Source organism: Phyllobates terribilis, unplaced genomic scaffold, assembly GCF_046119375.1.
Source record: "Phyllobates terribilis strain yellow unplaced genomic scaffold, ASM4611937v1 Scaffold_370__1_contigs__length_1879735, whole genome shotgun sequence".
Classification (NCBI taxonomy): domain Eukaryota; kingdom Metazoa; phylum Chordata; class Amphibia; order Anura; family Dendrobatidae; genus Phyllobates; species Phyllobates terribilis.
The window spans coordinates 1,272,673-1,344,761 of NW_027363130.1; the positions used below are offsets into that span (position 1 = coordinate 1,272,673).

Below are 72,089 nucleotides of genomic sequence, written 5' to 3' on the forward strand. Positions count from 1 at the left end.
AGTATAACCAGTATGGAGCGGCTGTAGGACTCGTCCTTATAGACCGCGCTGTGTGCACAGGAGCCTCAGAGCAGGAACTCCATCTCCTCACCTCTGCAGGGACACCGAGGAGGGGGCGGAGCTCTGAGGAGGGGGCGGAGCTCTGAGGGGGCGTGGGCGGAGCTCTGAAGAGAGGGCGTGGGCGGAGCTCTGAGGAGGGGGCGTGGGCGGAGCTCTAAGGAGGGGGCGTGGGCGGAGCTCTGAAGAGAGGGCGTGGGCGGAGCTCTGAAGAGGGGTCGTGGGCGGAGCTCTGAGGAGGGGCGGAGCTCTGAGGAGGGGGCGTGGGCGGAGCTCTGAGGAGGGGGCGTGGGCAGAGCTCTGAGGAGGGGGCGTGGGCGGAGCTCTAAGGAGGGGCGAGGGCGGAGCTCTGAGGAGGGGCGTGGGCGGAGCTCTGAGGAGGGGGCGTGGGCGGAGCTCTGAGGAGGGGGCGTGGGCGGAGCTCTGAGGAGGGGGCGTGGGCGGAGCTCTGAGGAGGGGGCGTGGGCGGAGCTCTGAGGAGGGGGCGTGGGCGGAGCTCTGAGGAGGGGCGTGGGAGGAGCTCCGAGGAGGGGGCGTGGGCGGAGCTCTGAGGAGGGGGCGTGGGCGGAGCTCTGAGGAGGGGCGTGGGCGGAGCTCTGAGGAGGGGGCGTGGCCGAGCACTGCTTGTTACTTCCTTGCTGTCTTTCTCTCGGTTTCTGGCTGTGAAGCGGCGCAGTGTGAACGCGCTCCTACACTCCGCAGCGTCTCCTCCGGCTCAGGGTCTTGGTTCTGCTGCAGTTTCTTGGCCTCTGTACACACAGGGCGCGGCTCCTCTCTGAGCTGCGGCGTCTTATTCGTGTCCCGGGGCCCCACATGCTGAGGGCTCAGTGCTGGAGTCCCCGCCCTGTACACAGACAGCAGCCTCCGCTGTGACTCCATCCATCACCACTGGGGCTGACACCAGAGAGCAACAGAGCGCAACACAGACCTACACCGAGCGGGAGGCGCTGCGGTGACGTCATCACATCACATGGCCTTCACATCTCTCCGGAGCCCCGCCGCTGATCACATGGCGGTGACGTCACCACAGGTCCTTCACCACCTCTCTCCTGAGCTCCGCCCCCTGATCACATGGCGGTGATGTCACCACAGGTCCTTCACCACTGCTCTCCTGAGCCCCGCCCCCTGATCACACGGCGGTGACGTCACCACAGGTCCTCCCGCTCTCAGTGCAGCAGCTCCGTCCTGGTTGTGCGCAGCTCTTGCTCTCTGGTATCAGCCAGCAGCAGGTTTCCGCTTCCCGCCATTCCGGTGAGATTACAGGGAGGGTTTGTGGTGAATCTGTGAGAGGAGAGTGTGGGGTGAGATCAGAGCTGTTCCTGTGGAGGCTCCTGCTCCATGTGACTGCGGCTCCTCAGTGTTGTATGGGGGATGTGCAGCGGCTCCTCCTCACCTCACCGCCCCCGCTGGAGGTGGAGTTACCACGGTGACCATCCCCCGCTGGAGGTGGAGTTACCACGGTGACCGTCCCCCGCTGGAGGTGGAGTTACCACGGTGACCATCCCCCGCTGGAGGTGGAGTTACCACGGTGACCGTCCCCCGCTGGAGGTGGAGTTACCACGGTGACCGTCCCCCGCTGGAGGTGGAGTTACCACGGTGACCGTCCCCCGCTGGAGGTGGAGTTACCACGGTGACCGTCCCCCGCTGGCGGTGGAGTTACCACGGTGACCGTCCCCGCTGGAGGTGGAGTTACCACGATGACCGTCCCCGCTGGAGGTGGAGTTACCACGGTGACCGCCCCCGCTGGAGGTGGAGTTACCACGGTGACCGTCCCCGCTGGAGGTGGAGTTACCACGGTGACCGTCCCCCGCTGGCGGTGGAGTTACCACGGTGACCGCCCCCGCTGAAGGTGGAGTTACCACAATGACCGTCCCCGCTGGAGGTGGAGTTACCACGGTGACCGCCCCCGCTGGAGGTGGAGTTACCACGGTGACCGTCCCCGCTGGAGGTGGAGTTACCACGGTGACCGTCCTCCGCTGGAGGTGTAGTTCCCACGGTGACCGTCCTCCGCTGGAGGTGTAGTTCCCACGGTGACCGGCCTCCGCTGGAGGTGTAGTTCCCACGGTGACCGGCCTCCGCTGGAGGTGTAGTTACCACGGTGACCGTCCCCTGCTGGCGCTGTAGTTACCACAGTGACCGTCCTCCTACGAGGCTGATAATGAGTGGTCAGATCGGCGGAGGAGGTCGCGGTGGAGTTTGTGGCTTTTCCTCCCGATTCTTCCTGATAAATGTCGGATACTTGGGGCAGAATTCAGTGATTGTCGTTATATCGTCCCCTGTGATCTCCATCTTCTCCTTCATCATGAAGACGCCGGCAGGACGAGTTTCCTCCAGCTGATCCAGTGTTCATCCCTCCTTCTCCTGAATGACCCCGAGGATGGACGAGGACGAGACCACCAGAAGATTATTACACTTCACCCTGGAGATCATCTCCCTGCTGAGCGGAGAGGTAACTCCTCTACATTTCTATCAGCTTTATTGTGTTATGGAACAAGTCCGACATCAGGAAGAGGAAATCCAGAGGAGGAAGAGAAGGATTCTTTACTGTAAGAGCAGTGATTGTGTGCAGCTCTCTGCCAGGAGGAGTTGTCATGGGGATTCCCTATAAGAGCTGTAGAGGGGCCTGGATGTCTGTCCTGAGTGTAATAATATTCCAGGTTATGGCCCCAGATTACTGGAGACGGTTATTGATCCCGGGATTTCTACTGATTGTCAGATCTGGAGTCGGGAAGGAATTCTTCTCCCTAAGTGTCTCTCTCCATACACAGGATTACACAATAGTGAGGAAGACACCGGGGGAGGGTGTGACTCCCATCATCCATCTCCAGGAGTCAGGAGGGCGGAGCCCGGGCCCCATCACAGAGCCTCCCCCGCACCCCCCGATACATGAGAGGAAGAGGAAGATCCTAGAGCTCAGCAACAAGATGATTGAGCTGCTGAGCGGAGAGGTGACTGCTGGGACATTATACAGGGCAGCACTGGAGGATTCTGGATGATGAGCGGAGAGGTGACTGCTGGGACATTATACAGGACAGCACTGGAGGATTCTGATTGATGACCGGAGAGGTGACTGCTGAGACATTATTCAGGACAGCACTGGAGGATTCTGGGTGATGACCGGAGAGGTGACTGCTGGGAGATTATACAGGACGGCACTGGAGGATTCTGGGTGATGAGCGGAGAGGTGACTGCTGGGACATTATACAGGACAGCACTGGAGGATTCTGGGTGATGACTGGAGAGGTGACTGCTGAGACATTATACAGGGCAGCACTGGAGGATTCTGGGTGATGACTGGAGAGGTGACTGCTGGGACATTATACAGGACAGCACTGGAGGATTCTGGGTGATGACTGGAGAGGTGACTGCTGGGACATTATACAGGACAGCACTGGAGGATTCTGGGTTATGAGCGGAGAGGTGACTGCTGGGACATTATACAGGACAGCACTGGAGGATTCTGGGTGATGATCGGAGAGGTGACTGCTGGGACATTATACAGGACAGCACTGGAGGATTCTGGGTGATGAGCAGAGAGGTGACTGCTGGGACATTATACTGGACAGCACTGGAGGATGCTGGGTGATGAGCAGAGAGGTGACTGCTGGGACATTATACAGGACAGCACTGGAGGATTCTGGGTGATGAGCAGAGAGGTGACTGCTGGGACATTATACAGGACGGCACTGGGGGATTCTGGGTGATGAGTGGAGAGGTGACTGCTGGGACATTATACAGGATGGCACTGGAGGATTCTGGGTGATGACTGGAGAGGTGACTGCTGGGACATTATACAGGACAGCACTGGAGGATTCTGGGTGATGACCGGAGAGGTGACTGCTGGGACATTATACAGGATCGCACTGGAGGATTCTGGGTGATGAGCGGAGAGGTGACTGCTGGGACATTATACAGGACAGCACTGGAGGATTCTGGGTGATGAGCGGAGAGGTGACTGCTGGGACATTATACAGGACAGCACTGGAGGATTCTGGGTGATGAGCCGAGAGGTGACTGCTGGGACATTATACAGGACAGCACTGGAGGATTCTGGGTGATGAGCGGAGAGGTGGCTGCTGGGACATTATACAGGACAGCACTGGAGGATTCTGGGTGATGACCGGAGAGGTCACTGCTGGGACATTATACAGGACAGCACTGGAGGATTCTGGGTAATGACTGGAGAGGTGACTGCTGGGACATTATACAGGACAGCACTGGAGGTTTCTGGGTGATGAGCGGAGAGGTGAATGCTGGGACATTATACAGGGCAGCACTGGAGGATTCTGGGTGATGAGCGGAGAGGTGACTGCTGGGACATTATACAGGACGGCACTGGAGGATTCTGGGTGATGAGCGGAGAGGTGACTGCTGGGACATTATACAGGACGGCACTGGAGGATTCTGGGTGATGACCGGAGAGGTGTCTGCTGAGACATTATACAGGACAGCACTGGAGGTTTCTGGGTGATGAGCGGAGAGGTGAATGCTGGGACATTATACAGGGCAGCACTGGAGGATTCTGGGTGATGATCGGAGAGGTGACTGCTGGGACATTATACAGGACAGCACTGGAGGATTCTGGGTGATGAGCAGAGAGGTGACTGCTGGGACATTATACTGGACAGCACTGGAGGATGCTGGGTGATGAGCAGAGAGGTGACTGCTGGGACATTATACAGGACAGCACTGGAGGATTCTGGGTGATGAGCAGAGAGGTGACTGCTGGGACATTATACAGGACGGCACTGGGGGATTCTGGGTGATGAGTGGAGAGGTGACTGCTGGGACATTATACAGGATGGCACTGGAGGATTCTGGGTGATGACTGGAGAGGTGACTGCTGGGACATTATACAGGACAGCACTGGAGGATTCTGGGTGATGACCGGAGAGGTGACTGCTGGGACATTATACAGGACAGCACTGGAGGATTCTGGGTGATGACCGGAGAGGTGACTGCTGGGACATTATACAGGACAGCACTGGAGGATTCTGGGTGATGAGCGGAGAGGTGACTGCTGGGACATTATACAGGACGGCACTGGAGGATTCTGGGTGATGAGCGGAGAGGTGACTGCTGGGACATTATACAGGACAGCACTGGAGGATTCTGGGTGATGACCGGAGAGGTGTCTGCTGAGACATTATACAGGACAGCACTGGAGGTTTCTGGGTGATGAGCGGAGAGGTGAATGCTGGGACATTATACAGGACGGCACTGGAGGATTCTGGGTGATGAGCGGAGAGGTGACTGCTTTGACATTATACAGGACAGCACTGGAGGATTCTGGGTGATGACCGGAGAGGTGACTGCTTTGACATTATACAGGACAGCACTGGAGGATTCTGGGTGATGAGCGGAGAGGTGACTGCTTTGACATTATACAGGACAGCACTGGAGGATTCTGGGTGATGACCGGAGAGGTGACTGCTTTGACATTATACAGGACAGCACTGGAGGATTCTGGGTGATGAGCGGAGAGGTGACTGCTTTGACATTATACAGGACAGCACTGGAGGATTCTGGGTGATGACCGGAGAGGTGACTGCTTTGACATTATACAGGACAGCACTGGAGGATTCTGGGTGATGACCGGAGAGGTGACTGCTTTGACATTATACAGGACAGCACTGGAGGATTCTGGGTGATGAGCGGAGAGGTGACTGCTGGGACATTATACAGGACGGCACTGGAGGATTCTGGGTGATGAGCGGAGAGGTGACTGCTGGGACATTATAAAGGACAGCACTGGAGGATTCTGGGTGATGAGCGGAGAGGTGACTGCTGGGACATTATACAGGACAGCACTGGAGGATTCTGGGTGATGAGCGGAGAGGTGAATGCTGGGACATTATACAGGACAGCACTGGAGGATTCTGGGTGATGACCGGAGAGGTGACTGCTGGGACATTATACAGGACGGCACTGGAGGATTCTGGGTGATGACCAGAGAGGTGACTGCTGGGACATTATACAGGACAGCACTGGAGGATTCTGGGTGATGAGCGGAGAGGTGACTGCTGGGACATTATACAGGACAGCACTGGAGGATTCTGGGTGATGAGCGGAGAGGTGGCTGCTGGGACATTATACAGGACAGCACTGGAGGATTCTGGGTGGTGACCGGAGAGCTGACTGCTGGGACATTATACAGGGCAGCACTGGAGGATTCTGGGTGATGGCGGTGTCGTTGTTGTCAGGTTCCTATAAGGTGTCAGGACGTCGCTGTCTATCTCTCCATGGAGGAGTGGGAGTATCTAGAAGGACACCAGGATCGGTACCAGGAGGTGATGATGGAGGAGCTCCGGCCTCTGACATCACCAGGTGAGAGGAGACTCTTGTTGGCTCCGGTGGATGTGATGACGTCTCTCGGCCTCGTCCTATAATAGATGATTTTTCTCCAGACTTGCTCTGGTTTTCTCTACATTTTCTCACAGCTTTCATTCCCTGATTCTTCTCTTCTGATCTGTGAGTCGCGGTTTCTCTGCTGTCGTCTTCATCAGTCTTGAGTCTTCGTCCTCGGCGGCTTCTTTCAGAATCTTTCACCTTCCTTAGAGCATCGGTCACATTTTGTCTGCAGATGTCCCAGCGCTTCTGTCCTTTCTCTCCTGTGAGATCTTTCGGTACCTGAGTCTGTCGTGGATTGTTACTCAGCAGAGTCGGGGTTAATTTACTGATGATTTTCCCCCTAATCCGCTGTCGCTCGTCCGTCCCTCAGAATCGGTGCAGGCTCAATGTCGTCATCAGTCGTGGTCGGGCGTCCGGCTCCTCCCTCTTGGCTGACACTTGTGTGACCTTCCTTGGTCTCCTCCGTTCATTCTTCTTCTTTGTGACAAATCACTTTCTCCGTACTGAGCACAAAGTCCTGGATAAATATCAGCACCGGACCGTCCCTCAGACCCCGAAACACGAGTCCTGAGATAAAGATGGAGCGTGGTGGAGCCGATCACCCCCCAGAGCCGGACATGGAGGCTCCAGCAGTTCTCCGGCCCCCGCGTCTATTCACCACTCGCTCTGCAGGCGGAGAAGCTCAGAACTTTCCGCACTGGAGGAGAAGGTCGGACCACCGCGCACTCCTCTCTATAGGGGGTAATGTGTCTCCTGGAGGAGAGCGGCGATTCTGAGTACAGAGAGTTATAGGCCATGCAATGCCCCATGGGAAATAAGATATGCAGAGAACGGGGTCTCTAGCGCCACCTACAGGAGGCAGCAATCCTAGGAGTCAATATCAACGTTTCAACCCCGTCCCGATGGGGCAAATTTCCATTTTTTCCCCTCCCCTTCTTCTATAGGCCATAATATTTATATTTTTCCATCCACAGATGTTTGAGCTCTTCTGTTTTTTACATGACAAATTGTGCATTTTACCATATAATGTGCCGAAAAACAGGAACAATTCCAGATGAGGTTAATTAAAAACAACAAAACGCTATTCCACATTTATGTTTTGGGTTTTGTGACCTCGCTGTGAATTTCCAGGTCATTACAGTTACGGAGATTCCAAACTTCCATTTTTTTTTTTAGAATATATTTTATGGGTTAAATATTCAGAACTGTTCCTGACACCCATCACTTTATCTTCCGTTATCGGAGTTGTGTGAGGGCTTCTCTTCTTGAATGGCCGCTGACCTTTTTATTGGTACCATTTTAGGGGTATCTGTGACTTTTTGATCTATTTTCATTGCAGTTTTGGGGAGGTGTTTTTGAGGTTTTGATGTTTTTTGCCTTATGGCGTTTACCGTGTGGGATAAATCCTGAAGTGAAAATGCCAAATATGTTTGTTTATAAAAAACAATATTTTTCTTCTCATTTTGGGAGACAAAGCAAAAATAATGTCGATTTCAACCTAAGATCCTATTCATACCGGGCTTCATAGGAAAACCAAGGAGGCAGAGACGGGGGTCTTCTGTAGGCTGCTGGTAGTCATGGCAAACCTTTGTTAACCTGTAGATTAGCCTGATGTCTGCAGGTTAATAGCATTGTTTTACATAACAGGTTCCCTTTAAATGGCACTGTCAGGCTGTCAGCAGCAGTGAAGTGGTTAAATGGCAGCAATTGGAGCTCGCTCCACATACGTGCACCTGGCATGCTCCATGCATGAACACCAGATATCAGCAAGGGGTTAAAGAGCGTTATCACATGACATCAGAATGCGCGGGATGGGGTGTTCTCGCCTCAAGGACTCAACGATAGCAAAATGTCAGGTGGTCTGCTCTTCCTCTTCATGGGGTCTGATCAGAACGATATAAGTGGGATGATGACGCAGGTGTTGGCCCTGCAGGAACATCAGGCAGCACAAGGGTGGTAATAATAAGTGTAAGTCTCCCTTAAAGGGATGTTTGTTCAGAAGAATATGTATTATGGAGCTTTTCTGTGGAATCGGACCAGACAATCTCTCCTTGGCTCCCCGTGTGCATCAGTAAGCGCCCATGACCCCGGTGCCTGCTCTCTAGTTGTCCTTTCTACACATTGATAGGCACTAACCGCTGCGTACTGGGTGCTCCCCACAACACCGTCCTTCCGGGTTCTGTGACTTCGTACGTTAGTCGTACATGTGCCTTTTTTTCCTCCTTTAGAGACAAACGCTGCACTTGCTGCCTATTTTAGTGTTTATACCGAGGCGGATGTTGAGATTTATCTCTATTTAAAAAAGAATAAAAACGCAGTAACTCATCTTTTAATAGGAGGATGTCAGGTTCTCTCCTCTGAGTGATCCCAGAGGATCTTGTCCAGGAGGGAGACCACATCCACATAGTGACATCATGATCTCTCAAAATACAATCACTGGTAAATGGTCACCATCCGTCCCCCAATCTCCATAATGGCGAATTAGGAAAGGACCCGATGGATGGAAATGTGGAGCTTTCTCCAGCTCCTCTGTGGTTCCATCCCTGGTGGAGATGAATCTTGGAGAAGTTGTGTTTCTTAGTACGGCTCCTTCATCTGACTGACGAGGGTCTTCTCCAGGGCTGTGGAGTCGGTAAGCCAAACCTCCGACTCCTCACTTTCCATGACACCGACTCCGACTCCCTCATACATGGCTCATGTTTAAGTGATAAATTTACTGTAGCACAGATTAATCTCAGCTAAAAGTCTAGACCCTTAGATCAGGAATAGGACAGACATTTGTAGGACATTTCATAACTTTCCCAAATTCTTATGAAAAAATATTTCCCACAAACTGCATTGAATTACTAAATCCAATTTATTATATATTTTAGGAGTCACTCTGTCCATTTTATATCGACTCCAGCAAAATGGGCTCCAACTCCACAGCCCTGATCTTCTCTGTCCCTCTCCTCAGGGTCCTCATTCTCCGAGTGCAGAGCATTAGGCTTTGGCCTCACTTTATACTTGAGGCCCACAATGTGCTGGGTCCTTGGTACCGGTGGTGAGGACCACAACAATGTAATTTATTCCCTGATACATAAACATAGAATTACCAGTTCTGAGAGACGAGTCTCATATATAGACTGATACACGGCAGGTCATGTATTCAGTCTCTGTGTCTCCACAGATGGATCCAGGAGGAGAAATCCACCAGAGAGATGTCCCCGTCCTCTGTATCCCCAGGACTGTCCAGAGGAGAATCACAGCATCCCGGAGGATCATCAGGTAGATGACACTGAAGTCCCCACAACATCTGACCATGAAGTGATGGGACCTGAGCTCATCTTACATTTTTCTTTTTAGGGTGAAGATCTGATTGATATTAAGGTTGAGGTTATACATGGAGCACAAAAGGTGACCGCAATATGGGCCGATCAGCAGGGTGAGGAGGGAGACTATCATGTCTGTTCTGTGGTCATCTACTACTACTCCCATCATCTCATCATCACATGACACAATCTGCAGTGTCATGTAAAAGTTCGGTCACCCCTGGTCAAAATGACTTATTGTGAACAGTTAAGCAAGTTGAAGATGAAATGATCTAAATGGCCTAAAGTTAAAGATGACACATTTCCTTTGTATTTTAGGAAAAAATAAGAAATATTGTCATTTTTTACAGTTTAAAAACTACTAAAAGGAAAATGGGCTGATGTAAAAGTTTGGGTGCCCTTGGAGATTTGTGTGCTCAGATGACTTCAACCAAGGTCTCAGACCTTAATTAGCCTGTTAGGGTTATGGCTCGTTCACTATCGTCGATAGTAAAGACCAGGTGATGCAAATTTCTTAGCTTTATAAAAACTCAGCCTCCTCTAACATTGTGCCAAAAACAGCAGCCATGGGTTCTTCTAAGCAGCTGCCAAGTACTCAGAAAATGGTGGAGGCCACAAAGCAGGAGAAGGCTATAAGAAGATAGCAAAGCGTTTTCAAGTTGCCCTTTCCTCAGAAATGTAATTTAGAAATGGCAGTTACCAGGCACAGTGGAGGTCAATATAAGGTCTGGAAGACCAAGCAAAATTTCAGTGAGAGCTGCTCGTACGATTGCTAGAGAGGCAAATCAGAACACCCAGCTGACTGCAAAAGACCTTCAGAAAGATTTAGCAGACTCCGGAGTTGAGGTACATTGTTCTACTGTGCAGAGACACCTGCACAAATATGGCCTTCATGGAAGAGTCATCAGAAGAAAACCTCTCCTGCATTCTCATCATAAAATTCAGTGTCAGAAGTACAAAAGAACATCTAAACAAGCCTGATGCATTATGGAAGCAAGTTCTGTGGACTGATGAGGGTAAAATAGAAAATGTTCAAAGGTATGTGTGGAGAAAAAAGGGCACAGAATTTTAGGAAAAGAACATCTCGCCAATTATTAAGCATGGGGGTGGATCAATCCTGCTTTGGGGTTCTGTTGCAGTCAGTGGCACTGGGAACATTTCACAGGTAGAGGGAAGAATGGATTCAATGAAATTTCAACAAATTCTTGATGCAAACATAACACCATCTGTAAAAAAGCTGAAGGTGAAAAGAGGATGGCAAATGGATAATGATGCTAAATACACGTCAAAATCCACAATAGAAGACCTGAAAAGGCGCAAGCTGAAGGTTTTACAATGGCCCTCACAGTCCCCTGATCTGAACATCTTGAAAATCTGTGGATAGACTGCAAAATAGCAGAGGAGATGCAAGACGACCCAGGAATCTCACAGAACTGGAAAAATTCTCAAAGGAAGAAAGGATGAAAATCCCTCAAATAAGAATTTGGCCAAAAAAGGGTTTACAAGCTGTGATACTTGCAAAAGGGGGTGCTACTAGGTACTAACCATGCAGGGTGTCTAAACTTTTGCATTATTTATTTGCCTAAAATACAAAGGAAATCTCATCTTTAACTTTAGGCCTTTTAGAGATCATTTCATCTTCAGCTTGCTTCACTGTGCACAATAACAGGAATTTTGACCAGGGGTGCACAAACTTTTACATGTCACTGTATTACGTCACTTTGTGTTTCCTACAGATGGACTCATGGAAAGAAATCCACCAGAGAGATGTCCCCGTCCTCTGTATCCCCAGGACTGTCCAGAGGAGAATCACAACATCCCGGAGAGTCATCAGGTAGACGGTGCTGAGCCCTGTACCGGATCTGTATATGGGGGGGACATTTCTGATCGAGGTCATAGATGTCACAGATTTTGGTGGTTTCTTGTATTGCGCTGATTGTTACATCTGATATATCAGGAGGAAGATCCGACTAAGAATAAAGTGAAGGACGAGACAGAAGAAGAAGCGATGACGAGGAGGGATCAGCCGTGTGTGAGTGACGGGAAGGAGGAGATTCCTGTAGATGTTTCCACAGGTGTGTAATAATGTCCAGTGTATAATAATTACTGGCTTTAATATTACTTCCATCCTTTACTTCCATATTGTTCTTACACAAGTCTCATGCTGCCATGTAAATGATTCAGCTTGTTATTGAGACAGAACTTCCGAGACAGATTCCCTATAATGAGGCAGATGGAGACATTGTGAACGCCGTCTGACCTGTGATCCGTCGGTGTCCGTCTTTTTAAGCGTGCATAAAAGCACGATCCGCCACAGCTTTGTGCACTTTTGAAAAATAGGACAACGCTGATCAGAGCCAACACAGAGTCCAGAGCAACTCTGCTGCCTCATTATATGAATGTATCCCTCGGGGGTGTCATCTGAAACACGTATTTTGTAGATATAGATTGAAACCCTGATGTAAGTGCTCAGCGTAGAGCACAGGATAAATGTGATCCAAAATGCCACCAATAAAAGCTTCTACTCAACCCACAAAAAACAAGTCCCTACTCAGGTTCATCATCTGTAAACAGTAATGTAGGGGGCGTCCACATTACTGGTAGAACAAAGGCTCTGGAAAAGTGATGTGGCTCCCACTAAAAGAAATCCAGCAAAATCTTCGCTCCCAAATCCAAATACTCCCCTACTCCTGGGCCCCACAGTGTGTCTAGACCGCAGTTAGCGTCCACATGTTTGTCATGAATGTAGATAGAAGAGCCAACATAATTTACAGGGTGCGTGACTCCAGAAACACGAGCCGGGCATAATGTAATGGGAACTACAAAGTACTGGGCGCTACAAAGTACTGGGCACTACAATGTACCAGTCACTACAATGTACCAGTCACTACAATGGCATATTTGCATTTTCACTCAGCAACATCCATTGCTGCTCGTTTCTGGAAAACAGTCATGGAGTCAAATTCATCACTACAATTGTAGATAAATTCTTAAAGGGGTATAATTTCCAAAATAGGGTCACTTGAGGGGGGATACTGCTCTTCTGCCACTTAGGGGCTCTGTATATGGAGTCTGCAAATTATTCTATGAAAATTTGTTCTCAAAGAGTCAAATATTGCTCCTTCCCTCCCGAGTCTCGCCATGTGGCTAAGCAGTACAGTACAGCCACATATGGGGTATTGCCCCGTTCAGCAGAAATTGTGTAACAAATTATGTGGTCATGTTTGCCCATTTTCCCTTGTGAAAATGTAAAATCTGGGGCTAAAACATTTTAGTGGTAAATATGTCATTTTTGTTCTTCACCGTTCAATGGTATAACATTTTGTGAAACACATATAGAGTCAATATGATCACTGCACCCCTGGATGATTTCTTTGTGAAAATGAAAAATTTGTGGCTAAAACAACATTTTTGGAGAAAAAACATAATTTTTAATTTTCACAGTCCAATTTCTTAAAATTTTGTGAAACACCTGTGGTTTTAAAATGTTCACCATACCTTTAGATAAATTCCTTGAGCGTTGTAGTTTCCAAAATGGGGTCAGTTGTGGGGGGTTTCCACTGTTTAGGCACATCAGGGGCTCTGCAAATGTGACATGGCGTCCGCTATCTATTTAGACGATTTTGCACTCCAAAAGTCAAATGGCGCTCCTTCCCTTCTGAGCCCTGCCATGCACCCAAACCGTAGGTTTTCCCCCACATATGGGGTATCGGCGTACTCAGGAGAAAGTGCACATCAAATTGTATGATGCATTTTCTCCTTTCATTCTTGTAAAAATGCAAAATTTGGGGCTAAAGAAACAATTTTTGTGGGAAAAAAATTAATTTTCATTTTTCTCTTCCACATTGCTTTCATCCCTGTAAAGCACCTAAAGGGTTAATAAAGTTATTGAATGTGGTTTTGAGCAATTTTGATTGGTGCAGTTTCTCAAATCGTGTCACTTTTGGGTATTTTCTGTCACATAGGTCCCTCAAAGTCAAACATGATGTGGTCCCTAAAAAATAGGTTTTGTAAATTTTCTTGTTAAAATGAGAAACTGCTGATAAATTTCTAACCCTCTAATTTCGTAACAAAAACTATATTTGTTTTAAAAATGACTCTGATGTAAAGTAGACATGTAGTAAATGTTAGTTTTACCACCAAAAATAGATAATAAATATCTGGTTTAAGGGCATAAAAATTAAATGTTGGAAAATTGCAAAATTCTCAATTTTTTTTTTGGGCAAATTTTTGATATTTTCATAAATAAATGCAAATAATAACGACCAAAATTTACCACTAACATGAAGTGCAATGTGTCACGAAAAACATTCTCAGAATCATTGGGATGTGCGGAAGCTCCAGAGTTATTACCACATAAAGTGACGCCGGTCAGAATTGTAAAATGAGGCCGGGTCATTAACATACAAAGTGGCTCGGTCCTTAAGTGGTTAATGTGTCTTCAGTGCTATTGCAGTCTTCTAAGGTTTCCTATCATGCTGGTAGACATACTGTGGACATGATTACTGATAAGAGATAAAGTAAATCCAGCTCACCTGTGTGGTTCATGATTGGAGCTCGGGAGAAGGTTCTGATCAAAGCGTGATGAATAGCCAAAGAAGATGCGGTATCCAGCTCCAAGTAAAAACATGCGTTTAATTAGTCCATGTGTAAAAATTACATCCATGGGGCGTGGCCGGACATGTGAGTGGAAGTGTGCTAGGAGAGCCCCTGGGATAACTAGCCTGCCGGAGGATCCATTGGTCCCCTAACGTAATAAAAAGCGGTATTACCCCTTTTATACATGTCATAGCACTTACCGGTGTGCATAGGAGGAGCGATCATGGCCAGAGGAGCAGCAGCGAGACGACGGGGAGCAGGAGGGAATGGAGGCACCCAAGATGGCGCAGGCTCCTCTGCAGCAGGTAACAGAACAGGGACGTCAGTGGCTGCAGGCACAGCACTGAGGCTGGCTGGATGTGTTAGAGCTTCAGACACAGGAACCTGCACTGACAATGAGGCACAGACACAAATCATTGAGGTGTCTAATCCTTTCTCTGTGCTCTCAGAGGAATTCAATAACACTGCTGATAAGGTCTCTGCAAGTTCCCGTGCCCGCAGCCTCAGCCAGAAATCACTGCTTCCCACCATAATACAGATCAGAACATTAATGAGCCCACGATAAAGGATGTGTTTGTGGCTGTAACACAGTATGAAGCTGCTTTAGCCTCACTTAACAGTCAGATGGGAGAGATTAAAGAGGAACTTTGTTTTATGAGGCAAGGGCTACAAAAGGTTAACGACCGCACTACAGCAGCAGAGGGCAGAACCAGTGATCTGGAGGATAAACAGTCTCAGATATCACAGGACAGCCACAGACATGGACAGCCGATCATGACCCTATTACCTAAAACTGATGATTTGGAGAACAGACTCCTGCAAAATAATATAAGAGTGATGGGTGTCCCTGAAAAAATTGTGAGCAATAATCTGAATGAGTACTTTGAGACATGGTTACGTTGTTTGGGGCTGATTGCCTGTCTGCCTTCTTTGCTGTGGAAAGGGCGCACAGGGTGCCAACCCGGCCACTGTCACCAGGGTCCCCTCCACGTCCAGTATTAATAAACCTGCTGCACTACAAAGACAGAGATGCCACCCTTAAGGCCGCCCGTGATAAAGGGGACATCTCTATTAACGGCCAAAGAATTTCTTTTTTCCGGATTACTCCATTGAAGTTTCAAAACGTAGGGCGCAGTTTCTTGATGTAAACTGAACTCTGCGTAGTCTGCAAACCTCATACTCCATGATTTACCCTGCGAAACTTAGAGCGGCGGCTCTGGGAGAGACTTTCTTTTTTGAACATCTGAAAGACGCACTCCGCTGGATTGATCTGAATGAGCCGAGGAACCATCAAAATCAGTAACTTTGAACCTGGATAATTAAAGATATATACGATCAGAGTTTCCCGATTGACTGTTGGGGTCATATCCTTTACTGCCTAGCCCATCACCCAGTGGACACAACTATCCTGAGCTATATCTGAATATTGCAGGCCCCCAGGAAGTGTTTAACCCTTTTCGTTTTAGGTTGATTGTTCGCTTGCCTTGAATACGGCTACAGGATGGACTGGTGCCTTTCTTCATTCGCTTGCCTTGTATACGGCTACAGGATGGACTGGTGCCTTTCTTCATTCGCTTGCCTTGTATACGGCTACAGGATGGACTGGTGCCTTTCTTCATTCGCTTGCCTTGTATACGGCTACAGGATGGACTGGTGGCTTTCTTCATTCGCTTGCCTTGTATACGGCTGCAGGATGGACTGGTGCCTCTCTTCATTCGCTTGCCTTGTATACGGCTACAGGATGGACTGGTGGCTTTCTTCATTCGCTTGCCTTGTATACGGCTACAGGATGGACTGGTGCCTTTCTTCATTCGCTTGCCTTGTATACGGCTACAGGATGGACTGGTGACTTTCTTCATTTGCTTGCCTTGTATACGGCTACAGGATGGACTGGTGACTTTCTTCATTCGCTTGCCTTTTATACGGCTACAGGATGGACTGGTGGCTTTCTTCATTCGCTTGCCTTGTATACGGCTACAGGATGGACTGGTGACTTTCTTCATTCGCTTGTCTTGTATACGGCTACAGGATGGACTGGTGGCTTTCTTCATTCGCTTGCCTTGTATACGGCTACAGGATGGACTGGTGCCTTTCTTCATTCGCTTGCCTTGTATACGGCTACAGGATGGACTGGTGACTTTCTTCATTCGCTTGCCTTGTATACGGCTACAGGATGGACTGGTGACTTCCTTCATTCGCTTGCCTTGAATACGGCTACAGGATGGACTGGTGACTTTCTTAATTCGCTTGCCTTGTATACGGCTACAGGATGGACTGGTGACTTTCTTCATTCGCTTGCCTTGTATACGGCTACAGGATGGACTGGTGGCTTTCTTCATTCGCTTGCCTTGTATACGGCTACAGGATGGACTGGTGCCTTTCTTCATTCTCTTGCCTTGTATACGGCTACAGGATGGACTGGTGGCTTTCTTCATTCGCTTGCCTTGTATACGGCTACAGGATGGACTGGTGGCTTTCTTCATTCGCTTGCCTTGTATACGGCTACAGGATGGACTGGTGCCTTTCTTCATTTGCTTGCCTTGTATACGACTACAGGATAGACTGGTGCCTTTCTTCATTCGCTTGCCTTGTATACGGCTACAGGATGGACTGGTGCCTTTCTTCATTCGCTTGCCTTGTATACGGCTACAGGATGGACTGGTGGCTTTCTTCATTCGCTTGCCTTTTATACGGCTACAGGATGGACTGGTGCCTTTCTTCATTCGCTTGCCTTGTATACGGCTACAGGATGGACTGATGACTTTCTTCATTCGCTTGCCTTGTATACGGCTACAGGATGGACTGGTGGCTTTCTTCATTCGCTTGCCTTGTATACGGCTACAGGATGGACTGGTGGCTTTCTTCATTCGCTTGCCTTGTATACGGCTACAGGATGGACTGGTGGCTTTCTTCATTCGCTTGCCTTGTATACGGCTACAGGATGGACTGGTGCCTTTCTTCATTCGCTTGCCTTGTATACGGCTACAGGATGGACTGGTGACTTTCTTCATTCGCTTGCCTTGTATACGGCTACAGGATGGACTGGTGCCTTTCTTCATTCGCTTGCCTTGTATACGGCTACAGGATGGACTGGTGCCTTTCTTCATTCGCTTGCCTTGTATACGGCTACAGGATGGACTGGTGACTTTCTTCATTCGCTTGCCTTGTATACGGCTACAGGATGGACTGGTGGCTTTCTTCATTCGCTTGCCTTGTATACGGCTACAGGATGGACTGGTGCCTTTCTTCATTCGCTTGCCTTGTATACGTCTACAGGATGGACTGGTGCCTTTCTTCATTCGCTTGCCTTGTATACGGCTACAGGATGGACTGGTGGCTTTCTTCATTCGCTTGCCTTGTATACGTCTACAGGATGGACTGGTGCCTTTCTTCATTCGCTTGCCTTGTATACGGCTACAGGATGGACTGGTGCCTTTCTTCATTCGCTTGCCTTGTATACGGCTACAGGATGGACTGGTGCCTTTCTTCATTCGCTTGCCTTGTATACGGCTACAGGATGGACTGGTGCCTTTCTTCATTCGCTTGCCTTGTATACGGCTACAGGATGGACTGGTGCCTTTCTTCATTCGCTTGCCTTGTATACGGCTACAGGATGGACTGGTGACTTTCTTCATTCGCTTGCCTTGTATACGGCTACAGGATGGACTGGTGACTTTCTTCATTCTCTTGCCTTGTATACGGCTACAGGATGGACTGGTGGCTTTCTTCATTCGCTTGCCTTGTATACGGCTACAGGATGGACTGGTGCCTTTCTTCATTCGCTTGCCTTGTATACGGCTACAGGATGGACTGGTGGCTTTCTTCATTCGCTTGCCTTGTATAAGGCTACAGGATGGACTGGTGCCTTTCTTCATTCGCTTGCCTTGTATATGGCTGCAGGATGGACTGGTGCCTTTCTTCATTCGCTTGCCTTGTATACGGCTACAGGATGGACTGGTGGCTTTCTTCATTCGCTTGCCTTGTATACGGCTACAGGATGGACTGGTGCCTTTCTTCATTCGCTTGCCTTGTATACGGCTACAGGATGGACTGGTGCCTTTCTTCATTCGCTTGTCTTGTATACGGCTACAGGATGGACTGGTGGCTTTCTTCATTCGCTTGCCTTGTATACGGCTACAGAATGGACTGGTGCCTTTCTTCATTCGCTTGCCTTGTATACGGCTACAGGACGGACTGGTGGCTTTCTTCATTCGCTTGCCTTGTATACGGCTACAGGATAGACTGGTGGCTTTCTTCATTCGCTTGCCTTGTATACGGCTACAGGATGGACTGGTGCCTTTCTTCATTCGCTTGCCTTGTATACGGCTACAGGATGGACTGGTGCCTTTCTTCATTCTCTTGCCTTGTATACGGCTACAGGATAGACTGGTGGCTTTCTTCATTCGCTTGCCTTGTATACGGCTACAGGATGGACTGGTGCCTTTCTTCATTCGCTTGCCTTGTATACGGCTACAGGACGGACTGGTGGCTTTCTTCATCCAGATTGAACGGATGGATTAATATTTACTTGTTTAAATGTGTTTGTGGGGTTTTTGTTTCTATAACTTGTTGTTTGCTTCTGCAAATACTAGTGGTCAAGCCGACTAAGTGGAAATACTGTAAAGAGGGTTATAAAAGGGAAGAGAAAGGCGAGATACCTTACAAGTCACCTGTATTTTTCAATCCCTTATAGCTATATATAATGGCTGATAAAGTAAAATTCCTTACATGGAATGTCAGAGGTCTGGGGGACTCCTTAAAGAGAGCGGCGGTCATGGAGTATATCCGGGATCACCTGCCTGCAGTGGTGCCATCCTTAAGGCTGCTCGGGTCAGAGGTCTGGGGGAATCCTTAAAGAGAGCAGCGGTCATGGAGTATATCCGGGATCACCTGCCTGCGGTGCCATCCTTAAGGCTGCCCGGGTCAGAGGTCTGGGGGAATCCTTAAAGAGAGCGGCGGTCATGGAGCATATCCGGGATCACCTGCCTGCAGTGGTGCCATCCTTAAGGCTGCCTGGGTCAGAGGTCTGGGGGAATCCTTAAAGAGAGCGGCGGTCATGGAGCATATCCGGGATCACCTGCCTGCAGTGGTGCCATCCTTAAGGCTGCCCGGGTCAGAGGTCTGGGGGAATCCTTAAAGAGAGCGGCGGTCATGGAGCATATCCGGGATCACCTGCCTGCAGTGGTGCCATCCTTAAGGCTGCCTGGGTCAGAGGTCTGGGGGACTCCTTAAAGAGAGCGGCGGTCATGGAGCATATCCGGGATCACCTGTCTGCAGTGGTGCCATCCTTAAGGCTGCATGGGTCAGAGGTCTGGGGGACTCCTTAAAGAGAGCGGCGGTCATGGAGCATATCCGGGATCACCTGTCTGCAGTGATGCCATCCTTAAGGCTGCCCGGGTCAGAGGTCTGGGGGACTCCTTAAAGAGAGCGGCGGTCATGGAGCATATCCGGGATCACCCGCCTGCAGTGGTGCCATCCTTATGGCTGCCCGGGTCAGAGGTCTGGGGGACTCCTTAAAGAGAGCGGTGGTCATGGCGCATATCCGGGATCATCTGCCTGCAGTGGTGTCATCCTTAAGGCTGCCCGGGTCAGAGGTCTGGGGGACTCCTTAAAGACAGCGGCGGTCATGGAGCATATCCGGGATCATCTGCCTGCAGTGGTGTCATCCTTAAGGCTGCTTGGGTTGGAGGTCTGGGGGACTCCTTTAAAGAGAGCGGCGGTCATGGAGCATATCCGGGATCACCTGCCTGCAGTGGTGCCATCCTTAAGGCTGCACGGGTCAGAGGTCTGGGGGACTCCTTAAAGAGAGCGGCAGTCATGGAGCATATCTGGGATCACCTGCCTGCAGTGGTGCCATCCTTAAGGCTGCTCGGGTCAGAGATCTGGGGGACTCCTTAAAGAGAGCGGTGGTCATGGAGCATATCCGGGATCACCTGCCTGCAGTGGTGCCATCCTTAAGGCTGCTCGTGTCAGAGATCTGGGGGACTCCTTAAAGAGAGCTGTGGTCATGGAGCATATCTGGGATCATCTGCCTGCAGTGGTGCCATCCTTAAGGCTGCCCGGGTCAGAGGTCTGGGGGACTCCTTAAAGAGAGCGGTGGTCATGGAGCATATCCGGGATCACCTGCCTGCAGTGGTGTTTGCAGCAAACGCACTTTGGGAAAAACAGTGTTGTGGGCATGAAATACTCATGGATCGGCCACAGCTTCCACTCTACCTTGTCCACATACTCTAGGGGGTCAGCATCCTAGTACATAGGACTATCCCTTTTGAATTCATTGATTCCAAGATAGATGGATGGAGATTTGTGGGGATCCACTGTAAAAATATTTACAAAAGAAATTCTACTTGTGGCCGTCTATGTTCCTCCTCCATATAACAACATTAGTGTGAAAAATATGGCTTCACTAATGAATAAGAGACCGGGAGTTCCAGTCCTTTGTATGGGAGATTTCAATAATGGTGTTCATCCATATTGGGATAGAGATAAATCAGACACTGCTACAAAAACTGCCCCATAACTAAGTTAGGAGAAATAATATCAGAACTATCATTAGTGGACAAATGGCGTCTCACATATCCTAACACTAGACAGTTTTCTTGCTATTCTAAGACACATAAAACATTATGGCGTATTGATCTGGTATTGAGCACAGAACATATTTCCCCCTTGGTGAGAACAGTGGACTATCTGCCCAGACGCTATCAGATCATTCACCCTCGCTGACTACTCTCTGTTTGTTACCCAGGCTGCTGGATTCTCTGACTATATCGGCCATGAATCCCTTCTGGCTTCAAATTATAGATATTACACGGATCACATCGACCTTAGAACATTATTATAAGGAAAACGACAAACGAGTGTCGCAAACACATTATGGGATGCCATGAAAGCGGCTTACGAGTAGTCTTAATACAGGCCAATAACAGATCCAAAACTAAGACAAAACAGTTTGGGGAGTTTTTACAGGATAGAGTTAGATCTACAGAAGAGAAATTTGTACTAACCATGTAAAAGAGGACCTGATGGAGTGGGGAGAGGCACAAGAAGCATACACCACACATATTAGGAAAAAAGCTAAAAACAAACGCATGTTTCACCCAGACACACTTCATCGAGGAGGGGGAGAAGGCAGGAGACTTATTGGCCATGATGGCAAGAGCCCAGACGGGGAGGGCTTTTATTGGTGCTGAAGGACTGGGAAGGAGCGGTAGTAAACCAGACTGACCAGATCTCAAACACTCTGCTAGAATTTTATAAAGATTTATATACACCCAAACAGCAATTTAATAGAGAACAAATCTTATCTTACTTGAGGGAAATCAAACGACCGACATTCAGCGGTAAAGATCAAGAATTATTAAACAGACCACTACAGCTGGAGGAGGTACAAATGGCAGTAGCCTCTATGGCTAATAACAAATTGCCAGGACTAGACGGGCTTCCCACAGAAATATATAAGAAATTTGGAGATATTCTACTTCCCCACTTACTGGCTACCTGCGGAGACGGTGAGGGGGTAAAACCCTACCCCATTCAATGCTAGAGGCGGTGATAGTAGTCATACATAAGCCAGGTAAAGACCCTTTAATCCCTGACTCATACAGACCCATATCTTTATTGTCAACTGACGTTAAAATCATTGCGAAGGTTCTGGCGTCTAGATTGAATACAATAATTTCTACAGTAATTCATACCGACCAGTCAGGCTTCATGCCGGCTAGATCCACAGCTGTTAATATCCGGAGATTGTTTCTTAATCTTCAGTTGCCGGTGGATGGTGATGGGGACAGAGCTGTATGTTCTCTGGACGCCGCTAAGGCGTTCGATTCTGTTGAGTGGGAATATTTATGGGCGATGTTGGAGAAGTTTGGTATAGCACATAGTTTTATTTCATGGGTTAAATTGCTGTATGGTAAGCCGGTGGCTAGAATACGGGTAATTGGACACCTCTCCCCGGCTTTTGGACTGAGTAGAGGTACGAGGCAGGGGTGCCCATTGTCCCCCCTGCTCTTTGCACTGGCCATTGAACCCCTGGCATCGGTTATCAGGGAACATCCAGGAATAGTTGGGTTTCGTAGAGGGATCAGTGAAGAGAAGGTCGCTTTATTATACGCTGATGACACTTTATTATTTCTGGCTAAAACTTCTGAGTCCCTTCCTATAGCAATGGAAACGATAGAAATATTTGGAAAATACTCCGGTCTGAAGATAAACTGGAGCAAATCAGTCATACTTCCATTGGACAATACAGATGAGAATGCTTCCCACTACATTAACTCGGGTTCACAATTGGTGTCGGAGTTTAAATATTTAGGCATCAATATATCGGCAAAAATAAATGATTATGAGAAGTTGAACCTTGACCCCGTCTTGATTGAATTTAGAGGTAAACGAGGTGCCTGGTCTAAGTTACCGTTGTCGGTGGTGGGCCGTGCTAACCTGGTCACACTGATCCGGATGCCACAACTGCTGTATGTTCTACACAACCCCCCAATATGGATAAATCAGAGGCTTTTCTTTAAAGTCGGTCAGGAGTTTAGAAAATTAATATGGGGCAAACAGACTCCGAGAATTAAACTGAAAACATTGCAAAGAAACTAAACAATGGGAGGGCTTGCAGTTCCTAACCCATGGGTGTATTATCCGGCATCTCAGCTTCAACCTATCCGGGGATGGGACGACCCTGGGGGAGGGGGGGCTCAGCGTATGTGGAGATGGGACGACCCTGGGGGAGGGGGGGGCTCAGCGTATGTGGAGATGGGACGACCCTGGGGGAGGGGAGCTCAGCGTATGTGGAGATGGGACGACCCTGGGGGAGGGGGGGCTCAGCATATGTGGGGATGGGACGACCCTGGGGGAGGGGGGGCTCAGCGTATGTGGGGATGGGACGACCCTGGGGGAGGGGGAGCTCAGCGTATGTGGAGATGGGACGACCCTGGGGGAGGGGGGGCTCAGCGTATGTGGAGATGGGACGACCCTGGGGGAGGGGGGGGCTCAGCGTATGTGGGGATGGGACGACCCTGGGGGAGGGGGGGGCTCAGCTTATGTGGGGATGGGACGACCCTGGGGGAGGGGGAGCTCAGCGTATGTGGAGATGGGATGACCCTGGGGGAGGGGGGGCTCAGCGTATGTGGAGATGGGACGACCCGGGGGGAGGGGGGGTCTCAGCGTATGTGGGGATGGGACGACCCTGGGGGAGGGGGAGCTCAGCGTATGTGGGGATGGGATGACCCTGGGGGAGGGGAGCTCAGCGTATGTGGGGATGGGACGACCCTGGGGGAGGGGAGCTCAGCGTATGTGGGGATGGGATGACCCTGGGGGAGGGGGGGCTCAGTGTATGTGGGGATGGGACGACCCTGGGGGAGGGGGGGGCTTAGCGTATGTGGGGATGGGACGACCCTGGGGGAGGGGGGGGGGCTCAGCGTATCTGGGGATGGGACGACCCTGGGGGAGGGGGGGCTCAGCGTATGTGGGGATGGGACGACCCTGGGGGAGAGGAGCTCAGCGGATGTGGGGATGGGACGACCCTGGGGGAGGGGGGGCTCAGCATATGTGGGGATGGGACGACCCTGGGGGAGGGGGGGCTCAGCGTATGTGGAGATGGGACGACCCTGGGGGAGGGGGGCTCAGCGTATGTTGCTACAGCATTATTTCCAATCAGATAAACTCTATGAGGTATTGGAGGCGCATAAGTTTGGGACACTTGGAGGCAAAATACCGACTATGCTGTTATGTCACAAACTTTGGGGGACGGTGAAAGAATTACAAGGAATAGAAGGTGTTTCGCAATTTTCTTCATTATGGAACACTCCATGCCTTCCAAATCTACAGCAAGTGGTGGGATTTAACTCCTGGAGCTCCAAGGGTTTAAACAGACTTAATCAATCAAGTGCTGATAGGTGATGTGATTAAGGAATTCTCACAGCTGCACAATGAATATGAGTTACCTCCTCTGAATTCTATAGATACTTACAATTTAGGCACGCGTATCGGGGGGAAGGCATTGTTCTGGAAGGAGGGATACCCCGAAACTCAATAATACAGAGAATAGCTAATCTACACAGTTCTCGTGGACTGATCTCATTACTTTATAACATTATATTGACAAACCAGCCGACGCGATGAAAAGAGAAATGGGAGAGTGTAATGGGACCATAGAGGAAAATCACTGGTCAGATCTACTGGAAAGAGTTCCACAATTGTCTGTAAGAGAATCCCATAGACTGTCCCATATATATGTGATACACCGGGTATACAGGACACCTCAATTCTTATTAAACATCGGATTTCGTTCAAGTCCCCACTGTCCTAGATGCAAAACTACCATAGCAGAGCTGCTTCATATGATGTGGAACGGTCCTAACCTGGTGTCCTTCTGGAAGAGTGTTGTAGCAATGGTTAACAGGGTTTATTCAGTTGACGTAGAGCTTTCCCCATTACTATGTATACTGGGATATGTTGAAGATCTGACTATTGAGGAGTACGGCAAAATTGCCGTGACATGTATGTTATATATGGCAAGAAAATAGATAGCAGATGAGGAGCCCATGATATCAGAATGATAAAGGTAACGGGCTAGTAAACTTATACTAAAGGCATATACCTAAAAGGAGATGCTGTCTGTAAATGTGACAAGATCTGGGGTCTATGGAGTGACGGCTCTGGTCTGACATCTAGAGACCTGAGGGGCTTTCGCTTGCTTTGAGTTACGTTTATACGATGCCTCAAATGAAACTTCTTTGAAAATTAATATAAATGTTATTATCACTTCCACCGGTTATATGTAATTGGACGGAGTATTGTTACTATCTTCAGATGTCTCTTCATCTAATTCTGCTGGTTTTGCGGAGCCGATGTCGGTGCATCTTACATTCCATTGATAATGACAAACCGGTGCTGATGTATCAGACGGTTAGGCGCGTCCACAGACGCCATCACCGAGAAGAAACCCGAATGGATTCCGGAACAGTGTGTCAGCGCAGCCTGAATGCTCTCAACAAGCTGCAGACTGGCATCTAAACATTTAATGTCTCCACATAATAGACAGATCTCATCTTTACGTGTTATGGGTATAGAAGGAGTTATTACATCTACCCGGGGCGGCGATCGTATGAGACGACTGTGCACCACAGAAGCCTTCTGGAGTTACAGTTTGGGCTCGTGTGTTCCCCGGTCTGAACCTGCGCAGAGAGGTAATGCTTCACTACTCAATAATCCAGAGAGGTAATGCTTCACTACTCAATAATCCAGAGAGGTAATGCTTCACTACTCAATAATCCAGAGAGGTAATGCTTCACTACTCAATAATCCAGAGAGGTAATGCTTCACTGCTCAATAACCCAGAGAGGTAATGCTTCACTGCTCAATAATCCAGAGAGGTAATGCTTCACTACTCAATAATCCAGAGAGGTAATGCTTCACTACTCAATAATCCAGAGAGGTAATGCTTCACTACTCAATAATCCAGAGAGGTAATGCTTCACTGCTCAATAATCCAGAGAGGTAATGCTTCACTACTCAATAATCCAGAGAGGTAATGCTTCACTACTCAATAATCCAGAGAGGTAATGCTTCACTACTCAATAATCCAGAGAGGTAATGCTTCACTACTCAATAATCCAGAGAGGTAATGCTTCACTGCTCAATAACCCAGAGAGGTAATGCTTCACTGCTCAATAATCCAGAGAGGTAATGCTTCACTACTCAATAATCCAGAGAGGTAATGCTTCACTACTCAATAATCCAGAGAGGTAATGCTTCACCACTAAATAATCCAGAGAGGTAATGCTTCACTGCTCAATAATCCAGAGAGGTAATGCTTCACTACTCAATAATCCAGAGAGGTAATGCTTCACTACTCAATAATCCAGAGAGGTAATGCTTCACTGCTCAATAATCCAGAGAGGTAATGCTTCACTGCTCAATAATCCAGAGAGGTAATGCTTCACTGCTCAATAATCCAGAGAGGTAATGCTTCACTACTCAATAATCCAGAGAGGTAATGCTTCACTGCTCAATAATCCAGAGAGGTAATGCTTCACTACTCAATAATCCAGAGAGGTAATGCTTCACTGCTCAATAATCCAGAGAGGTAATGCTTCACTGCTCAATAATCCAGAGAGGTAATGCTTCACTGCTCAATAATCCAGAGAGGTAATGCTTCACTACTCAATAATCCAGAGAGGTAATGCTTCACTACTCAATAATCCAGAGAGGTAATGCTTCACTACTCAATAATCCAGAGAGGTAATGCTTCACTACTCAATAATCCAGAGAGGTAATGCTTCACTACTCAATAATCCAGAGAGGTAATGCTTCACTGCTCAATAATCCAGAGAGGTAATGCTTCACTGCTCAATAATCCAGAGAGGTAATGCTTCACTGCTCAATAATCCAGAGAGGTAATGCTTCACTGCTCAATAATCCAGAGAGGTAATGCTTCACTACTCAATAATCCAGAGAGGTAATGCTTCACTACTCAATAATCCAGAGAGGTATGCATCTCTCCTCTGTATGTTTCTCCTTAGATGGGGTTTTTGGATGTTTTTTTATACTCATTCCCATTTTTCATTGTATATTTGTTTTTCACTTTTTGTATTTGCACTTATTCTCAGTGGATAGCACTGCACGGTGGCTCAGTGGTTAGCACTGTATGGTGGCTCAGTGGTTAGCACTGCACGGTGGCTCAGTGGTTGGCACTGCACGGTGGCTCAGTGGTTAGCACTGCACGGTGGCTCAGTGGTTAGCATTGCACGGTGGCTCAGTGGTTAGCACTGTACAGTGGCTTAGTGGTTAGCACTGCAGCCCTACAGCACTGGGGTCCTGGGTTCAAATCCCACCAAGGACAACATCTGCAAGGCATTTGTATGTTCTCCCCGTGTTTGTGTGAGTTTCCTCCGGGTTCTCCGGTTTCCTCCCACACTCCAAAGACACACTTATAGGGAATTTAGATTGTGAGCCCCAATGGGGACAGTGCCCATAATGTCTGGAAAGCGCTGTGGAATTAGTGGTGCTATATAAGTGAGCAAAATAAATAAAAAATGTGAACTAATTATTTCACCGGTCTGCAGTTGTTGTTAGATCCTTCAGGATGCGCTGACACACTGTTCCGGAATCCATGCTGATTTCTTTTCAGTGATGAGGTCTGTGGACATGGCGAACCATCTGATTAAATCACACACTGTTCCAGAAGCTGTGACAAAGAACGCCAGATCGTTAAAAACGCGTAGCACTGTCCACCTAACCCCCATACCCTTTCCTCATGGGTGTAATTTTTAACATGGAGTAATTAAAAGCATCTTTTTCCTTGGAGCTGGATACCACATCTTCTGTGACATCATTACTGAGGCCGGAGCTCCACTGCTCCTGGATGTGCGGCCGCCTTTGTGATTAGTCAATCTCATTTATATATGATACTGAAATATTAAAAAGTAATTTTTAATTGCGTGGACACTTTTCTACACTGAGGGCGAGATAGGAAGCTTGAGACAGTGAAATGTCACTGGTGCTACATTAAGGGGTAAATGCTGATGACAGGTTCCCTTTAAGAACTGTCTATTTGCTGTCTAATCTCTGCCACCCCTGACTTGTGCCAATGTCACCAGTTTATAAGTGTTATTCACTTTACCTGTCATTGTGTTAATGTTATGGCATGTAGTTGTCCCCCTTATTACCGGTACTTTCACTGACGAGGGTCTTCATTGTGAGCTCCATAAAATACATTCAGAAATCTCCTTTGTGTTGAAGAAAAAAATCACATCTAATCTGTCTTTCATCCTAATAGGAAATCCTTGTGAGAATAACGGTTCATCACTAAATTGTAAAAAAGAAGATATTAGGAAGCACTCTAATGGAGGAAACCTCATCACCCTTCCTGCACCTCCTGGACTTCACAGCACTTCACCTTCTTATAATCCTCCTGATCATGAGGAATCCTCTCCTGAACAATCTCACATTGTTACCACAACTCCAGGTGACACAGATACAAGATTTCAGTGTGACAAGCAACTTACTAAAAGCTCAGATTCTTTAACACAAAGAAAACACAAAGGAGAAAAGCCATACTCCTGTTCAGAATGTGATAAATCCTACCCAGATAAAGGGAATCTTACTACACATCACAGAATTCATACAGGTGAGAAGTCGTATTCATGTTCAGAATGTGGGAAATGCTTTAGAGATAAATCAGATCTTATTAGACATCAAAAAACTCACACAGATGAGAAACCATATTCATGTTCACTATGTAGGAAATCCTTCACAGGTAAGGGGCATCTTAATAGACATCAGAGCATTCATACTGGAGAGAAGCCATACTCCTGTTCAGAATGTGGGAAATGCTTTAGAGATAAATCAGATCTTATTAGACATCAGAGAATTCACACAGGAGAAAAGCCATTTTCATGTTCAGAATGTGATAAATCCTACCCAGATAAAGGGAATCTTACTACACATCAGAGAATTCATACAGGTGAGAAGTCGTATTCATGTTCAGAATGTGGGAAATGCTTTAGAGATAAATCAGATCTTATTAGACATCAAAAAACTCACACAAATGAGAAACCATATTCATGTTCACTATGTGGGAAATCCTTCACAGGTAAGGGGCATCTTAATAGACATCAGAGCATTCATACTGGAGAAAAGCCATATTCATGTTCAGAATGTGAGAAATGCTTTAGATATAAATCAGATCTTGTTAAACATCAGAGAATTCACACCGGGGAGAAACCATATTCATGTTCAGAATGTGGGAAATCTTTTATATATAAATCAGTCCTTGTTGCACATGAGGAAATTCATACAGGAGAAAAATCATTTTCCTGTTCAGAATGTGGGAAATGTTTTATATATAAATCAAATCTTGCAACACATGAGAAAATTCATACAGGAAAGAAGCCATTTGCATGTTCAGAATGTGGGAAATGTTTTGGAAGTAAATCAGAGCTTGTTAAACATCAAAGAATTCACACAGGGGAAAAACCATTTTCATGTTTAGAATGTGGAAGGTGCTTTGCCGATAAATCACATCTTGTTAGACATCAGAAAATCCACACAGGACAGAAGTCATATTCATGTTCACTATGTGAGAAGTCCTTCACAGATAAAGGAAGTCTTATTAGACATCAGAGAATTCACACAGGAGAGAAGCCATATTCATGTTCAGAATGTGGGAAATGCTTTACATATAAATCAAGTCTTGTGATGCACGAGAGAAGTCACACAGGAGAGAAGCCGTATTCATGTTCAGAATGTGGGAAATCTTTTATACATAAATCATATCTTGTAAAACATGAGAGAAGTCATACAGGAAAAAAACTGTAATTATGTTCACTGTGTTTCATAAATTTAATAAACATTGCTCAGCATAAATAAGTACACCCCCTTTGATAAGTAAGATTGTATTTAATATCTCACTGAATAAATTTCTAAAATTTTGCCACCACTGAATTTCATTGAACATTTTTTTTGTAATCAAAACATGAAAGTAAGGTTAATAATATAACTCATTACAAAATCTTCAGTTTTACTCAAATTAGTTGGTGTAAAAATGAGTACACCCCACATCAAAAGCTACTACATCTAGTATTTTGTATGGCCTTCATGATTTTTTAAGGACGGCACCAGCCTGGATGCTGGATGGAGTGATGACAACTTGTCTCTTCAAAATTCCCCATAGGTGTTTGGTTGGGTTCAGATCAGGAGACACTTGGCCACTGAATCACTGTCACCCTGTTCTTCAGAAATGTAACAGTGGCCTTAGATGTGTGTTTTGGATCATTGTCGTGTTGGAGAAGTGCAGGTCTACCAATGGCACGGAGTGATGGCAGCATCTTCTCTTCCACTATAGAGTAACGCTGATGCCGGCGCCCTCACATGGTGTCTTCTTCTCCCTCCATGCAAAGACGCTTTCTCACCGCTCCGGCCGTGGACTTGGTTCCTGGCGCTCTCCTTGTCCTCTGTTCCTGTGACTGCATCCCGGCGGCGTCTAGTACACGCTTGTTTCCCTGTTCTTAAAGGGGCAGCGTGCGCCTTATGCTAAATGCCTCAGCTGGTTGCTGAGAGGCATTAGCTTAACTAGTACACCTGCAAGATGGCTCCCAACCAATAGCTGGGAGGCAGCTTGTATAAAAGACTCACTCTCCCCTTACTAAGGTGTACTGCTTGTGACTTGTGAGGTCTCCTGGTCTTGGCGTGGCCAGGGTCCTGAGTCCGTAAACCCTTGGTCCCCCTGTGGCCAGAGTCCTGTACCTGAATCACTGGTCCTAGAGTAGCCCGTGCTGAAAACCTCGTCCCCTGGTCCTGGAGCAGCCAGTCCCTGAACCCTTGCCCCCTGGTCCTGGAGCGGCCAGTGCCTGAACCCTCATCCCCTGGTTCTGGAGTGGCCGGTACCTGTACCATCGTCCCTTGGTCCTTGAGAGATCAATGCCTGTACCCTTGTCCCCTGGTTCTGGAGAGACCAGTGCTGGTACCCTCATCCCCTGGACCTGGAGAGGCCAGTGTCTGTACCCTCGTCCCGTGGTCCTGTAGCGGCCAGTGCCTGAACCCTCATCCCCTGGTTCCAGAGCGGCCAGTGCCTGTACTCTTGTCCCTTGGTCCCGGAGTAGTCAGTGCCTGAACCCTTGTCAAATGGTCCTGGTTCGGCCAGAGCCCTGAACATTGTTCCCTGGTCCTAGTGTGGCCATTCCTGTTCCTGAAGTCCCCTGGTCACAGTGCATCCAGTGTCTGAACATTCCCCTAAGTCTCCGTGTCAGTGATCCTGGACTGTATTTACTGAGTCTGAATGGAGCTGTAATCAGTGTCAGCTAACCTGACCCCTGGGGTCAGCAGCTACTGCCGGACACCACCCTGGAGTTGTACTTGGCAGCTACCTGCCGCACAAGCCTGACCTCACCACTAGAGGCTCCAGTGAACACCAAAGTAGCTGCTTAGTTACGCCCCTCCAGGGTCGGCCCGGTGGGTCCAGAAGTCCACTTGCACCACCAGTGGGCGTAACAAAGCAGAACATCTATGAATTCATGATGTCATCAATGACCTGTAGCTCCCCGACACCAGCAGCGCTCATGCAGCCCCACATAAGGACACGGCCACCACCAGGTCTCACTGTAGACACCATGCATTCTCATTGTATTCCTCACCTCTTCAATGTCATACAGTTTTGAAGCCATCAGTTCCAAAAAAAACCTTTATCTTGGTCTGATCACTCCAGAGTATAAAGTCCCAGGAGGCTTCATATGTTTCCGCATGTGTCCTGGCAGATTGTAGGGCGGCTTTTTTGTGTATGGGATTTAGGAGAGGCTTTCTATGTGGACAACACCCATGTCTGCCATTCCTCTATAGAAAACATTGTCTGCTTTCAGCTCATCTCTCAATGCTTGGATGAAAAATCACAGTTGGGAAGGAATGGACGGGACAAAGAAAGTTACTGATAATCCAGCACTTGTTTTCCAGTGTGAATAAAAACAAAAACTTATATGGAAACATACAAATTAAAATCATAGAAACATTAAAAAGCAATGTGCACACTGTGCGTCTTTGATGTGTTTTCGCTGCGTTTTTTCCGCTCGGAAATGCACCAAAAACGCTAGGTAATCCGTGTGCCAGCTAATGCAATGACAATCCTGAAGTGCTGTGCACATGATCAGGAATTATCTTGACCGGATTGTCATTGCGTTTAAATCTGCAGCATGTCAATTCTTTGTGCGTTTCTGCAGCGTTTTTCACCCATAGACTTGAATTGAGTCAGTCAAATCTGCAACAAAAACTTCATCTACACTGTGTTCCAAATTATTATGCAAATAATATTTTCTCAGATTTTCCCAAATTACCTATATGAATTGCAGTCATTGTAATTTTCCAGTCATATAACTATTAGAGTACAATTGAAAGGTTTTTGTACAAACTGCCTATGATAACAGGATATTTTAAAAAAAATAAAAAACTCAAACTGCACTCAAAATGCATGTTCCACATTATTATGCACAGCAGAGTTTTCAACCTTTTCATTTTAATAAAGAACAAAAAAATGGTCATTTTTTAAATTATAAGCATTAGCAGGTTATTACACACTGAAATCAAACAGTTTTCACCTCAAAACTTTATTCTAGGTGATGTTACATTTGCACATAGGACCCCTTGTTCGAAAGGAGCTTCTGAACTCTCTCGTCCATTGAATTTGTCAGGTTTTGGATGGTTTCTGCTTTAATTGTTTTGCATGAGGACAGAATACCCTCCCAGAGCTGTTGCTTAGATGTGAACTGCCTCCCGCCATCATAGACACTCCTTTTGATGATGCTCCAGAGGTTCTCAATGGGGTGAGGTCAGGGGAGCATGGGGGCCACACCATAAGTTTGTCCCCTTTTATGCCCATAGCAGCCAGAGATGCAGATGTGTTATGTGCAGCATGAGACGGGGCATTATCATGCATGAAAATGATCTTGCTGCGGAATGCACGGTTCTTCTTCTTGAACCATGGAAGGAAGTGCTGTTTGAGAAACTCAACATACATTATGGAGTTCATCTTTACCCCTTCAGGAATCCTAAAAGGGCCGACAATCTCTCTCCCCATGATTCCAGCTCAAAACATTACTCCACCTCCTCCTTGTTAGCGCCATAGCCGTGTTTGCATGGGGTGTCCATCAACCAGCCATCCTCCACTCCATCCATCTGGACCATCGAGATCATTTTCATGCATGATAATGCCCCGTCTCATGCTGCACATAACACATCTGCATCTCTGGCTGCTATGGGCATAAAAGGGGACAAACTTATGGTGTGGTACCCATGCTCCCCTGACCTCAACCCCATGGAGAACCTCTGGAGCATCATCAAAAGGAGTGTCTATGATGGCGGGAGGCAGTTCACATCTAAGCAACAGCTCTGGGAGGGTATTCTGTCCTCATGCAAAACAATTAAAGCAGAAACCATCCAAAACCTGACAAATTCAATGGACAAGAGAGTTCAGAAGCTCCTTTCGAACAAAGGGTCCTATGTGCAAATGTAACATCACCTAGAATAAAGTTTTGAGTTCAAAACTGTTTGATTTCAGTTTGTAATAACCTGCTAATGCTTATAATTTCAAAAATGACCATTTTTTTGTTCTTTATTAAAATGAAAAGGTTGAAAACTCTGCTGTGCATAATTATTTGGAACATGCATTTTGAGTGCAGTTTGAGTTTTTTATTTTTTTAAAAATATCCTGTTATCATAGGCAGTTTGTACAAAAACCTTTCAATTGTACTCTAATAGTTATTTGACTGGAAAATTACAATGACTGCAATTCATATAGGTAATTTGAGAAAATATTATTTGCATAATAATTTGGAACACAGTGTATAAATATATTTGTGGATTTACTGCGGATGTTTGCTGCATATTTGACTGACTCAATTCAAGTCAATGAGTCAAAAACGCCGCAAAACCGCACAAAGAATGGACCACGGAAGACTACTCCTCCCATCATCCGATGGCCGATCCCGCTGATAACAGCGGGAGCAGGCGCAGCTGAGGGGAGAAGTAGTCTTCTCAGCTGGCGTCTGTGCGCAGGGTAAAAAAAAAAAAAGTAAAAAATCAATATTAAATAAAAACACTGTATTCTCACCTGTCCGCCATCCTCCCGATGTCTCACGGCAACCCGACCACCCGACAATCGCTCTCGGCAGTGTACATCGCTGTGCTTCTGGGAATGAGTTCACCAGAGTTCATCAGCTGAGATCATCTGACGAGCTCCGGTGACCTCACATGCGGCATCAGTGCTGCTTGGGAGTTTTGCCACGCAACACTGATGCAGTGTATGAGGGCACCAGGGCTTATCAGCTGATCTTCAGCTGATGAACTCAGGTGAACTCAGTCCCAGCAGCGCAGCGATGTACACTGACAGGAGTGATTACACTCCTGTCAGTGTATACAGAGCTGTCTTCTACAACAGTCACATCAGTGATTGATGTGGATGCTGTAGAAGTTAACCGGATTGCCGTGGGACACTGGGATTAGATCATGAAGGCAGGTAAGGGATATGGTTGTTTTTTATTTTTGGTTTCTTACAGGAGACAAGGGCTTCAGGGACTGGGCGTTAGGTGAGTATCCACTGTTTTTTTATTTTCAAATAAAAGATTAAAACCGTGTAATTTTATTTCAATAAAACACATTATTCTAGCTGTGTCTTTATTGTAAAATGACAAAAACATTACTACGGTGTTAGTAATGGGGGCGTCTATAACCTGGGCTTCATGTCAGCTGTCAATACAAGGCTGACATGAACCCCGCGCCAGTTCTGGGGCAGCTGAGAGCTGATATTATTAGCCGCGGAGGGGGCCAGGATCCATGGCCCCTTCCCTGGCTTTTAGTATCAACCCGCAGATGTCTGTATAGCCTTTGCTGGTTAGATTTTATAGGGGACCCTACGTCAATTTTTTTCTGGGGTCCCCCTGTAATCTAGCCAGTAAAGGATAAGCAAATAGCTGTGTGCTGTTAATAGCCAGGAAACATTTTTGGCTAATGGCCCCTTCCCCGGCTACTAATATCACCTCACAGCGGTTGGCTTTCCTTTGGCTGATTATGAAAATAATGGATCCCACGCCATTTTTTTTTTTAATATAAGGCTATGTGCCCATGGTCCGGACGTGGCAACACTTTGGACGCAACATATGTTTGCTGCGTCCAAAACACTGCTTCTATTGAACGCAGGTAAGTCCGCATGTGTTCACTGAATACAATACAATACATTCTAGTGGTCAAATTTATGTTGCGGAGACAAGCGACTCCACAGGAGAATTTGACATACTGCGGTCCTGAAAAACACACCGCATGTCAGTTTCCGCAGCCTCAGATGCACACATAGTGGAAATAGGATTTCTAGAAATCCCATCCACTATGCTGTAACATCTGAACACTGCGGGTTTGACACTGCATAAATACACAGCTCCAAACCCACAGCGGCTCCTGATCATGGGCATACCCAAATTCACCTGCAGAAAATCAATTTCTGGGTCTCCGCTGCAGATTTTGACTGATTGAAATGTCATTATATGCGGTGGATCCGCATGTATTGAGAACAAAAGTGCGGCTTTAGAACACAGGGTTTTGGGGGACGTAGCGGCTAAACAAACAACTGTGAGCTGTTATTAATAGCCAGGGAACATGGTTGCCTAATGGCACCTTCCTAGGCTAAAAAGAGCAGCTCTCAGCTGCCCCAGAAATGACATGAATGGGAATACTAATGGGATTAACCCGTATGGGATTAGCTGACACCTAGCCCTTTTGTTTAGTGATGAAAAAGTGTCAATCAGGCCATCTCATTACTAAACTTAAGTAAAGAGCTAAATAAACCCACACACAGAGTAAAACACTTTATTTGAACTACAACTGACACATTCTTTAATCATTTAAATTAACCAATATACAGGTCTGACAGTAATCCAAGGGTTAAAGCGATGTCCCACATTTCTTTTTTCAAATATCTTTATTTGGCTCCAAAAAGGATTTATTGCTGTACAAAACGCATCAAAATAGCTGTAAAACGCGTGTTTTTTTCTGCAGTGTTTTTCCTGCCAAGAGATGCAGAAACCTGAAGGAATTTTCTGCATTCAAATCCTGAACGTGCGCACATAGCCAAGAACAGGATCTCCTGGGGAAAGTCGCAAAAGCTACGTGTTTAGAACTGTTATATGTGTTTGATTCATAGTCATGGAACAATAAATTACCAGTAACCGGCTTCTTATACACATCATAGTGTCTAATGCACAGTGGAGACCCCCAGCCCCAAATGGACATGTGCAAGTATGTCTACATTACCCCTATGGACGATCATATGTCCACAACAAAAAGCATCCGTGCAATAGAAGAATGAAGTGTCTGCATCTATAATGTGTATATTATGTATAATTACTATAAAAGAGGAAAAACACAATTCAGTAAATGGATACAAGGTCTGAACGAAGCTTCATATCACTGGGGAATCTGGGGTCCAATTCCAGAATCCACAAGGCTTCTCGGGGGTGTACTTTTTATACCAATCTCCCCCCTTAGCTGGTCTGGTGACATATTCAATACCCACAACTGTAAAGTGATTAATCCCTATTGTGTTGTATGAGATGTTGTGATGCAGCAGATGTATTACGTGTTGTGGGGCCAAGAACGTCCCTAACGTGTCCCCCAATGCGGTGACTAGTGATGTGTAGCTCCTGAACGAGCCGGCTCTTTATAGTGAATGATATGAGTCGTCTCCTGGCAGGGAGCAAATTGAAATGTAAACGGCTCTTTGCCAGTTCACGTTCCACAGTCAGTCCCCTCTGGCCCCTCCCGGCAGTAGTCACTCTGATCCTGAGGATGCTGCTCCTCCTGCTGCTGCACATAGCACTGACTCACAGCCCCGCCCCCCTCCAATCTGTGACAAGCAGCAGTCAGGCAGTCAGGCACTTTATTAAAGGAACACTGACATCTGGATTTAGCCTGATTATAGTTATTTACCGCCAGCTGAGCGAGGGAGAAACAGCGGATGTAAATGTGCGTCCCTTGTTCTCTCTCATTCACTTGAATGGAAGAGAACAAATGATCCAGCGATGCATATGGGCAGATCAGGATCTCCTCTGCAGACACCATCGCTGGATGGAGCATCACTGGAGCGCAGGCTCGGGGGCTGCATGCTCCATGCGCTCAGTCAGCGAGCGCTGCCCGACAACATGGTCGCATCCTGAATAGGGCTCCGGCACAGGACGACTTCCATGGAAACCCGTGTAAACAGTTCCATAGGGTTTTATGGAATACCAGCAGGATTGAAGCAGAATTTTTAAAATAAGTCTATGGAGAATAAACCTATTGTAAAAAGTTCTCTTCAATTAATGGCACTAATGCCCATGTGATCCAACCCCTTTAATGACATTATATTAGTGATGGCAAAAGACATTGCTCCTTGATGGGACCCCAAAAAAACAGATAATAACAGAGGAAATAAACGGCGTCAGTCCATCCCAGCGATGGCACTGAGTTTATCCAATGGGCCCTGCAGACAATTCTAGGCGGCGTTCACACTGTGTGGATTTGCAGCGCAGTTTCCATGCAGATCATCAGCCTGGACGTTCCACGGCATTTACAGAAGCCGACAGCGGCCATGGTCTCTACCCAAAACACATTCTCACTTCCTGGAAAAACTCAGCATCTGCCATGAGGTGTGAAATGGTCTTCAGCAGCAGCGTGTGAATATGTGCCGAATATCCGAGCTGCGGAATTCATTGCAGTCAATGGACGGGTGAATCCGCCTGGATGCAGATGCCACAGTTCACACTGCAGACGGCCCACAGCCAACCTGCCCAGTGTGAACGCAGCTTTACAATGTGGCGCTGATCATTACTAGCTTGTTGCTATTTTGCATCTTCATTTTGTGTTTGTTAAAGTTTTTACAGCAAATAATATAAAATCCGGTTATTCCGGAAACTATTCTGTTTTATGTCAGAAATTGTCAGATGTGGAGATTCTACTAAAAGGCTAAAACCTCCCAGAATATGGCTTCAAACGTAAAGCCAAAGGGAACAGGAAATGAGGAGCCGGCTCCCCAAAAATCACACTTTACCCATCACTAGCGGTGACGTAAGGGTCTGAACGTGCCCCCCACATATTGCAGCAGACGTCACCACAGGTCCTTCACGTCTCTCCTGAGCTCCGCCCCCTGATCACATGGCGTTGACGTCACCACAGGTCCTTCAACACTTCTCTCCTGAGCTCCGCCCCCTGATCACATGGCGTTGACGTCACCACAGGTCCTTCACCACTTCTCTCCTGAGCTCCGCCCCCTGATCACATGGCGGTGACGTCACCACAAGACCTTCACCACTTCTCTACTGAGCTCCGCCCCCTGATCACATGGCGGTGACGTCACCACAAGACCTTCACCACTTCTCTACTGAGCTCCGCCCCTGATCACATGGCGGTGACGTCACCACAGGTCCTCCCGCTCTAAGTGCAGCAGCTCCGTCCTGGTTGTGCGCAGCTCTTGCTCTCTGGTATCAGCCAGCAGCAGGTTTCCGCTTCCCGCCATTCCGGTGAGATTACAGGGAGGGTTTGTGGTGAATCTGTGAGAGGAGAGTGTGGGGTGAGATCAGAGCTGTTCCTGTGGAGGCTCCTGCTCCATGTGACTGCGGCTCCTCAGTGTTGTATGGGGGATGTGCAGCGGCTCCTCCTCACCTCACCGCCCCCGCTGGAGGTGGAGTTACCACGGTGACCGCCCCCGCTGGAGGTGGAGTTACCACGGTGACCGTCCCCCGCTGGAGGTGGAGTTACCACGGTGACCGCCCCCGCTGAAGGTGGAGTTACCACGGTGACCGTCCCCCGCTGGAGGTGGAGTTACCACGGTGACCGTCCCCCGCTGGAGGTGCAGTTACCACTGTGACCGCCCCCCGCTGGAGGTGTAGTTACCACGATGACCGTCCCCCGCTGGAGGTGGAGTTACCACGGTGACCGCCCCCCGCTGGAGGTGGAGTTACCACGGTGACCGCCCCCGCTGGAGGTGGAGTTACCACGGTGACCGCCCCCGCTGGAGGTGGAGTTACCACGGTGACCGCCCCCGCTGGAGATGGAGTTACCACGGTGACCGCCCCCCCGCTGGAGGTGGAGTTACCACGGTGACCGTCCCCCGCTGGAGGTGGAGTTACCACGGTGACCGCCCCCCGCTGGAGGTGGAGTTACCACGGTGACCGCCCCCCGCTGGAGGTGGAGTTACCACGGTGACCGCCCCCCGCTGGAGGTGGAGTTACCACGGTGACCGCCCCCCGCTGGAGGTGGAGTTACCACGGTGACCGTCCCCCGCTGGAGGTTTAGTTACCACGGTGACCGCCCCCACTGGAGGTGTAGTTACCACGGTGACCGTCCTCCTACGAGGCTGATAATGAGCGGTCAGATCGGTGGAGTTTGTGGCTTTTCCTCCAGATTCTTCCTGATAAATGTCGGATATTTGGGGCAGAATTCAGTGATTGTCGTTATATCGTCCCCTGTGATCTCCATCTTCTCCTTTATCATGAAGACGCCGGCAGGACGAGATCCCTCCAGCTGATCCAGTGCTCATCCCTCCTTCTCCTGAATGACCCCGAGGATGGACGAGGACGAGACCACCAGAAGATTATTACACTTCACCCTGGAGATCATCTCCCTGCTGAGCGGAGAGGTAACTCCTCTACATTTCTATCAGCTTTATTGTGTTATGTAACAAGTCCGACATCAGGAAGAGGAAATCCAGAAGAGGAAGAGAAGGATTCTTTACTGTAAGAGCAGTGATTGTGTGCAGCTCTCTGCCAGGAGGAGTTGTCATGGGGATTCCCTATAAGAGCTGTAGAGGGGCCTGGATGTCTGTCCTGAGTGTAATAATATCCAGGTTATGGCCCCAGATTACTGGAGACGGTTATTGATCCCGGGATTTCTACTGATTGTCAGATCTGGAGTCGGGAAGGAATTCTTCCCCCTAAGTGTCTCTCTCCATACACAGGATTACACAATAGTGAGGAAGACACCGGGGGAGTGACTCCCATCATCCATCTCCAGGAGTCAGGAGGGCGGAGCCCGGGCCCCATCACAGAGCCTCCCCCGCACCCCCCGATACATGAGAGGAGGAAGAAGAAGATCCTAGAGCTCAGCAACAAGATGAATGAGCTGCTGAGCGGAGAGGTGACTGCTGGGACATTATACAGGACGGCACTGGAGGATTCTGGGTGATGAGCGGAGAGGTGACTGCTGGGACATTATACAGGACAGCACTGGAGGATTCTGGGTGATGACCGGAGAGGTGACTGCTGGGACATTATACAGGACAGCACTGGAGGATTCTGGGTGATGACCGGAGAGGTGACTGCTGGGACATTATACAGGACAGCACTGGAGGATTCTGGGTGATGAGCGGAGAGGTGACTGCTGGGACATTATACAGGACAGCACTGGAGGATTCTGGGTGATGAGCGGAGAGGTGACTGCTGGGACATTATACAGGACAGCACTGGAGGATTCTGGGTGATGAGCGGAGAGGTGACTGCTGGGACATTATACAGGATGGCACTGGAGGATTCTGGGTGATGACCGGAGAGGTGACTGCTGGGACATTATACAGGACAGCACTGGAGGATTCTGGGTGATGACCGGATAGGTGATTGCTGGGACATTATACAGAACAGCACTGGAGGATTCTGGGTGATGACCGGAGAGGTGACTGCTGGGATATTATACAGGACAGCACTGGAGGATTCTGGGTGATGACCGGAGAGGTGACTGCTGGGACATTATACAGAACAGCACTGGAGGATTCTGGGTGACTGCTGGGACATTATACAGGACAGCACTGGAGGATTCTGGGTGATGAACGGAGAGGTGACTGCTGGAACATTATACAGGACAGCACTGGAGGATTCTGGGTGATGACCGGAGAGGTGACTGCTGGGACATTATACAGGACAGCACTGGAGGATTCCGGGTGATGACCGGAGAGGTGACTGCTGGGACATTATACAAGACAGCACTGGAGGATTCTGGGTGATGACCGGAGAGGTGACTGCTGGGACATTATACAGAACAGCACTGGAGGATTCTGGGTGATGTCCGGAGAGGTGACTGCTGGGACATTATACAGGACAGCACTGGAGGATTCTGGTGATGACCGGAGAGGTGACTGCTGGGACATTATACAGGACAGCACTGGAGGATTCTGGGTGATGACCGGAGAGGTGACTGCTGGGACATTATACAGGAGAGCACAGGAGGATTCTGGTGATGACCGGAGAGGTGACTGCTGGGACATTATACAGGACAGCACTGGAGGATTCTGGTGATAACCGGAGAGGTGACTGCTGGGACATTATACAGGACAGCACTGGAGGATTCTGGGTCATGATCGGAGAGGTGACTGTTGGGACATTATACAGAACAGAACTGGGGGATTCTGGGTGATGACCGGAGAGGTGACTGCTGGGACATTATACAGGACAGCATTGGAGGATTCTGGCTAATGACCGGAGAGATGACTGCTGGGACATTATGCAGGATGGCACTGGAGGATTCTGGGTGATCAGCGGAGAGGTGACTGCTGGGACATTATACAGGACGGCAGTGGGGAATTCTGGGTGATCAGCGGAGAGGTGACTGCTGGGACATTATACAGGACGGCACTGGAGGATTCTGGGTGATGACCGGAGAGATGACTGCTGGGACATTATGCAGGACGGCACTGGAGGATTCTGGGTGATCAGCGGAGAGGTGACTGCTGGGACATTATACAGGACAGCACTGGAGGATTCTGGGTGATCACCGGAGAGGTGACTGCTGGGACATTATACAGGACGGCACTGGAGGATTCTGGGTGATGACCGGAGAGGTGACTGCGGGGACATTATACTGGACAGCACTGGAGGATTCTGGGTCATGACCGGAGAGGTGACTGCTGGGACATTATACAGGACGGCACTGGAGGATTCTGGGTGATCAGCGGAGAGGTGACGGTTCGGACATTATACAGGACGGCACTGGAGGATTCTGAGTGATGACCGGAGAGGTGACTGCTGGGACATTATACAGGATCGCACTGGAGGATTCTGGGTGATGACCGGAGAGGTGACTGCGGGGGACATTATACAGGACAGCACTGGATGATTCTGGGTGATGAGTGGAAAGGTGACTGCTGGGACATTATACAGGACCGCACTGGATGATTCTGGGTGATGAGTGGAAAGGTGACTGCTGGGACATTATACAGGACAGCACTGGAGGATTCTGGGTGATGAGTGGAGAGGTGACTGCTGGGATATTATACAGGACAGCACTGGAGGATTCTGGGTGATGACCGGAGAGGTGACTGCTGGGACATTATACAGGACAGCACTGGAGGATTCTGGGTGATGACCGGACAGGTGACTGCTGGGACATTATACAGGACAGCACTGGAGGATTCTGGGTGATGACTGGAGAGGTGACTGCTGGGACATTATACAGGATGGCACTGGAGGATTCTGGGTGATGACCGGAGAGGTGACTGCTGGGACATTATACAGGACAGCACTGGAGCATTCTGGGTGATGAGCGGAGAGGTGACTGCTGGGACATTATACAGGACGGCACTGGAGGATTTTGGGTGATGACCGGAGAGGTGACTGCTGGGACATTATACAGGACAGCACTGGAGGATTCTGGGTGATGACTGGAGAGGTGACTGCTGGGACATTATACAGGACAGCACTGGAGGATTCTGGGTGATGAGCGGCGAGGTGACTGCTGGGATATTATACAGGACAGCACTGTAGGATTCGGGGTGATGAGCGGAGAGGTGACTGCTGGGACATTATACAGGACAGCAGTGGAGGATTCTGGGTGATGACGGTGTCGTTGTCAGGTTCCTATAAGGTGTCAGGACGTCGCTGTCTATCTCTCCATGGAGGAGTGGGAGTATCTAGAAGGACACCAGGATCGGTACCAGGAGGTGATGATGGAGGAGCTCCGGCCTCTGACATCACCAGGTGAGAGGAGACTCTTGTTGGCTCCGGTGGATGTGATGACGTCTCTCGGCCTCGTCCTATAATAGATGATTTTTCTCCAGACTTGCTCTGGTTTTCTCTACATTTTCTCACAGCTTTCATTCCCTGATTCTTCTCTTCTGATCTGTGAGTCGCGGTTTCTCCGCTGTCGTCTTCATCAGTCTTGAGTCTTCGTCCTCGGCGGCTTCTTTCAGAATCTTTCACCTTCGTTAGAGCATCGGTCACATTTTGTCTGCAGATGTCCCAGCGCTTCTGTCCGTTCTCTCCTGTGAGATCTTTCGGTTCCTGAGTCTGTCGTGGATCGTTACTCAGCAGAGTCGGGGTTAATTTACTGCTGATTTTCCCCCTAATCCGCTGTCGCTTGTCCGTCCCTCAGAATCGGTGCCAGCTCAATGTCGTCATCAGTCGTGGTCGGGCTTCTGGCTTTTTGGGTTTTGTTTCTCAGCATTTATTGGGTGGTAAGAACGACGTTGCTGCCATTTTCAGAATTGTTCCTGACACCCATCGCTTTATCTTCCGTTATCGGAGCTGTGTGAGGGCTTCTCTTCTTGAATGGCCGTTGACCTTTTTATTGGTGACTTTTTTTGATTGTTGTTTTTTCATTGCAGTTTTGGGGAGGTGTTTCTGATGTGTTTTTTTCTTTTGGCATTTACCGTGCAAGATAAATCCTGACATGAAAATGCCAAATAATATAATATATATATATGTGTGTAGATAGTTAGATTTATTTTTATTAAAAAAAAAACATTCGTTCTCATTTTGGGAGACAAAGCAAAAATAATGGGGACTTCAATCTGAGATCCGGGTGTGGTGGTAATAAGTGTAAGTCTCCCTTACAGGGTTGTTTGTTTAGAAGAATATGTATTATGGAGCTTTTCTGTGGAGTCTGACCAGACAATCTCTCCTTGGCTCCCCGTGTGCATCAGTAAGCGCCCATGACCCCGGTGCCGGCTCTCTAGTTGTCCTTTCTACACATTGATGGGTACTAACCGCTGCGTACCGGGTGCTCCCCACAACACCGTCCTTCCGGGTTCTGTGACTTCGTACGTTAGTCGTACATGTGCCTTTTTTTTCATCCTTTAGAGACAAACGCAGAACTTGCTGCCTATTTTAGTGTTTATACCGAGGCGGATGTGGAGATTTATCTCTATTTAAAGGAGAAGAAAAACACGGTAACTCGTCTTTTAATAGATCAGGTTCTCTCCTCTTAGTGATCCCAGAGGATCCTGTCCAGGAGGGAGGCCGTGTCCACATGGTGACGTCATGAGCTCTCAAAAAAACAATCACTGGTAAATGGTCACCGTCCTTCCCCCAATCTCCATACAGTAAATCAGGAGAGGAAACCAATGGATAGAAATGTGGAGCTTTCCCCAGCTCCTCTGTGGTTCCATCCCTGGTGGAGCTGAATCTTGGAGAAGTTGTGTTTCTTAGTACGGTTCCTTCATCTGACTGATGAGGGTCTTCTCTGTCCCTCTCCTCAGGGTCCTCATCCTCCGAGTGCAGAGCATTAGGCTTAGGCCTCGCTGATTATCACTTCATACTTGAGGCCCACAATGTGCTGGGACCTCTGTATCGGTGGTGAGGACCACAACAATGTAATTTATTCCCAGATACATACACATAGAATTACCGGTTCTGAGAGACGGATCTCATATTTAGACAGATACACGGCAGGTCATGTATTCAGTCTGTGTGTCTCCACAGATGGATCCAGGAGGAGAAATCCACCAGAGAGATGTCCCCGTCCTCTGAATCCGCAGGACTATCCAGAGGAGAATCACCACATCCCGGAGGATCATCAGGTAGATGACACTGAAGTCCCCACAACATCTGACCATGAAGTGATGGGACCTGAGCTCATCTTCCATTTTTATTTTTAGGGTGAAGATCTGATTGATATTAAGATTGAGGTTATACATGGAGCACAAGAGGCGACCGCAATATGGGCCGATCAGCAGGGTGAGGAGGGCAGACTGTCATGTCGGTTCTGTGGCCATCTACTACTACTCCCATCATCTCATGATCACATGATACAATCTACAGTGGCATGTAAAAGTTTGGGCACCCCTGGTCAAAATTACTGTTATTGTGACCAGTTAAGCAAGTTGAAGATGAAATGATCTCTAAAAGACCTAAAGTTAAAGATGACACATTTCCTTTGTGTTACCCTTGGACATTTGTGTGCTCAGATAACTTTGACCAATGATTCAGACCTTACTTAGCCTGTTAGGGTTATGGCTCGTTCACTATCATCGTTAGGAAAGGCCAGGTGATGCAAATTTCCAGCTTTATAAAAACACAGCTTACTCTAACATTGTGCCAAAATAACCGCAGCCATGGCTTTTTCTAAGCAGCTGTCTAGCACTCTAACAATGGTGGAGGCCCACAAAGCAGGAGAAGGCTATGAGCAAAGCGTTTTCAAGTTGCCTTTTCCTTGGTTCAAAATGTAATAAAGAAATGGCAGTTAACAGAAAGAATGGAGGTCAAGATAAGGTCTGGAAGACCAAGCAAATTTTCAGTAGGATTGCTAGAGAGGCAAATCAGAACCCCCGCCTGACTGCAAAAGACCTTCAGAAAGATTTAGCAGACTCTGTAGTTGTGGAACATTGTTGTACTCTTCAGAGACACCTGCACAAATATGGCCTTCATGGAACAGTCATCAGAAGAAAACCTCTCCTGCGACCTCACCATAAAATTCAGCGTCAGAAGTATGCAAAAGTACATCTAAGAAGGTCTGATGCATTTTGTAAACAAGTCTTGTAGACCGATGAGGTTAAAATAGAGCAATGATCAAAGTTGTGTGGAGAAAAAAGGGCACAGAATTTTAGTAAAAGAACATCTCGCCAGCCATTAAGCATGGTGGTGGATCAGTCATGCTTTTGGGTTGTGTTGCAGCCAATGGCACAGGGAACGGGTAGAGGGAAGAATGGATTCCATGAAATTTCAGCAAATTCTTGATACAAACATAACACCATCTGCAAAAAAGCTGAAGGTAAAAAGAGGATGGCAAATGATAATGGTACTAAACACACGTCAAAAGGCACAAGCTGAAGGTTTTACAATGGCCCTCATAGTCCCCTGATCTGAACATCATTGAAAATCTGTGGCTAGACCTCAAAATAGCTGAGGATGCAAGACGACCCAAGAATCTCACAGAACTGGAAGAATTCCTCCAAGGAAGAAAGGATGAAAATCCCTCAAACAAGAATTGAAAGACTATTGTCTGGCTACAAAAAGCATTTACAAGCTGTGATACTTTCAAAAGGGGGCGATACTGGGTACTAACCTTGCCAGGTGCCAAAACTTTTGCATTTATCCATTTTTCCTCATTGAAATTTTTTTTAAATGTAAAAGATGAAAATACAGTGGTGGCCAAAAGTATTGGCACCCCTGCAATTCTGTCAGATAATACTCAGTTTCTTCCTGAAAATGATTGCAATCACAAATTCTTTGGTCTTATTATCTTCATTTAATTTGTCTTCAGTGAAAAAAACACAAAAGAGAATGAAGCAAAAATGAAATCATTGATCATTTCACACAAAACTCCAAAAATGGGCCCGACAAAAGTATTGGCACCCTCAGCCTAATACTTGGTTGCACAACCTTTAGCCAAAATAACTGCAAACAACTGCTTCCGGTAACCATCAATGAGTTTCTTACAATGCTCTGCTGGAATTGTAGACCATTCTTCATTGGCAAACTGCTCCAGATCCCTGATATTTGAAGGGTGCCTTCTCCAAACTGCCATTTTGAGATCTCTGCACAGGTGTTCTATGGGATTCAGGTCTGGACTCATTGCTGGCCACCTTAGAAGTCTCCAGTGCTTTCTCTCAAACCATTGTATAGTGCTTTTGGAAGTGTGTTTTGGGTCATTGTCCTGCTGGAAGACCCATGACCTCTGAGGGAGACCCAGCTTTCTCACACTGGACCCTACATTATGCTGCAAAATTTGTTGGTAGTCTTCAGACTTCATAATGCCATGCACACGGTCAAGCAGTCCAGTGCCAGAGGCAGCAAAGCAACCCCAAAACATCAGGGAACCTCCGCCATGTTTGACTGTAGGGACCGTTTTCTTTTCTTTGAATGCCTCTTTTTTTTCCTGTACACTCTATGTTGATGATTTTTCCCAAAAAGCTCTACTTTTGTCTCATCTGACCAGAGAACATTCTTCCAAAACGTTTTAGGCTTTCTCAGGTAAGTTTTGGCAAACTCCAGCCTGGCTTTTTTATGTCTCGGGGTAAGAAGTGGGGTCTTCCTGGGTATCCTACCATACAGTTCCTTTTCATTCAGACGCCAACGGATAGTACGGGTTGACACTGTTGTACCCTCGGACTGCAGGGCAGCTTGAACTTGTTTGGATGTTAGTCGAGGTTCTTTATCCACCATCCACACAATCTTGCGTTGAAATCTCTCGTCAATTTTTCTTTTCCGTCCACATCTAGGGAGGTTAGCCACAGTGCCATGGGCTTTACACTTCTTGATGAAACTGCGCACAGAAGACACAGGAACATTCAGGTCTTTGGAGATGGACTTGTAGCCTTGAGATTGCTCATGCTTCCTCACAATTTGGTTTCTCAAGTCCTCAAACAGTTCTTTGGTCTTTTTTCTTTTCTCCATGCTCAATGTGGTACACACAAGGACACAGGACAGAGGTTGAGTCAACTTTAATCCATGTTAACTGGCTGCAAGTGTGATTTAGTTATTGCCAACACCTGTTAGGTGCCACAGGTAAGTTACAGGTGCTGTTAATTACACCAATTACAGAAGCATCACAGGATTTTTAAAAGGGTGCCAATACTTTTGTCCACCCCCTTTTTTAGGTTTGGTGTGAAATTATATCCAATTTGGCTTTAGGACAATTCTTTTTGTGTTTTTTCATTGAAGACTAATTAAATGAAGAGAATAATACCAAAGAATTTGTGATTGCAATCATTTTCAGGAAGAAACTGAGTATTATCTGACAGAATTGCAGGGGTGCCAATACTTTTGGCCACCACTGTATATATAGTTTATTATTTATTATTTTGCCTGAAATACAAAGGAAATGTAATCTTTAACTTTAGGCCGTTTAGAGATTATTTCATCTTCAACTCAACTGTTCACAATAACAGTAATTTTGACCATTGGTGCCCAAACTTTTACATGTCACTGTATTCTGTCACTATGTGTTTCCTACAGATGGACTCATGGAAAGAAATCCACCAGAGAGATGTCCCCGTCCTCTGTATCCCCAGGACTGTCCAGAAGAGAATCACAACATCCCGGAGAGTCATCAGGTAGACGGTGCTGAGCCCTGTACCGGATCTGTATATGGGGGGACATTTCTGATCGAGGTCATAGATGTCACAGATTTTGGTGGTTTCTTGTATTGTGCTGATTGTTACATCTGATATATCAGGAGGAAGATCCGACTAAGAATAAAGTGAAGGACGAGACAGAAGAAGAAGTGATGACGAGGAGGGATCAGCCGTGTGTGAGCGACGGGAAGGAGGAGATTCCTGTAGATGTTTCCACAGGTGTGTAATAATGACCGGCGTGTGATGATGATGATGACTGGCGTATGACGATGATGATTGGCATGTGACTATGATTAGCGGCGTGTGATGATGATGACTGGCGTATGACGATGGCGATTGGCATGTGACTATGATTAGCTGCGTGTGATGATGATGACTGGCGTATGATGATGATGATTGGCATGTGACTATGATTAGCGGTGTGTGATGATGATGACTGGCGTATGACGATGATGATTGGCATGTGACTATGATTAGCGGCGCCTGACGATTATGACTGGCGTATGACGATGACGATTGGCATGTGACTATGATTAGCGGCGTGTGATGATGATGACCGGCTTGTGATGATGATGACTGGCGTATGACGATGATGATTGGCATGTGACTATGATTAGCGGCGTGTGATGATGATGACTGGCGTATGACGATGATGATTGGCTTGTGACTATGATTAGCGGCGTGTGATGATGATGACTGGCGTATGATGATGATGATTGGCATGTGACTATGATTAGCGGCGTGTGATGATGATGACTGGCGTATGACGATGATGATTGGCATGTGACTATGATTAGCGGCGTGTGATGATGATGACTGGCGTATGATGATGATGATAGGCATGTGACTATGATTAGCGGCGTGTGATGATGATGACTAGCGTATGACGATGATGATTGGCATGTGACTATGATTAGCGGCGTGTGATGATGATGACTGGCGTATGACGATGATGATTGGCATGTGACTATGATTAGCGGCGTGTGATGATGATGACCGGTGTGTGATGATGATGACTGGCGTATGACGATGGCGATTGGCATGTGACTATGATTAGCGGCGCCTGACGATTATGACTGGCGTATGACGATGACGATTGGCATCTGACTATGATTAGCGGCGTGTGATGATGATGACCGGCTTGTGATGATGATGACTGGCGTATGACGATGATGATTGGCATGTGACTATGATTAGCGGCGTGTGATGATGATGACTGGCGTATGATGATGATGATAGGCATGTGACTATGATTAGCGGCGTGTGATGATGATGATTGGCATGTGACTATGATTAGCGGCGTGTGATGATGATGACTGGCGTATGACGATGATGATTGGCATGTGACTATGATTAGCGGCGTGTGATGATGATGACTGGCGTATGATGATGATGATTGGCATGTGACTATGATTAGCGGCGTGTGATGATGATGACCGGCTTGTGATGATGATGACTGGCGTATGACGATGATGATTGGCATGTGACTATGATTAGCGTCGTGTGATGATGATGACTGGCGTATGATGATGATGATTGGCATGTGACTATGATTAGCGGCGTGTGATGATGATGACTGACGTATGATGATGATGATTGGCATGTGACTATGATTAGCGGCGTGTGATGATGATGACTGGCGTATGATGATGATGATAGGCATCTGACTATGATTAGAGGCGTGTGATGATGATGACTGGCGTATGACGATGATGATTGGCATGTGACTATGATTAGTGGCGTGTGATGATGATGACTGGCGTATGACGATGGCGATTGGCATGTGACTATGATTAGTGGCGTGTGATGATGATGACTGGCGTATGACGATGATGACTGGCATGTGACTATGATTAGCGGCGTGTGATGATGATGACTGGAGTATGATGATGATGATTGGCATGTGACTATGATTAGCGGCGTGTGATGATGATGATGATTGGCGTATGATGATGATGATTGGCATGTGACTATGATTAGCGGCGTGTGATGATGATGACTGGCGTATGACGATGATGATTGGCATGTGACTATGATTAGCGGCGTGTGATGATGATGACTGGCATATGATGATGATGATTGGCATGTGATTATGATTAGCGGCGTGTGATGATGATGGCTGGCGTATGATGATGATGATTGGCATGTGACTATTATTAGCGGTGTGTGATGATGATGACTGGCGTATGACGATGATGATTGGCATGTGACTATGATTAGCGGTGTGTGATGATGATGACTGGCGTATGATGATGATGATTGGCATGTGACTATGATTAGCGGTGTGTGATGATGATGACTGGCGTATGACGATGATGATTGGCATGTGACTATGATTAGTGGCGTGTGATGATGATGACTGGCGTATGACGATGATGATTGGCATGTGACTATGATTAGCGGTGTGTGATGATGATGACTGGCGTATGATGATGATGATTGGCATGTGACTATGATTAGCGGTGTGTGATGATGATGACTGGCGTATGACGATGATGATTGGCATGTGACTATGATTAGTGGCGTGTGATGATGATGACTGGCGTATGACGATGATGATTGGCATGTGACTATGATTAGCGGCGTGTGATGATGATGACGATGATTGGCATGTGACTATGATTAGCGGCGTGTGATGATGACCGGTGTGTGATATTGTATGAAGTCTCCGGTGCAGTGAAGCTTTATCCGCCGTCCACATCACAGCAGAAGCGTCCGGTGATGGCGCGGCTGCTCTTGTACAGAGTCCGGTTGCGCACCGATGAATAACTGGGCCGCATTCACACCTCTTCTTAATGATTTAATAAGCACATTTTTAATTTTCCTAATTGTGTTTTTTAATATTACTTCCATCTTTTATTTTCATATTATTCTTACACAAGTCTCTTGCTGCCATATAAATGACTGAGCTTGCGATTCGGACAGAACCCCGGGGGAAGATTCCGTATAATGAGGCGCTGTGGACGCCGTCTGGCCTATGATCCAGTGATGTCCATCTTTTTCAGCGTGCAAAAAAGCGCAGTCGACCAGAGGCTAGACGAAGTCCGGTGTAACTCTGCTGCCTCATTATTCTGAATGGATCCCTCGGGGGTGTCATCTGAATCATGTATTTTGTAGATTTAGATGGAAACCCCGATGTACAGTGGGTACGGAAAGTATTCAGACCCCTTTAGATTTTTCACTCTTTGTTTCATTGCAGCCATTTTGTAAATTGTAAAAAGTCATTTTTTTCTCATTATAGTACACTCTGCACCCCATCTTGACTGAAAAAAACAAGAAATGTAGAAATTTTTGCAAATTTATTAAAAAAGAAAAACTGAAATATCACATGGTCATAAGTATTCAGACCCTTTGCTCAGTATTGAATAGAAGCACCTTTTGAGCTAGTACAGCCATGAGTCTTCTTGGGAATGATGCAACAAGTTTTTCACCCCTGGATTTGGGGATCCTCTTCCATTCTTCCTTGCAGATCCTCTCCAGTTCCGTCAGGTTGGATGGTGAACGTTGGTGTACAGACATTTTCAGGTCTCTCCAGAGATGCTCAATTGGGTTTAGGTCAGGGCTCTGGCTGGGCCAGTCAAGAATAGTCACAGAGTTGTTCTGAAGCCACTCCTTTGTCATTTTAGCTGTGTGCTTAGGGTCATTGTCTTGTTGGAAGGTGAACCTTTTGCCAAGTCTGAGGTCCAGAGCACTTTGTAAGAGGTTTTCATCCAGGATATCTCTGTGCTTGGCTGCATTCATGTTTCCTTCATTTACAACCAGTCATCCTGTGCCTGCAGCTGAAAAATACCCCCATAGCATGATGCTGCCACCACCATGTTTCACTGTAGGGATTGTATTGGGCAGGTGATAAGCAGTGCCTGGTTTTCTCCACACATACCGCTTAGAATGATCACCAAAAAGTTCTATCTTCGTGTCATCAGACCATATAATCTTATTTCTCATAGTCTGGGAGTTCTTCATGTGTTGTGAGCAAACTCTATGCGGGCTTTCATATGTCTTGCACTGAGGAGAGGCTTCCATCTGGCCACTCTGCCATAAAGGCCCGACTGGTGGAGGGCTGCAGTGATAGTTGACTTTGTGGAACTTTCTCCCATCTCCCTACTGCATCTCTGGAGCTCAGCCACAGTGATCTTGGGGTTCTTTTTTACCTCTCTCACCAAGGCTCTTCTCCCACGATTGTTCAGTTTGGCTGGACGGCCAGGTCTAGGAAGACTTCTGGTGGTCCCAAACTTTTTCCATTTAAGGATTATGGAGGCCACTGTGCTCTTAGGAACCTTCAATTCAATAATGCAGAAATTCTTTTGTAACCTTGGCCAGATCTGTGCCTTGCCACAATTCTGTCTCTGAGCTCCTTGGGCAGTTCCTTTGAGCTCATGATTCTCATTTGGTCTGACATGCACTGTGAGCGGTGAGGTCTTATATAGACAGGTGTGTGTCTTTCCAAATCAAGTCCTATGAGTTTCTTTAGACACAGCTGGACTCAAATAAATGAGTAGAACCATCTCAAGGAGGATCACAAGGAAATGGACAGCATGTGACTTAAATATGAGTGTCTGAGCAAAGGGTCTGAATACTTATGACCATGTGATATTTCAGTTTTTCTTTTTTAATAAATCTGCAAAATTGTCTGCATTTCTGCTTTTTTTCAGTCAAGATGGGGTGCAGAGTGTACTTTAGTGAGAAAAATAAATGAACTGTTTCGAATTTACCAAATGGCTGCAATGAAACAAAGAGTGAAAAATGTAAAGGGGTCTGAATACTTCCCGTACCCACTGTAAGTGTTCAGTGTACAGCACAGGATAAATATGCTCCAAAATGTTCTGTACCCCAAAATGCCACCATTAAGAGCTTCTACTCAACCCACAAAAAACAAGTCCCCACTCAGGTTCATCATCTGTAAACAGTAATATAGGGGGTGTCCATATCACTGGTAGCACAAAGGCTCTGGAAAAGTGACTTGGCTCCCACTTAAAGAAATCCAGTGACATCTGCGCTCCCAAATCCAAATGCCCCCTCCTCCTGAGCCCCACCGTGTGCAGTTAGCATCCACATGTTTGGCATTACTGTAGCGAGGAGAGCCAATTTATTTCTCCAGAAAGCACTAGCTGGGAATCATGTACTGGGCGCTACAACGTAAGGGCACCACAATGTACCGGACGCTACAATGTACTGACCACTATAAGGAAATATTTGCATTTTCACTTCGCAACATCCATTACTGCTCGTTTCTGGAAAGCACCCATGGAGTCAAATTCATCACTATTCCTGTAGATACATTTCCATAGGGGTGTAATTTCCAAACTGGTGTCACTTGAGGGGGGATTCTGCTCTTCTGCCACTTAGGGGCTCTGTATATGGAGTCTGCAAACTGTTCTACTAAAGTTTGTTCTCCAAGAGTCAAATAGCGCTCCGTCCCTCCCGAGTCTCGCCATGTGGCTAAGCAGTACAGTACAGACACATATGGGGTATTGCCCCGTTCAGCAGAAATTGTATAAAATTATGTGGTCATCTTTACCCAGTTTCCCTTGTGAAAATGTAAAATCTGGGGCTAAAATAACATTATAGTGGTAAAAATGTAATTTTTTTTTTTCCTTCACCGTTCAATTGTATAACATTTTGTGAATCACAATTACCTTGTATTCATTGGGAAACTGAGCGGTGGATGCTGGGTGTGACGCGTGGGGAAACCCCACCCACAGCCCACCGAGTCACGCCTCACTTGACGTGACATCAGACATCAGGTGAAGCAAGAGCCGGCTGCAGCCGGGGGTCGCGTGATGCCTGTGAGTGTCCAGCGATAGCGCCGCTCACAGCCAATAAAGACAAAGCAAGATAATTAAAAGAAATCTTCTCTCAACGGGTTAATTACATTGGGGGCATTTTTAATAGTAGTGGACAACTTCTTTAATTACGTGGACACTTTTCTATACTGAGGGCAAGATACGAAGCTTGAGAGAGTGAAATGGCACTGGAGGTACATTAAGGGAACCGGTCATCAGTAATTACCACTTAAAGAACTATTTGCTGTCTAATCTCTGCCACCCCTGACTTGTGCCAATGTCACCAGTTTATAAGTGTCATTCACTTTACCCGTCATTGTGTTAATGTTATGGCATGTAGTTGTCCTCCTTATTCCCGGTACTTTCACTGACGAGGGTCTTCACTGTGAGATCCAGAAAATACATTCAGAAATCTCTTTTGTGTTGAAGAAAAAACTCACATCTAATTTATCTTTCATCCTAATAGGAAATCCTTGTGAGAATAACGGTTCATCACTAAATTATAAAAAAGAAGATATCAGGAAGCACTCTAATGGAGAAAACCTCATCACCCTTCCTGCACCTCCTGGACTTCACAGCACTTCACTTTCCTATAATCCACCTGATCATGAGGAATCATCTCCTGAGCAATCTCACATTGTTACCAAAAGTCCAGGGGGCAAAGTGGATTCAAGATTTCAGTGTGACAAGCAATTTACAAAAAGCTCAGATTTTTTAACACACAGAAAACATAAAGGAGAGAAGCCATACTCCTGTTCAGAATGTGAGAAATGCTTTACATATAAATCACAATTTATTATACATGAGAGAATTCACACAGGAGAGAAGCCATTTTCATGTTCGGAATGTGGGAAGGCCTTTAAACATAAAGGAGATCTTATTACACATCAGAGAATTCATACAGGAGAGAAGCCATTTTCATGTTCGGAATGTGGGAAATGTTGTAGAAGTAAATCAGTCCTTGTTAAACATCAAAGAATTCACACAGGAGAAAAACCTTTTTCATGTTTACAATGTAGAAGGTGCTTTCCAGATAAATCACAGCTTGTTATACATCAGAGAATTCACACAGGAGAAAAGCCATATTCATGTTCGGAATGTGGGAAATGCTTTACATTTAAAGGGAGTCTTATTATACATCAGAGAATTCACACAGGAGAGAAGCCGTATTCATGTTCAGAATGTGGGAAGTCCTTTACAGATAAAAGGAGTCTTATTCCACATCAGCGAATTCACACAGGAGAGAAGCCATATTCGTGTTCAGAATGTGGGAAATGCTTTACAAATAAAGGGAATCTTATTACACATCAGAGAAATCACACAGGAGAAAAAACATTTTTGTGTTCACTATGTGGGAAGACCTTCACAGCTAAAGGGCATTTTAATAGACATCAGAGCATTCATACTGGAAAGTCGCCATATTCATGCTCAGAATGTGGGAAGTGTTTTAGTTATAAATCACATCTTGTTAAACATCACAGAATTCACACAGGAGTAAAGCCATTTTCTTGTTCAGAATGTGGGAAATGTTTTAAAAGTAAATCAGATCTGGTTTTACATCAAAGAATTCACACCGGGGAGAAACCGTTTTCATGTTTACAATGTGGAAAATGTTTTACAGAGAAATCATATCTTGTTAGACATCAGAAAACTCACACAGGAGAGCAGCCGTATTCATGTTCAGAATGTAGGAAATCTTTTATACATAAATATCAACTTGCTGCACATAAGAGAATTCATACAGGAGAAAACACATTTTCATGTTCAGAATGTGGGAAATCTTTTATATATCAATCAGAGCTTGTTATACATCACAGAATTCACACAGGAGAGAAGCCGTATTCATGTTCAGAATGTGGGAAATCTTTTATACATAAATCAAATCTTTCTGCTCATAAGAGAATTCATACAGGAGAGAAGCCGTATTCATGTTCATTCTGTGAGAAATGCTTTACAAAAAAAACTTATCTTGTGCAGCATGAGAGAAGTCACACAGGAGAGAAGCCGTATTCATGTTCAGAATGTGGGAAATCTTTTATACAAAAATCACACCTTGTAAAACATGAGAGAAGTCATATGGGAAAGAAAGTGTAATTATGTTCACTGTGTTTTATAAAGTTTAATAAATATTGTTCAGCATAAATGAGTACACCCCCTTTGATGAGTAAGATTTTATTTAATAGCTCACTGAACACAAGATCAATTCCTACAATTTTGCCAACACTAAGTTTCATAGAACATTTTTTTGTAATCAAAACATGAAAGTAAGGGTAATAATATAACTCTCATTACAAAATCTTCAGTTTTACTCAATATAGTTGATGCAAAAATGAGTACACCCCACATTAAAAGCTACTACATCTATTATTTTGTATGGCCTCCATAATTTTAAAGGACGGCACCAAGTTTTCTAGGCCTGGAATGAACAAGTTAGTGACAATACTATATCTATCTTTTATCTCTTTTTCGATAACGAGCTCTTAGAGCCTGGATGCTGGATGGAGCGATGACAACTTGTCTCTTCAGAATTCCCCATAGGTGTTTGGTTGGGTTCAGATCAGGAGACACTTGGCCACTGAATCACTGTCACCCTGTTCTTCAGAAATGTAACAGTGGCCTACCAAGGGAACAGAGTGATGGCAGCATCTTTTCTGTCACTATAGAGCAGAACATCTGTGAATTCAAGATACCATCAATGAAATGTAGCCCCTCATGCAGCCGCACATAAGGACACGGCCACCACCAGGTCTCACTGTAGACACCATGCATTCTCATTGTATTCCTCACCTCTTCAATGTTATACAGTTTTGAAGCCATCAGTTCCAAAAAAAACCTTTATCTTGGTCTCATCACTCCAGAGTATAAAGTCCCAGGAGTCTTCATATGTTTCCGCATGTGTCCTGGCAGATTGTAGGGCGGCTTTTTTGTGTATGGGATTTAGGAGAGGCTTTCTATGTGGACAACACCCATGTCTGCCATTCCTCTATAGAAAACATTGTCTGCTTTCAGCTCATCTCTCAATGCTTGGATGAAAAATCACAGTTGGGAAGGAATGGACGGGACAAAGAAAGTTACTGATAATCCAGCACTTGTTTTCCAGTGTGAATAAAACCAAAAACTTTTATTGAAAAATCCAAATTAAAATCATAGAAACATTAAAAAACAGATAGGAGCAAAACATCTCTGCGTTTCTACCTGGTATTTGTGTTCAGTTCTTCTTCATGACATAATAAATCAACAGTAACCGGCTTCTTATACACATCATAGGGTCTAATGCACAGCGGAGACCCCCAGCCCCAAATGGACATGTGCAAGTATGTCTACATTACCCCTATGGATGATCATATGTCCACAACAAAAAGCATCCGTGCAATAGAAGAATGAAGTGTCTGCATCTATAATGTGTATATTATGTATAATTACTATAAAAGAGGAAAAACACAATTCAGTAAATGGATGCAAGGTCTGAACGAAGCTTCATATCACTGGGGAATCTGGAGTCCAATTCCAGAATCCACAAGGCTTCTCGGGGGTGTACTTTTTATACCAATCTCCCCCCTTAGCTGGTCTGGTGACATATTCAATACCCACAACTGTAAAGGGATTAATCCCTATTGTGTTGTATGAGATGTTGTGATGTATTACGTGTTGTGGGGCCAAGAACGTCCCTAACGTGTCCCCCAATGCGGTGACGTAAGGGTCTGACCGTGCCCCCCACATATTGCAGCAGACAAGCTTCACATTGTATGGTGTCAATGACGTGTGGAGCTACAACTAATGAGATGTCGGATATTATAGGGTTTATTATGGTTAGTAGATGCAGACATTTTTGCTTTGTGCACAGACTTGCACCAACCACATTTATTTCTCCCACATTCAATGAAACCTTTGGTGTTTGTCCTCCACGTGTCAGTTGTCTTTCTTGTTGCTGGATCCTTGTCAGTGTATAACATAGGTAAATGTTTTCTGGTAATATTCACTATATTATAGGAATCTTCTCTGCAGCCAGTATTGAATGTATCTCTAGACTGATGGATGTTTCCTTCTTTGTGAGTTTTCGGTAATGTATGAAATATTGGACATTGTGGGTGATTTTCCTTTAATCGTTCTATTTGTTTGGCATTAAGTACAGCCGATACCAAACCCTCCTCCAAAAGACAATGTAAGGGGGTATTGTATGAATTAGTAGGATCTCCATCTAGAGTGCGGCATATATTAGTATCGTCATCCATGTACATAACCTCCGGCTCATACAACCCACTATCCAGAGCTGTGATCGAGCCCCCTTTATCTGCAGCTCTAATGACTTTATTAGGGCTGTGCTCAGGGCCGTATCTGGCATTCATGCTGCCCTAGGCACTTTAAGTGGTCACGCCCCCTACTGGTAACTCTTACTAGAAGTGCTCATACCCTTTAGGCCCCCTTCACACGTACCGGAGACACACACGTACACCCATTATAATCTATAGGCTGCGCACATGGTCACACGGACCGGACATGTCCGTTTTTTGCCGGCAGCTCGGACGTCAGTACGTCCTGCACACAGATGACATAAAGTGTGACATCCGCACACACGTCTGTGTGACACGTGCCGGAAGAGAGCGCAGAATAGAAATGACAGATATTTAGGTGTTAGATGTGCAAATATTGAGATAGATGATAGATATCCGTGAGATATATAATTAGTAGTGTTGAGCATTCCGATAATGAAATATCGGGTATCGGCCGATATTCGCGGTATCGGAATTCCGATACTTAATTCCGATACTTTTACAATATCGAATACCGGAATCGGAAGTTCCCATAATGCCTGCGCTCTGCAGTGTCTCTGAAGGATGACAAGCTGGATGGCAGCGCTCAGCTGAGATCCAGCCTGTCATCAGAATGCCATCCCAGCGTGAGAGAATTCTCCTGATTGTTTAACCCCTTAACAACATCTGACGTACTAATACGCGTCTGTGCCCTGGGACTTAAAAGCCAGACCCGTATTAGTACGTCATGGCGATCGCGCGCGCACACAGACTGTGCGGGCGCGATCGCCGCCGGGTGTCAGCTGATTGTCACAGCTGACACCCGATACTATGTGCAGGGAGCGGTCCTGCACCGCTCCCAGCACATTAACCGCGGCATTGCGGGGCAAGGGGAGGTGATCGGCGACACCATGTTGCGTTTGGCAAGCCCCTGTGTGCTCAAACTTTGGAGCTCCCCCACAAGTGACCCCATTTTGGAAACTAGACCCCCGAAGGCACCTATCTAGTTGCATAGTGAGCACTTGGAACCCCAGGTGCTTCACAAATTGATTCATAAAAATGAAAAAGTGTTTTTTTTTTCACTTTTTCATTTTTACTAATCAATTTGTGAAGCACCTGGGGGTTCCAAGTGCTCACTATGCATCTAGAAAGGTGCCTTGGGGGGTCTAGTTTCCAAAATGGGGTCACTTGTGGGGGAGCTCCAAAGTTTGGGCACAGAGGGGCTCTCCAAACGCAACGTGGTGTCCGCTAACAATTTGAGCTGATTTTCCATTCAATTTGTTAGCGGATATCATGTTGCATTTGGAGAGTCCCTGTGTGCCCAAACATTGGAGCTCCCCCACAAGTGACCCCATTTTGGAAACTAGACCCCCCCAAGGCACCTATCTAGATTCATAGTGAGCACTTGGAACCCCAGGTGCTTCACAAATTGATTCATAAAAATGAAAAAGTGTTTTTTTTTTCACTTTTTCATTTTTACAAATCAATTTGTGAAGCACCTTGGGGTTCCAAGTGCTCACTATGCATCTAGAAAGGTGCCTTGGGGGGTCTAGTTTCCAAAATGGGGTCACTTGTGGGGGAGCTCCAAAGTTTGGGCACAGAGGGGCTCTCCAAACGCAATGTGGTGTCCGCTAACAATTTGAGCCGATTTTCCATTCAATTTGTTAGCGGATATCATGTTGCATTTGGAGAGTCCCTGTGTGCCCAAACATTGGAGCTCCCCCACAAGTGACCCCATTTTGGAAACTAGACCCCCCAAGGCACCTATCTAGATGCATAGTGAGCACTTGGAACCCCAGGTGCTTCACAAATTGATTCATAAAAATGAAAAAGTGTTTTTTTTTTCAATTTTTCATTTTTACGACTCAATTTGTGAAGCACCTGGGGGTTCCAAGTGCTCACTATGCATCTAGAAAGGTGCCTTGGGGGGTCTAGTTTCCAAAATGGGGTCACTTGTGGGGGAGCTCCAAAGTTTGGGCACACAGGGACTCTCCAAACACAACATGGCGTCCGCTAATTATTCAAGCAAATTTTACAATCAAAAAGTCAAATGGCGCTCCTTCCCTTCCGAGCCCTGCCGTGCGCCCAAACAGTGTTTTTTCCCCAAATATTGGGTATCTGCGTGCCCAGGGGAAATTGCACAACAAATTTTGGGGTCCATTTTTTCTTGTTACCCCTGTGAAAATAAAAAAAATTGGGTCTAAAGTAACATTTTTGTGAAAAAAGTTAAATGTTCATTTTTTTCTTCCACATTCAAAAAATTCCTGTGAAGCACCTGAAGGGTTAATAAAGTTCTTGAATGTGGTTTTGAGCTCCTTGAGGGGTGCAGTTTTTAGAATGGTGTCACTTTTGGGTATTTTCTGTCATAAAGACCTCTCAAAGTGACTTCAAATGTGATGCGGTCCCTAAAAAATGGTTTTGTAAATTTTGTTGGAAAAATGAGAAATCGCTGGTCAACTTTTAACCCTTATAGCTCCCTAACAAAAAAAAAATTTGGTTCCAAAATTGTGCTGATGTAAAGTAGACATGTGGGAAATGTTATTTATTAACTCTTTTGTGTGACATATCGCTCTGATTTCAGGGCTTAAAAATTCAAATTTTGAAAATTGCAAAATTTTCAAAATTTTCGCCAAATTTCCGTTTTTTTCACAAATAAACGCAAGTGATATCGAAGAAATTTTTCCACAATCATGAAGTACAATATGTCACGAAAAACAGTCTCAGAATCAGGGGGATCCGTTGAAGCGTTCCAGAGTAATTACCTCATAAAGTGACAGTGGTCAGAATTGTAAAAATTGGCCTGGTCATTAACGTGCAAACCACCCGCGGGGCTTAAGGGGTTAAAAGCTGGTGGGCGGTAAAAAGCTGGTGGGCGGTAAAAAGCTGGCGGGCGGTAAAATGCTGGCGGGCGGTAAAAATCCGCCGGCTTTTAAACAATCACACAGCCCCATACTGCTTCCCCGCAGCCTCCCACCCCGATCCTCCACTCCCCTCGCCACCTCCCATCCCGATCGTAAGTTAGGACCGGGCGGGGAGTGCAGCACCAAGGAGCGGGGAGCGAAGGACCCGGGCGGGGAAGCCGGCAGTGAAAAGACTTCACCGCCGGCTTTCCCGTTCTGTGCTGCGCTTTCCCGCCGGTTATTTCAACTGAACAGCTGAGGTATCAGGTGATGCCGATCAGCTGTTCATTGAAGTAGCCGCGGTGCCCTCAGAGGGTTCATGTGAGTTCATGCTTGACTGCATTGCATGAACTCACATGAACTTTCCCACGGCCGCACAGGGCAGCCTCACCTCCCAGACCATCAGCCCGTCATGATTGGTGTGTGTGGGTGTCTGTGCGATGTGTGCGGGTGTGCACGCTGTCTGTGCGATGTCTGCGAGTGTGTGCGGGTGTGCGCGGTGTCTGTGCGAGTGTGTGCGGGTGTGCGCGGTGTCTGTGCGATGTCTGCGGGTGAACGCGGTGTCTGCGAGTGTGTGCGGGTGTGCGCGGTGTCTGTGCGATGTCTGTGAGGGTGTGCGCGGTGTCTGTGCGATGTCTGCGAGTGTGTGCGGGTGTGCGCGGTGTCTGTGCGATGTCTGCGGGTGTGCGCGTGCAGGCAGACATAGGCCGATGTGACACTACTACTCCCATCGGCCTATGTCTGTCCCCCGTCCACTCCTGCCAGCAGGATCAGCTCGATGGGAGCAGTAGTTCCCATCAGCCTGATCCTGCTATTTAAATTACCCTACTGTGTCCCCAATAAATTTTAAATACATGTCATTGGTGGCCAGTGGTTGCCTACAATAAATTAGTTCATACATTACCTGTCCCTGCCGATCGCCACCTAAAATAAAGTAAAAAATAAAAAACTACACCTATGCTCACCTAGACACCTAATTCCCCGAAGCCATCGATCTCCTGTAATAAAATATAAAATAATAAACCACAACCTTATCCTTACCCCTCCGTAGTAGTCCACGAGTGTCCCACGATGATCTCCAGTTTAGAGCAGCCACATAGAATATAACCGCTCTGAACCGCTGCCGCCGCTACAATGATGGGGCCGTAGAGCAGCCCCTTCATTGCATAAGCGGGTTCGCCGGAGTTCAGGCAGCGCTGCTCCGGTTAGCTCCTTTACGGCCCTGCTGTATCGTGAGAAATTCCCACGGTACAGCAGTGCCGTAAAGGAGGTCTCCGGAGCTACGCTGCCTGAATGCACTCCGGTGACCTCAGTCAGTGGCTCCCGCTGCCGGGAGCGGACGTGTTCCCGGCAGTGTGAGCTTACAGCAGCCATGCACAGCTGTCACCATCTCCAGATGTGACAGCTGTGCATGGGAGATCAGCGCAGGAACGTGGACAGGTAACTATTTTTTTTTTAGTAAACTAAGAATTAAATAAAATTGTGTGTTTTATTTCAAATAAATTATTTTTTTCTGGGTGTAGTGTGAGTTTTTTATTTTTAACACTTTGTAGGTTAGTAATGGGGGTGTCTTATAGATGCCCATCATTACTAACCTGGGCTTCATGGCAGCTGGCGCTGACATGAACCCCACCACTATTACCCCCTGCCACCGCACCAGGGCAGCGTGGAAGAGCGAGGCTAAGTGCCAGAATTGGCGCATCCTATGGATGCGCCATTTCTGGGGCGGCTGACGGCTGGTGTTTCTAGCCTGGGAGGGGGCCAATATTCATGGCACCCTTCCTGGGCTATTAATATCAGCCCCCAGCTGTCTGCCTAGCCTTTGCTAGCTATTAAAATAGGGGGGACCCCACATCATTTTTTTGGGGGGTCTCCCATTTTAATAGCTAGTAAAGGCTAGGTATTCAGCTGGGGGCTGATATTAGTAGCCTGGGAAGCTCCGTGGGTATTACCCCCTTCCCAGGCTTCAAACATCTGCCCCAGCCGTCTGCTTAACCTCCGCTAGAGACTAAAATTATGGGGGATCCCACGCCAATTTTATTTTTAATAAATCCTTTATTTTAACAGTAAATGACACTTGAGGGATTAATAAAGATGCAGTCCCTAAATTATTATTTATTTTTTAATTATTTTCTCCCAAAAATTTTGACGTGGGCTTTGCCATATTTTTGTATGCCAGCCAGGTACAGCAGGCAGGAACGGGCTGCCCCCAACTGCCAGCTGCCTATTTGTACCTGGCAGGACACAACAATATAGGGAAGCCCTTTTTTTCTAAATTATTTCATGAAATAATTAAAAAAAAATTGACGTGGGGCTTCGCCCTATTTTTGTGTCCAGCCAGGTACAACTAGGCAGCTGGGGGCTGGAATCCGCAGCGCTGGGAGGCCCAAGATTTCTGGGCCACCCCCTCTGCAAATTGCAGTCCGCAGCCACCCCAGAAAATGGCGCGTTCATAGAAGCGCCATCTTCTGGCGCTGTACCCAACTCATCCAGGGCCCTGGTGCGGTGGCTCACTGGGTAATAAAGGGGTTAGGGCAAGCTTGATATTATCAGCTGGCCCTAAGCCTGAAATTCATGGGGTCACGCCAATATTAGACATGACCACCATGATTTTCTAGTAAAGTATTTAAAAAAAACACAACACCGAGAAAAAAGTCCTTTAATTGAAATAAAGACACAATTCTTTATTGTTCTAAATTAAACCATACTTACCATCACGCCCATTCCAGCTGAAGCCAACGATCTCCTGCAATAAAAGAAAAATAATAAAGCAACCTCATCCTTACCTTTCCATGGTTCCCACGACAGCTTCAGCTCTGCTACATCGAGATGACAGGCTGGACCGCAGCAGAACGCTGCCATCCAGCCTGTCATCCCGCAGACACTGAGAAGCGCAGTGACGGCATCCAGATGAGCCGAGTTCATGTCCAATGAACTCGGCTCACCTCATGCATTTCTGAGGTGGCTGACGGCTGGTGTTTCTAGCCTGGGAGGGGGCCAATATTCATGGCTCCCTTCCTGGGCTATTAATATCAGCACCCAGCTGTCTGCCTAGCCTTTGCTAGCTATTAAATTAGGGGGGACCCCACGTCATTTTTTTGGGGGGGTCCCCCATTTTAATAGCTAGTAAAGGCTAGGTATTCAGCTGGGGGCTGATATTAGTAGCCTGGGAAGCTCTGTGGGTATTACCCCCTTCCCAGGCTTCAAACATCTGCCCCAGCAGTCTGCTTAACCTCCGCTAGAGCCTAAAATTACGGCGAACCCCTCGCCAATTTTTTTTAAAATAAATCCTTTATTTTAACACTAAATGACAAGTAGAGTAATCAACACTGTCACTGTACTTCTTATATATGTGACTGACATGTTTCTATCTATCTAATCTATGTATGATTCTCTATTCCTTCTATTCTAAATTGTCGGGTACCGCTGCTGAATTGCATTTCCGGTGACTACCTCTTGAAGCTGATCAAGAGAATGCCAAGAGTGTGCAAAGCAGTCATCAAAGCAAAAGGTGGCTACGTTGAAGAACCTAGAATATAAGACATATTTTCAGTTGTTTCACACTTTTTTGTTAAGTATATAATTCCACATGTGTTAATTCATAGTTTTGATGCCTTCAGTGTGAATGTACAATTTTCAAAGTCATGAAAATACAGGAAAATCTTTAAATGAGAAGGTGTGTCCAAACTTTTGGTCTGTACTGTACTGGTTCTCTGCGCCATCATTCCTTCTACTCATTCTCTATATGTCAACCAGGGCTGCTTCTGTCATGAGGTGAGATGAGCATCTTGCCCCAGGCGCTTGTTGGAGCTGTCTGAAAGGGGTGGCAGAATGCGGTTGCTGCTCCCTCAGAGACACTAGACACAGGCCTGTAGGCAGCTGCTGCCCCCTCAGAGACACTAGACACAGGCCTGTAGGCAGCTGTTGCCCACTCAGAGACACTAGACACAGGCCTGTAGGCAGCTGTTGCCCACTCAGAGACACTAGACACAGGCCTGTAGGCGGCTGCTGCCCCCTTAGAGACACTAGACACAGGCCTGTAGGCGGCTGCTGCCCCCTCAGAGACACTAGACACAGGCCTGTAGGCGGCTGCTGCCCCCTCAGAGACACTAGACACAGGCCTGTAGGCGGCTGCTGCCCCCTCAGAGACACTAGACACAGGCCTGTAGGCGGCTGCTGCCCCCTCAGAGACACTAGACACAGGCCTGTAGGCGGCTGCTGCCCCCTCAGAGACACTAGACACAGGCCTGTAGGCGGCTGCTGCCCCCTCAGAGACACTAGACACAGGCCTGTAGGCGGCTGCTGCCCCCTCAGAGACACTAGACACAGGCCTGTAGGCAGCTGCTGCCCCCTCAGAGACACTAGACACAGGCCTGTAGGCAGCTGTTGCCCACTCAGAGACACTAGACACAGGCCTGTAGGCAGCTGTTGCCCACTCAGAGACACTAGACACAGGCCTGTAGGCGGCTGCTGCCCCCTCAGAGACACTAGACACAGGCCTGTAGGCGGCTGCTGCCCCCTCAGAGACACTAGACACAGGCCTGTAGGCGGCTGCTGCCCCCTCAGAGACACTAGACACAGGCCTGTAGGCGGCTGCTGCCCCCTCAGAGACACTAGACACAGGCCTGTAGGCGGCTGCTGCCCCCTCAGAGACACTAGACACAGGCCTGTAGGCGGCTGCTGCCCCCTCAGAGACACTAGACACAGGACTGTAGGCAGCTGCTGCCCCCTCAGAGACACTAGACACAGGCCTGTAGGCGGCTGCTGCCCCCTCAGAGACACTAGACACAGGCCTGTAGGCGGCTGCTGCCCCCTCAGAGACACTAGACACAGACCTGTAGGCGGCTGCTGCCGCCTCAGAGACACTAGACACAGGCCTGTAGGCAGCTGCTGCCCCCTCAGAGACACTAGACACAGGCCTGTAGGCAGCTGCTGTCCCCTCAGAGACACTAGACACAGGCCTGTAGGCGGCTGCTGTCCCATCAGAGACACTAGACACAGGCCTGTAGGCGGCTGCTGCCCCCTCAGAGACACTAGACACAGGCCTGTAGGCTGCTGCTGCCCCCTCAGAGACACTAGACACAGGCCTGTAGGCGGCTGCTGCCCCCTCAGGGACACTAGACACAGGCCTGTAGGCGGCTGCTGCCCCCTCAGAGACACTAGACACAGGCCTGTAGGCGGCTGCTGCCCCCTCAGAGACACTAGACACAGGCCTGTAGGCGGCTGCTGCCCCCTCAGAGACACTAGACACAGGCCTGTAGGCGGCTGCTGCCCCCTCAGAGACACTAGACACAGGCCTGTAGGCGGCTGCTGCCCCCTCAGAGACACTAGACACAGGCCTGTAGGCAGCTGCTGCCCCTTCAGAGACACTAGACACAGGCCTGTAGGCGGCTGCTGCCCCGCATAGACACTAGACACAGGCCTGTAGGCGGCTGCTGCCCCCTCAGAGACACTAGACACAGGCCTGTAGGTGGCTGCTGCCCCCTCAGAGACAATAGACACAGGCCTGTAGGCGGCTGCTGCCCTCTCAGAGACACTAGACACAGGCCTGTAGGCGGCTGCTGCCCCCTCAGAGACACTAGACACAGGCCTGTAGGCAGCTGCTTCCCCCTCAGAGACACTAGACACAGGCCTGTAGGCGGCTGCTGCCCCCCATAGACACTAGACACAGGCCTGTAGGCGGCTGCTGCCCCCTCAGAGACACTAGACACAGGCCTGTAGGCGGCTGCTGCCCCCTCAGAGAAACTAGACACAGGCCTGTAGGCGGCTGCTGCCCCCTCAGAGACACTAGACACAGGCCTGTAGGCGGCTGCTGCCCCCTCAGAGACACTAGACACAGGCCTGTAGGCGGCTGCTGCCCCCTCAGAGACACTAGACACAGGCCTGTAGGCGGCTGCTGCCCCCTCAGAGACACTAGACACAGGCCTGTAGGCAGCTGCTGCCCCCTCAGAGACACTAGACACAGGCCTGTAGGCAGCTGCTGCCCCCTCAGAGACACTAGACACAGGCCTGTAGGCGGCTGCTGCCCCCTCAGAGACACTAGACACAGGCCTGTAGGCGGCTGCTGCCCCCTCAGAGACACTAGACACAGGCCTGTAGGCTGCTGCTGCCCCCTCAGAGACACTAGACACAGGCCTGTAGGCGGCTGCTGCCCCCTCAGAGACACTAGACACAGGCCTGTAGGCAGCTGCTGCTCCCTCAGAGACACTAGACACAGGCCTGTAGGCAGCTGCTGCCCCCTTAGAGACACTAGACACAGGACTGTAGGCGGCTGCTGCCCCCTCAGAGACACTAGACACAGGCCTGTAGGCGGCTGCTGCCACCTCAGAGACACTAGACACAGGCCTGTAGGCGGCTGCTGCCCCCTCAGAGACACTAGACACAGGCCTGTAGGCTGCTGCTGCCCCCTCAGAGACACTAGACACAGGCCTGTAGGCAGCTGCTGCCCCCTCAGAGACACTAGACACAGGCCTGTAGGCAGCTGCTGCCCCCTCAGAGACACTAGACACAGGCCTGTAGGCGGCTGCTGCCCCCTCAGAGACACTAGACACAGGCCTGTAGGCGGCTGCTGCCCCCTCAGAGACACTAGACACAGGCCTGTAGGCAGCTGTTGCCCACTCAGAGACGCTAGACACAGGCCTGTAGGCAGCTGTTGCCCCCTCAGAGACACTAGACACAGGCCTGTAGGCGGCTGCTGCCCCCTCAGAGACACTAGACACAGGCCTGTAGGCGGCTGCTGCCCCCTCAGAGACACTAGACACAGGCCTGTAGGCGGCTGCTGTCCCATCAGAGACACTAGACACAGGCCTGTAGGCAGCTGCTGCCCCCTCAGAGACACTAGACACAGGCCTGTAGGCGGCTGCTGCCCCCTCAGAGACACTAGACACAGGCCTGTAGGCAGCTGCTGCCCCCTCAGAGACACTAGACACAGGTCTGTAGGCGGCTGCTGCCCCCTCAGAGACACTAGACACAGGCCTGTAGGCGGCTGCCAGTCACAGTGTATCAGACAGAGGGGCGAGATCGCAGAGCAGAGGGGGGCGCTCCAATGCTAGCTCCATACTCAGGTGCAGCCTCGTACTGCTGAGCCTCGGACCCACCAGAGGAAATTATTCCTGGGGCCCAATATGTAACTACATAGAAATAATACAAGCCCACCAATTGTGAGATAAAATATGCTAGTATTGTGGTGTAACATAAAAACACAATGGTTCACATTTATCAAAAATGGCAGAATTTGAGCAAAATCTTTTGTACTCGCTTCAACTCCATTATTCCATATTTATCACATTTCGTCACTAATGATACATTTGGTGCAAATTATTTAAGCAGAACATTTTAAGCATGGTAGCACACGTCTCAATGCTAAAAAAGAGCTGACATCCAGTGGGTCAAATGTTGCATAGTAATATAATTTTGTACAAATTGCAACTTTTTTTGCATGTAAAAATGGTTTTAATATGAATGCATTTGTTCCGTGCCTTTTTTAAGACAGCCGGTGCCAGGGTGCTCCTGTCCCCAGGCACATACATAAAATCAATTAGAAATATATTAATCCCTTGGCACAGATGAACATACAGTACCAGTACGTCCACAGCAGGGTCCACGTGTGCGGAGTTGGCTCAGGAGTGGAGACCACTTCACACGCAACATACAGCGGGCATGTGCCTGTATGGTGACCATTCAGCTGTGCACACACAACATACAGCGGGCATGTGCCTGTATGGTGACCATTCAGCTGAGCACACGCAACATACAGCGGGCATGTGCCTGTATGGTGACCATTCAGCTGTGCACACGCAACATACAGCGGGCATGTGCCTGTATGGTGACCATTCAGCTGTGCACACACAACATACAGCGGGCATGTGCCTGTATGGTGACCATTCATCTGTGCACACGCAACATACAGCGGGCATGTGCCTGTATGGTGACCATTCAGCTGTGCACACGCAACATACAGCGGGCATGTGCCAGTATGGTGACCATTCAACTGTGCGCACGCAACATACAGCGGGCATGTGCCAGTATGGTGACCATTCAGCTGTGCACACGCAACATACAGTGGGCATGTGCCTGTATGGTGACCATTCAACTGTGCGCACGCAACATACAGCGGGCATGTGCCAGTATGGTGACCATTCAGCTGTGCACACGCAACATACAGCGGGCATGTGCCTGTATGGTGACCATTCAGCTGTGCGCACGCAACATACAGCGGGCATGTGCCGGTATGGTGACCATTCAGCTGTGCACACGCAACATACAGCGGGCATGTGCCTGTATGGTGACCATTCAGCTGTGCACACGCAACATACAGCGGGCATGTGCCTGTATGGTGACCATTCAGCTGTGCGCACACAACATACAGCGGGCATGTGCCTGTATGGTGACCATTCAGCTGTGCGCACCCATCTTGATACTCCTGTGATATCCAGCATTAGGCTGGATTCATATGGGATCATTATTTCCACTATATACTGCAATACTGTTACTGTTATATTAAAACATACAAAACAAGCAGGGGCGTAATGATCGCGGTCATAGAGGGTACAACCGGGACCAAACCCATGCTTGTGCGTGGCCCGACGACACCGATTTCACCTGGATGTGCATTCTCTGACACACATTCTGCTGAAATGTATTGTGACGCAGAGACCCGTCGGCTCCCTGCACTTCAAGACATGCTGCCAGCCAATCAGAGGCAAGCAGCAGGTGCTGGCGGCCCGCAGAAGTCAGCTACCGGCTGGGGGAACATTATACCAGGATGGCGGACCTTATACCAGGATGGCGGACCTTATACCAGGATGGCGGACCTTATACCAGGATGGCGGACCTTATACCAGGATGGCGGACATTATATCAGGATGGGAGATAAGATACCAGGCTGGGAACATTATATTAAGATGGGCACAATATACCAGGATGAGTGACATTACACCAGAAGGGGGACATGGTTATAGCATGGAGCCCACGATGGGGGACATTATATCAGTCAGGGGTGGTACAGGGTGGGCATCAGTCAGGGTTGATACAGGGGCACTCAGGGGTAATACAGGGGAGGCTCAGTCAGTCAGGGGTGAAACAAAACATTGAGGGAAATCCTCCGTTAGTGACTGAGCCCTCTCACCCTCTATCACCAATGAGTAAAGCCCCTCACTGTTGGTGTTGATGGGGGTCACTTAGTTATGTGATAATCCTGCTCAGCTACATATATCTGACCTTTGGTGAGTGGTGTAGCAGGCAGCCATCCATCTCCCTGTGCTTCTCACTGTCAGCCTGTGACACAGTTAGGGAGGAGCGCTGTTACTCAGCACATCATGGCTCATTACCTCAGCTCTGCTGTTAGCACGGGGAAGAGGCCACAAACAAAACTAACACTGATTGGCTGCGATGCTGCCAATCACTATTAGACTTACCAGCAGCAGCACCGCTCTCCCTGGTTGCTCCAGGTGCGGTATCGCAGAGGCAGAGATTCAGCATTATTGATCAGCGATCAGTCAGTCCCTGAAGTGAGCTGCTGTCTGCACTGCAGCAGAACAGATCCAGTGACTCCCGTACTCTGCCGGGATGTCTAATGCTGGGAGGAGCGGTGAATAGTAATCAGTGACACGTGTGAGCTGCCGTGCTTGCAGCATGTCATGTGCTAGTGCGCTGAGTGCTGCTGACTGCTCCTCCCAGCATTAGACATCCCGGGAGAGCAGTGCACGGGTCACTGAATCTCTCCAGCTGCAGACAGCGGCTCACTCCTCATACTGACCAGAACACTGATCCATCCTGCTGGATCCTGAACACTGTGATATCGCACCTGGAACTGAATCACTGGAATCAGTAAGTCATAAAAATGCCTGAAAACCTTCTCTCTCTCTCATTATTCTGGCATTTGGCAAATATTAAAAATGATGGTAAAATCCTAATTGACCTAAAACGGGAAAGGTTTATTCTGATTTCATGTCAGATATTGAGAAAAACCTGCGTCTTTTTATATAGTGGATGGAAACTTCTGGTTTCAGCTGTGTGTGTATGTGTCCCTATAGTTATAGTTTTGGATGATTACTATTGTCCCTTCATTGTCTGCGTCGTTGCATCCAAATAACCTGTTCACAAAATCAAAGTATGTCATTGGGTTGGAAGGGGTTAAACAGGCAGGTCTGATGACATCACAAAGCACATAAACATCATAGACATCCTATGACATCACAATTGGTATAGAATGTACAGAGTGTAACTCCTGAGCCATCTTGTGTCATTCCAGGCTGACTGCTGGAAGGTGACAAGTCCAGGTCGGGAACTCTTCACCTATGACCTCACTCATACATTGTATAGATGGGGGGCTAGTAGAGGGATTCAGAACTGCATCATTAACCTGAAAATCTCAGCAGATGGCGCTGGATCATGTGTCCCGTGCTGTGATTGTTAGAATGAGTCTATGATTTACAAAAAAATGTTATTGAGCAGATTCCATGGAAAATCATTTGGGGGCTTTAGTAAAGCAGTGTGAGCCCGGCCTAACAGGGGCTACCAATCCGGACAGACCCTTCCCTGAATGAGGACTTGCTGGCCATCAACTGATCATGTGTCACTGGTCTTGAAGACCCTCAGCAATCGGCTGGCTTTGCCCTCTATGACACCCATGTGCTGTAATAAAAGCATATAGAAAGGGGAGCACCGGCTGACACCCCCCCATTTGGCTCCATTTTTGGGCAGCTTTGCCATTAATGTTGTCAGAACCTAGCGTTTTCAGAACATCCATTTAATAGCAGACGGGTCCAGTTCTCCATTATCCGCTCTCATGGTCCTGCTGGATCAGGAGTGACCGGGAGCTGACGGTTTATGGTGATCAGGAGTTGCAGGATGGCGCCGGTGTTTCCCTTTAGGTCATAGAGCAGTAGATGATGCGGATTAGAATAAAAGAGTGGAAATGTTTAGGTTATTATCTGCGTCATGACTCAATTAATAATGAGGCTGGTGGTTATTTGCAGCCGGTGATTTCTTTTTATTAATTCAACTCTTCCTTGATGTTGGAAACTCGATATATAACACAG

The 72,089-nt window shown here is 47.6% G+C and overlaps 1 protein-coding gene across 1 annotated transcript; it reads left to right on the forward strand.

Annotated features, from left to right (window-relative positions):
- Nucleotides 1-6,292: 6,292 nt before the first annotated feature.
- Nucleotides 6,293-56,055, forward strand: LOC141223153 (uncharacterized). Its single transcript, XM_073666779.1, has 7 exons — nucleotides 6,293-6,384; nucleotides 9,578-9,675; nucleotides 9,754-9,832; nucleotides 11,456-11,553; nucleotides 11,677-11,794; nucleotides 28,105-29,613; nucleotides 54,700-56,055. The coding sequence occupies exons 1-7, from the start codon at nucleotides 6,300-6,302 to the stop codon at nucleotides 55,989-55,991; spliced, it is 3,279 nt and encodes a 1,092-aa protein (XP_073522880.1). The 5' UTR covers nucleotides 6,293-6,299; the 3' UTR covers nucleotides 55,992-56,055.
- The last annotated feature ends 16,034 nt before the right edge of the window (nucleotides 56,056-72,089 follow it).

What these genes read in the sequence shown, in the direction of transcription:
- LOC141223153 (XM_073666779.1), top strand. Translation starts at nt 6,300, where the DNA reads ATGGAGGAGTGGGAGTATCTAGAAGGACACCAGGATCGGTACCAGGAG. An exon ending in ACATCCCGGAGAGTCATCAG is followed by an intron (nt 11,554 to 11,676) that starts GTAGACGGTGCT and finishes CTGATATATCAG; the next exon opens with GAGGAAGATCCGACTAAGAA. An exon ending in TCCTGTAGATGTTTCCACAG is followed by an intron (nt 11,795 to 28,104) that starts GTGTGTAATAAT and finishes TCATCCTAATAG; the next exon opens with GAAATCCTTGTGAGAATAAC.